This window comes from Micromys minutus (genome assembly GCF_963924665.1).
Source record: "Micromys minutus genome assembly, chromosome: 7".
NCBI classification, from domain to species: Eukaryota; Metazoa; Chordata; class Mammalia; order Rodentia; family Muridae; genus Micromys; species Micromys minutus.
The window spans coordinates 5,246,588-5,318,459 of record NC_137976.1 but is presented as its reverse complement, the minus strand read 5'-3'; the positions used below and the strand labels follow the sequence as shown (position 1 = coordinate 5,318,459).

At 46.2% G+C, this 71,872-nt stretch overlaps 1 protein-coding gene and 1 pseudogene across 3 annotated transcripts; both read left to right on the top strand.

The window, feature by feature from the left end:
- Positions 1–38,547: 38,547 nt before the first annotated feature.
- Positions 38,548–57,758, top strand: IFNAR1 (interferon alpha and beta receptor subunit 1). 2 transcript variants are annotated; one of them, XM_080918876.1, is made up of 11 exons: positions 38,548–38,683; positions 42,151–42,274; positions 44,946–45,130; positions 47,723–47,877; positions 47,965–48,097; positions 48,607–48,721; positions 51,256–51,455; positions 51,669–51,811; positions 52,621–52,768; positions 53,330–53,463; positions 55,072–57,758. In XM_080918876.1, exons 1-11 carry the CDS (start codon positions 38,611–38,613, stop codon positions 55,306–55,308), a joined length of 1,647 nt encoding a protein of 548 aa, XP_080775002.1. In that variant the 5' UTR covers positions 38,548–38,610; the 3' UTR covers positions 55,309–57,758. The 2 variants fall into 2 exon arrangements, with proteins under 2 accessions (XP_080775002.1, XP_080775001.1); XM_080918875.1 differs by having other exon boundaries at positions 44,943–45,130.
- Positions 57,759–71,185: 13,427 nt separating this feature from the next.
- On the top strand, positions 71,186–71,827 carry LOC308422425 (small ribosomal subunit protein eS7-like; annotated as a pseudogene). Its single transcript has 2 exons — positions 71,186–71,570; positions 71,654–71,827. The product of its transcript is annotated as a small ribosomal subunit protein eS7-like (transcript).
- The last annotated feature ends 45 nt before the right edge of the window (positions 71,828–71,872 follow it).

Below are 71,872 nucleotides of genomic sequence, written 5' to 3'. Positions count from 1 at the left end.
ATGTGCCATGGGCCAAGCTGCTCACCTCATGTCTGAGGGTGGAAGTGGATGGGGGTGAAAAAGGCAGAGACCCAATCCATTCTGAGAGCAACTCATTCTGATGCAATGAACCGTTGCTAAGTCCCACCCCTCCACAAAGAGCCGAGGTAGAAACGAGCCTTTGACTCGTGGGATGTTGAGAAACATACAGGGTCCAAATACAGCAGATCTGTGCCCTACTTCCTCAGGGAAATAGGAGAGGAGAGAGAGCTAGGAGGGAAATGCCAAAGACCAAACTCAGTGGATGCAAGAACTAAATCCTTCTACAGCTGAGTGTGGTCACCCATGCTTGGAAGTGTATCTGGGTATCTACTTGTGACATCTGAGAGAGAGAGAGAGAGGAAGAGATACAGAGAGAAACAAAGACAAAGACAAGACAGAGAGAGACATGGAATAGAGACAGAGAGATGAAAGAGATTTTTCATTAAAAGGCAGAGAAGAAACATCCAAAGAGAGACAAGTTAGAAGCCTCAGAGTACCAATGTCTAATAAAGTTCTCCATAGCTTTCTCAACCCAAATCTCCCCTCTACATTTAAAAGTATTCTCTGAATTTTGGTTAATACAGCCTAAACATGATGAGTCAAACTAGAAAATGTGCTGGGGGCGGGGGAGGCCTTCCTCTCCTGGCTCTTCTGGTTCTTCAGGGGTTCAGCACCATAGCCCAGGTATCACCCGTCGCTGGCTCAGCCGGTGGTGGCTTTTCCAGAGACCACTGTTACTCTTTGTCTAGGTTTTGGCTTCCCCATCAGCATTGTTATTCTGCCTGTCTGTTTCTATCTGACTAGTCCCTTTGAAGATGAAGCCAGAAGCAAAAACAGCAAAGCCAAGCAAGCAAGTTTCCTCTTGGCTCCCAGTTCTCAAAATACCTTCTCCTTAAAGCAAAAGACCCACTACCTTTGTTCTTCAGGCTGAAACTCAAGCTGTAGAAAAAGAAAACTTGAGCATGGGGGCTGGAGAGATGGCTCAGTGGCTAAGGGCACTGACTGCTCTTCCAGAGGTCCTGAGTTCAATTCCCAAGCAACCACACGGTGGCTCACAACCATCTGTAGTGGGATCCGACGCCCTCTTCTGGTGAGTCTGAGGACAGCTACAGTGTACTTAAATAAATAAATAAATAAATAAATAAATAAATAAATAGAAAAACTGGTTTATTTTTTAAAAAGAAAGAAAGAAAACTTACCCCATTAACAAATACTATTAATGCCTGCTAACAAAATGATACATACATGATTGCTAGTTCATCATGGGCTGTAATCTTTCCTGGTCACCCCCCTCCCACAATCCTTTCCCCATAGCCCCTCCTCTTCTCCTCTGAGCAGATGGATACCCCCCTCCCAGGTATCCTCCCACCTTGGCTCTTCAAGACTCTATGAGGCTAGGTGCTTCCTCTCCCACTGAGGCCAGACGAGACAAAGGGCTCTGGTCTTTATAGAATATTTTAGAGTCTCTGAAGCAATGGCTATATGTTCACTTTCCCCCTCTTGAATGGACCTTTTTTGAGTAATGCTTACAAATATTGTTGAGAGGAAATGGTTTACACTAGATATGGGGGTATGTATCTGTAACCTGAACACTGAAGAAGCTGAGACATTCAGGTTTGTGGGGACTTCGAAGCCAGCCTGGGCTGTAGAGGGAGACTCTATCTCAAATGGACAAACGAAAACAAAATAAGGAAGGGAGGGGGAAGAACTAGAGGAAACAAAGGAAGGTGTTTTCCTCTGATTCTTTATTATCTTTAGTTTGGGGGGCCGTGGTAGACTAACATAACAAGATGTCCTTAGATGTTCCCCTCTGGCTTGAGGTTACCTAAGGTCACGTGAGACAAGGTTGACAGGGAGCCAGAGAGAATGCCTGATGGATGCTGAGCCCCGCTTGTGGTAAGAGTGACAGCAGCTCTTCTGAAGAGCTCCGGGACCGAAACCTGTGTTCTCAGGATGGTTGCCTGCAGGGTGTGAGGAACAGCTCTGAGCCCTCCCAGGCTCCTCGGGGCCTGTGTCCATTTCCTAAGACTCTAAGTGCAACAGGCACATCCAGGTGTGAAAGGTAAGGGCTGGGCTGGGTGGGTTTACTCCGGTGTACCGTTATATAATAAAAAATGCAAAATGGTGCCATGACACACTAGCACCAGCTACTCTCTGTGCCCAGGCGATCTCTCCAGCACGTTAGCCCCAGCAGCAACTGCCCATCTAGTTCCCATGGTGAGTTGTTGTCACTTCAGCCCCATGCAATGAGCGCCCCTCTAGTGGTTAGCTGCCACAAATCCCTGTAACCCGGCAAAATCGAAACTGTAGAGGCTTGTAATTTATCAGTCAGATTTATATATTTATTATCAGACAGATTTATCTCTGTCGCTATTGGACGAGAAGAAGAAGCTGTACTCCATCTATGTCGCTATTGGACGAGAAGAAGAAGCTGTACTCCATCTATGTCGCTATTGGACGAGAAGAAGAAGCTGTACTCCATCTCTGTCGCTATTGGACGAGAAGAAGAAGCTGTACTCCATCTATGTCGCTATTGGTCAGAAGCGGTCCATTGTGGCTCAGCTGCTCCATGGGAGAATACTTTAGAGATAATGGCAAGCACACTTTGATCATCTATGACGATTTATCCAAACAGGCTGTTGCCTATCAATCGATGCCTCCGTTGCTCCACCGACCCCCTGGTAGTAAGGCTATCCTGGAGAGAGCAGCCAAGATGAACAATTACCTTGCTGGTGGCTCTTTAACTGACTTACCAGTCACTGAAACACAGGCTGGTGATGTGTTAACTTTACATTCCAACAAATGTTATTTCCATCACTGATGGACAGATCTTCTTGGAAAGAGAATTGTTCTATAAAAGCCCCGCCTTTAACGTGGGTTTGTCTGTGGCTCTGTCAGATCTGCTGCCCAGACCAGAGCCATGAAGTAGGTGGCAGGTACCATGAAGCTGGAGTTGGCTCAGTACCGGGAGGTCGCTGCTTTTGCCCAGTTTGGTTCTGATCTTGATGCCTGCCACTCAACAGCTCTTGAGTCGTGGTGTGCATCTGACCGAGGGGTTAAAGCAAGGACAGTGTTCTCCCATGACTACTGAAGAACAGGAACAGCTCTTGAGTCATGGTGTGCGTCTGACCGAGGGGTTAAAGCAAGGACAGTGTTCTTCCATGACTACTGAAGAACAGGTGGCTTTTATCTACTTGGGTGTGTGGAAACATTCATGCCACAAAAGATGGAAAAGGAAAAACATTTGGTATTCTGAAGGCAGACAGCATCATTGGCAGATTTGGTAATATTGACTCGGAACCCACAGCTCTTATCTTAAAGGGAATCAGAGATAATTTATCCTGGAGTCAGTTTTGAGTGACCGGGGCTCAGATTTTACATTACCCCAAATTTCACGTCCCAATGTGGAAGCAGTCTCATGAGGTTCTCTAGAATACAAAAGAGAAAGTCTTGAATCGAGGCCAGTTCAAAACATACTGGTGGATAGACCAGAGAGGCAGTCACATGGGGGATATGTTTCTGTATCCGATGCTACATAAGTCATCAGATTCCAAAGTCAGTTGGCCACATGGATGTCAGCAACAGCTCAGAGCTGAGCAAGGGATGGCTGCTGGGAAGCAACTGCCTAAAACTAGCCCAAAACAAGGGGATTCGCCTCAGGACCTGTCACATCCCAGTCTCTCTAGTGCAGCAATGCCATCCCTCTACCCGTCTGGACAGATGTGGCTTCTGTCCAAGAGTTCTCACTCATGGTAAGGATGGCACATCTGAGCAGAGGCCAGAGGAGGTAAAAGATAACAGCTTGAAAACCTAAAGAAGTACTGGTTGAATTTCCATTGTCCAAAGAATGTAATTTACAGCCAGGTTTGTGGAGAGGCTGAGGCAGAGACTCGGAGACACAAAGCCAAGCTTAGGCCTCCAGATGGCCTAGCACACTGGTAGCGTCTCATCAGAAATACTTTCATTGTCTAGGAGAAACTGTGATGGCGTGGGCGTTGCCCTGTTTCAGGGATGAGAAAGAAATGCCCAGAAGGTCAAACTGAAAGGCCACAGGCGAGCATTCCTAGTGCCAGCAGCTTCTTAATGCTTTGTTTAAACGGAATCTCAGAAGTCTCTATGCAGCCACCTTTCCTAGGGTTTTGATCTTAAGAGATGTGCTGAACTTCCTTGGCTCTGTTAGCATCTTGGGCTGAGTAGCTCCTTTTTCTGCCCATGTTTCCTTACTCTCCCCCTCCCCGCCTCGTTTCTTCCTCAAATCAAACTCATCTTCCAGCTGACCATCTTGAGGAAACGCCTTAATGTTTCAAGAGACTGTTGAACAACACCCAGCTCACATCATAGTGGCATTAAAACTGCAAACTATACACACAGCAGTCATGGGAGAACAGCAGCACACGTGTGAGTTCTAAAACATCAACTTAAAAGAGCAGGTCCTGGAGCAGACAAGCCTAGAAACCGGCTAATGGGGGACACCTGTGAGAAGGCAGAAGATTAATAACCTTTTATTATTTCTGGAACCCCCAGAAAGTCTCGGGGTAGGGAAGAGCATCATACCTCAAGCAGGTCCAAGGAGCAAAGTTGGAGTTAGGAGAACTGCGTGGCACTCTAGATAGGAACTCATCAGCCACGCCCCACCCCACCGTTGCGCACAGAATCCTTCAGAGTTCAACTTTGGTTTAAGCACAGTCTAGATGTACAGCTGTCCACAAGTCTATCTCCAAGTTTCCAAACAACATCTCCAAGATGTCAGTATCCTTAGCACTAGACTCTCCATGGGACAGCCAAGAGGCTGCCCAGCACCCCCTGGAGAACAGAGATTCAATTGTAGAGCATCTAAACAAGGAATGAGTTCCCCAAGTACGAGCACGCAGCACACAGAAATCTGATTCATTTAGCTACCGTCATAGCTGCTGACCCAAACCGTACTTCAGATCCTTCTGTGAGGAGTAAGTGAATGGAACCCAGTGCCCATAAAACAGAAAAAAGTTTTTGTTTTTGTTTTTGTTTTTTTTTTGTTTGTTTGTTTGTTTTTTTACTTTTTTAACCATTCAGTTTCTCAAAAGGTAAATGAAACTTCTGTGGCTCTTTGGGAAACATGAAAGCTATTCACCACTGGTAGGCATGTACCATATAAATACTGACAATTAAGCTGCCCCCTTAGTAAGCTGACCCTGGGGACCCATGACATGAATGGGTGTGTGTTGACTAGAAGGCATCTTCAAGACTTTCTCTTATTTCCAACCTGAAGAACCTGTGACTGGTGCTGTGCACTGGGCAGAGATTGTGAGACTCTACTAAGACCTGTCGAATGGGCCTGTGTCTGTCTCTGTGTGTGTGTGTGTCTGTGTCTGTGTGTGTATGTATGTCTGTGTGTGTGTGTGTCTGTGTCTGTGTGTCTGTGTATCTGTGTGTCTGTGTGTGTCTGTGTGTGTGTCTGTGTATGTGTGTGTCTGTGTGTGTGTCTGTGTATCTGTGTGTCTGTGTATCTGTGTGTCTGTGTGTGTGTCTGTGTATCTATGTGTCTGTGTGTGTCTGTGTGTGTCTGTGTGTGTGTCTGTGTTTCTCTCTGTGTGTGGTCCCCTAAATGGCTTTGAAATAAACTTTCCTCTTCCTTGTTGAGGTGGGGAAATCCAAGGGTCACAGAGATACCTGCACAGAGTCAGTCGCTTATCTTCCCCAGAAGAAAAGGGAGTACAACATTCCATACACAGAGGAACTCAGTTGGAGAGAACGAGGAAGTGGCAGGGTCTCTGCAATACACAAAAACCCACAGCAGCTCCATGACGGGCAGGCCACCTACGCTCACCCACGTGGTCTCCTGACTGGATCATTCAGCATCAGGACAAATTTCTCTCAAGGAAAAGGTAGGCTCAAGACATTGTCAACCCCAAATGTCCTCCATTACCATGTGAGGCAGTCACAAAGGAACCCCTATCGTCCTCACAGGCCTCACACTCGGGAGAGCTGCCCAGAGTCCGAAGTGGAACCGCCACAGAGTTGAAGCCCGCACTGTATACTTTGTCTACTGGGGTCAAAGGCCCTACAGCCAGGCACCATCTTAAAACAAGACCCATTGCTAGAATGTGTCCCTAGGGGCTGGTCCACAGTGGGTCTCTGTGCTGGAGACTCCACAGGTATTCTGCTATATTGTAGAGATGACGAGAGAAACACAGTGCTGGCTGCTCAGAGGTCAAGTCTGGCAGAAAGAAGAAAACCCCAGGCTCTGCCAGTATGTCCTCCTCACCTTCAGCAGATGTGCACACTGGAGAAACTGACACTAGATGTCCAACATGCCCATGTGTGTCTGTGGCCAAGCCCACAAGACAGAAGTCACTGCCTCCCACCAAATGGAACCATCACACACCTGACAGGACCACAATGCCCACCACACTGCAAAGGGGGCAATCTTCTTCCTCTTGGGAGAGCTCGCTGAACAGCCACCCTGGCTACACACCTTTACCTCATCCAACAGTCAGCCAGGTACTAGCTCGGCACCCTTAGGGAGCCTGCTTTGTAACCAGGCAGTTCCCAGCACTTAGACCAGACCAACAGGAAATCAGATAACAGCCCCACCCACCACGGAGCCTGCTGAGGGTACCCACAGCACCTGTGCTGAACCATCTGCCAAACACACAGCGGCCCAACCCCCAGCAAAGCCATGCCACACCACCACAATTATAAATATTGTCTGCCCAGGCCAGTGACACAACAGAGTCCACTCAGAGCCAAAGCCGAGGCCCGCCAAGTTCTGTGTGTACCAGAGAGTTGTCTGGTAGCCATGCCTTCCGTTTTGACAGCAAGCCAACGTGAAAAAAATAAATAACCAGAGACAGGTGTGGTGACACACACCCTTAGTCCCAGCATTTGGGAGGCAGAGGAGACTGGATCTCTGTGAGTTCAAGGCCAGCCTGGTCTACACAAAGAGTTGCAGGCAAGCCAGGGCTACATAGTGAGACCCTGCCACAAGGAAAAGAATTAAATGTAATTAAAAATAAATACGTAAGCAGGGAGCAAAATAAAACAAAGCATCATTGAATCTGGTGTTTAAAACATGCGGGCAGAAACCAACTGGGAAGACAGCCAGATGGGGTTCCCAGGACAGTCCTGGGCAGAACAGACTCCCACCTGAAGGGGCTCCCAGGGAGAAGCAGAAATAACTGCAGGAGATAGGTAGGGGTACATGCCTCTAATCCCAGCACTCAGGAGGCTGAGGCAGGAGGACCTCAGGAGCCCGGTCCACAGAATGAATTCTAGGACAGCCAGAGCTACACAAAGAAATCCTGTCTCAGAAAAACCAAAGATCAGGACAACAGTGTCATCACACAGGGGGCTTACAAGATGTCCGCCAGAAACCGACAGCCAGCAGCAGTGCCTGGTACAGTGCGTCTCAGGGCACGGTGTCTCCAGTTGTTGAAGAATGTCACTAAGACGCCCAAGCGTCATGGCTGAGTCACTTGCACCGGGTTGGTTATCTCAATGTTCTGAAATTCCCCTGCCCACCACCTGTCCACCACCCCTCTTACCTCACTGGGGACCAATCAGCTTAAAGAATGGCTGACAACACTCTGTCTAGTTAGCCGTGAATGCTGTACCACGTCACTGCTTGCCTTTGAACTTATGAACCTGGTTTTCCTATGCAAAGCCTGCCCTGAGACAGACTTGGCGCCACAGTTAGGTTCTCCATCTGTAATGGGATCTGATGCCCTCTTCTGGTGTGTCTGAAGACATCTACAGTGTACTTACATATAATAAATACTTATTTTTTTAAAAAAGAGAAAGAAAAAGAAAGCATGCTTAGCAATGCCTGAGGCCAGCTCGGACACTGAACAGGTCCTCCCAGAGCCAGAGCAAGGACTGAAAGAAAAGAGACAAGGTAGTTAAAGCTGCAGCATGACTTCGGCCGGACTTGAGGCCTAAGCCTCGTGGCGGAAGTGAAGCTTGGTTTAATTCGTCCCTTTATAAATCATTTTAATTACATGCAAAAAGGTAACAACAGTTCAGAGACAGTGATCAATTGAGATAACAACATAAGATCCTGTAAAAGTCTTACTGGAGGTCAGGTGAAAAGGTCAGAGACGAAAATGGATACTGCTGAGCCTACATGCTGAAATCTGCCCTGCCCTGAGCTTCAGAAGCAGATGTACTTCCTTATAGCCTCATTCTTGAGAGCCCTGCCTAGAGCTACAGATGACAATGTTTTAGATACTACCCCTTACAGGGCGTAGCACAGAAGCCAGATTCCTACCTTGGCCTGCCCCAAGATGTCCTGGGATAATATTAATATTAATATTACTCCACCATCAACTGTTCAGAGGTGCCAAAAATGCTGTCCACAGAGCAAGCCATGGGAAGCAGGCCAGTACATGACCCCCCCCACCCCCGCAGTCCCTGCACCAGCTTCTGTCATGCGCTGTTTCTTGCCCTGTGTGAGTTCCTGTCCCGACTTCTTTCAGTGATGAACAGCGATGTGGATGTGTACACTGAGTAGGCTCCTTCCTCCCTTTTCCCTTTTGGCCATGTTTCTTGGCAGGAACGGACTCCTTGGCTGAGAGAATGGGCGCCCTGCTCTTTCACCGCACTGTCTTAGCTGAGGTCTTTCCTGAAGCTGGCTGCTGGGGCTGTAACAGCAGAACTGGCTGGGTCAGCGAGCTCTCGGGACCTGTCTGGATCTGCTCCCCAGTGCTGGCGCTGCGGGCATGCACAGCTATGCTTGGCCTTCTGACTCAAACTCAGGTCCTCATGCGAGGGAGAGCCACTGGCCACTCAGGGCCCCTTGAGAACTAGCCTCTCTTCAGGACAGCTCCTTCAGTGTCTTGGATATCTCAGCAGGCCCCGCTTCTTCTTTTATTTTTTTAAGATTTATTTATTATATATGAGTACACTGTCGCTGTCTTCAGACACACCAGAAGAGGGCATCTGACCCTATTGCAGATGGTTGTGAGCCACCATGTGGTTGCTGGGATTTGAACTCAGGACCTCTGGAAGAGCAGTCAGTGCTCTAACCGCTGAGCCATCTCTCCAGCCCCTAGACTCTGCTTTTTTTTTTTTTTTTTTTTTTTTTTTTTTTTTTTTTTTGGTAACAAAAACAATCTCACATTTATTGTCATCTAATGACAATGTGCCAGTAAAATAAGATGAGTAAATGTAGCTCCCAGCAGAAGACACCTTTAACAGCACTGAGCAGCTTTCTCAACTTCTCCATATTTGACCATTGTTAGTTGGAAACACATTGGAGCAGAGTAATATTATCTCCTTTTAGCATGATCCGACCCAGTGGTTTTCTTGACTTTGTTTTAGAATGAATTTCTTCTGCATCATCTAATACGAGGTTCATGTACTCATTAAAGCCTCTGTCCGTATATTCACTCGCTCATGCAGCCACACCTGAATTCAAGACCTATTTTGCAAGTATCTGAAGGTGAGGTTGATGGTGGGCTGCACAGTCTCCTTCTGCACCTACTGCCCTGGCTGCAGTAGCCATGGTGGAAGTCACAAACACCACACCTAGGCCCTGCTTCTTAAAGGGCCCCCGTCAAACCACATCCAAGCCGTAAGAGCAGAACTCTAGTATCCTACAGGAACCCGAGCCTTGTAGCTCTTGACAAAACTACACTGTATTTGCCATATACTGCAATACGCCGGGTGGTTTTCTTTGTTCTAAGAAGAATGAGATGGTTGTTTCTTCTTGAAATAAGTTAATATTTCATCACTAGGTAAAGGAGTCGCTCTTGTGACAAATATTAGTTAAGTGACCTAATTAGGAAGAAAATTCTAAGTATCCTACCATCACTAATGAGAAGTATATTTATTTTATGTATATAAGTGGTTCGCCTTCATGTGTATATGTGCACCACGTGTGCCTGGTGCCCTTAGAGGTCAGAAGAGAGCCCTGGATTCCCTGGGACAGGAGTTACAGATGGCGTTGTTAGCTACCATTGTTGGTTCTGGGACCTGAACTCCTGCCCCAGCTAATGAAAAGGTCTGACACTCTCCAAGATGTAATGACATGCAGAACCTGTATGTGTCACATCAGAACATAAGAAAGGCACAATGACTTTAAGGGTTACAGTTGCACGGGTTAGGGAGATAGTTCCGTCTGTACAAGCATGAAGGTCACCGTTCAACCTCTAGGATTGGTGTTTTTAAAAAGCAGCCAGGTGACGCAGCACACGCTGGGCATTTCACCTGGAGAGCTGGAGACAGGCGGATTTCTCTGGTTTGTTGGATGCTCACAGCCCTAGGCCAATGAGAGACTGTCTCAGAAGATGAAGTAAACATTGCCTCTTGAGGAACAGCACTTGAGGTTGTTTTCTGGCCTCCAAACACACATGCAGGTGTGCAAGTGTCCTCACTCCCACATGTGCACCCGTGTGGGACATACATGTGCACACACATACATTACAATTGCTTAAGCTGGTGACAGATCAAAATTCTTGAAACCGATGTTTCTCAAGCTCAGTATGTATTAGAAATGCTCTGTCTGTCTCCATCTCAGACCTGCTGGCTTAAATACCCTGGATCTGTGTTTTCACGGGGACAAATGATACTGGGGCACACTGAATTTGGAGAACCTGAGCCTTCATGAATGCAGAAGTCACCGAACACAAACGAACATTCTGACTCTCTATAGCTACTGTGAGTCTATTTTTGCAGTATGAAAGTGCCCTGTTGTGGGGGAGATAAGCAGATATGAAACCTTTGGCAGAAGCTGTGTAAGGGCAGCCGGAGTGTGTGTGCCCTCCACCTGCCCTTACGGCTTTGTGGTCTGAGAGCCTTGGAGACAGACCTGTCACGGCCTAAGTCTTTCGGTGCTACCCAAACTCTGAGCCAGAGAGGAAGTGTGTGCCTCCTCACCAGATTCTTTTCTTGACCTTTTAAAAGGATAGAGTGGGGCTTTCTGTGAGGTGATGGGGACAAGGGTGTCACTTTAGGACCATACTTTCATTAATTTAATCTGCCCCTCCCCCTTCCAGAAGAGCTGCAGAGGTAAGGGTTGGACTCAGGATTTTCCCCAGGAGAAAGAAGAATAATAGTGTACAGAGGAAGTGGCACAGGAAGGAAGCCTGCTCCTGAACTTGGGATTCTGTGGAGACACTGAAGAAATAGTGCAGAGCGTGTGACTCGGTCACTCTGGCCCAGAGTGCTTCTCCCTGGCATCCGTTAGTCTCTGCTTACACAGCAGGACGGCCTATGGTGACACAGTTGCAAGAACTTGTGGCCTGCCCCTAACAAGAGTGATTATAAACTACAGCCAGAAACACACAGACAGACATCGTGGTATCGGAGGAGCCATTGCGAGCTGTCCAGTCATGTTGGTACATTCAAGGACAAATAACAGGGCGTCAGATTGCCCAGGGCGTCAGGCTGCCAAATGAAGACTCTGGCCCTGCTTGGCAAAAGGTTTGTTTTGGTTTCTTCCTGAAGCAGCAAAGACGTTCTGCAAATGTTATTAAAGCACCGTGTGCCTGAGGGCAGCTGGAGGGTGGACCGTTTCCAACGGAGGCCACCATTGTTTATTCTTTATGTAAAAACGTCTACAAACTGCAGGGGCCTTATCTGAAGATGTCGTTTTGTTGCTAATTGTTCTTTTACTTGGATGCCTTACCCAAGGGGGGTCCATCTAGAACTCTGACTTTCACCAGTTTTCCCAAGATGATTTCTGACAGGTGTTTTCACTGCCTGGGTAGATGACATCTTGCTATGTATATATGTATGTGCATACGTATCATCTATCCATCTATCTTCCTCTCCCTTCCTCTTACTATCCATTCTTTTGCTTTGCCTTTTCTAACAAATTCATTCATCCAGAACCAAAAGTATGACTACCGTATATATACAGAAAGTGAGGAAGTGATGTCGTTAACCGGGCTACACTCACCCCACATCTGTATACAGAACCTTAATCCTCAACGTGACCAGACTTGGACATAGAGCTAGTGCAAGTCGACTGAGCTTAAATGGGGTGTACGAGGAGTATCCTTGGAAGCAGAGACACCAGAGAGCACGTTCTCTCCACCCATGAGGGAGTTCAGCTGGAGGGAACTCAGCAAGAGGGTAAGCCACCCGAGAGCCAGGAAGAAAAGCCTCACAGGGAACTGGGTAATCTATTGCCTTGATCTTGGGCTAAAAATTATAAACAAATAAATTCCTGTGTTCCGTGGTGTTCTGTCATAGCATCGGCCTGGGGGGTACCAAAGCCATACCTACTTGGTCTAGCATCTCAAAGTCTCTCAAGTAGATCTTGCAAGATACAATCCAGTTAGGGAACTTTGAGGGCTAGGTTACTTGATTGACATCTCCGGGGTATTTTAATGTTTTTGGTAAACTCTATGAAGACATCTCATTTTGAAAAGCCTAAGGTGTCCCCTCACGTCCAGGTAGAGTAGCTCAGAAAAGATCACCACTGGTCCATGTACAGGTTCAAGCCGAAACTTCCTCCTGAGCTTGGGCAGAAGGATGCTTCCCTCTGTCTGCTCTGTGGTACAGGGGCAGCAGTTCCTCTCCCTGAGCCTGGAAATGACATAAGCAGCTTAGCAAGCCAGCATCTCTGGTGAGCCAGCATCTCTGGTGAGCCAGCATCTCTGGTGAGCCAGCATCTCTGGTGAGCCAGCATCTCTGGTGAGCCAGCATCTCTGGTGAGCCAGCATCTCTGGGAAGCCAGCATCTCTGGTGAGCCAGCATCTCTGGGAAGCCAGCATCTCTGGCGAGCCAGCATCTCTGGTGAGCCAGCATCTCTGGCTAGCTGTGCCTTGGGGAGCACGAGGGACCTGTATATTGGAATCCCCAGGGACTGCAAACCAGTGACCACCAACATGCACTGGGAACAGATATTAGGAGTTTTATTTGTTGAATGCCTCTTGGAAAACATTGGAAAAGTTCTATTAAAGGATCCATTCCAACTATCATTTGTTTTCGTGAGTTATGACATGTCGAAGATAATGGACTAGTGTGCATATTTAAATTATTAAAATACATATATTAGAAATACGTTTTCAAATAAACTGTCAAGGCTCCTTCCCTGTTGGATCTATGTAATAAAAATACAAAAGTAACTTCTCTCAGCTTTGAGTGGTGGGACGAGCAGAGAAAGATAAGGAGACCTAAAAACCAAAGGATTGTTTTTTTCAAATCTGTCAAAAGAATGGCAGTGCCCTCTGCCCTCTGCCCTCTACCCTAAGACACAGTGTTTGTACTCTTAGGCCAAAAAGAGATCTATATAATACTTATTCTCCTTAAAAGTTGAACTAATTCCATCTGGGCAGTGGTGGCACATACCCTATATCTCAGCATTTGGGAGGCAGAGGCAGGTGGATCTGTGGCTTCGAAGCCACCCTGGCTTACAGAGATTTCCAGGGCAGCCAAAGCTACACAGGCTTTGTGCATAAGGCTTATGTAACTTAACTAGACTCTAAAACAAATCTCAAATAAAAACTAAAGAGAACAAGGATGTGAGACGCCAGGGTCAATCTGAGAAGTGAGATTTCTGGAGTACGAACAGCAGGACAGACTTCTGCTTGTGGCCCTGACAGAACAAGTCAGACCTGGTTCATCCTCTTGCTTCGGCTGCTAATGTGTTTTAGAATGACAGGGTGGGGTAAGTGGATTTCAGACAGCAGACGAGTGGGACAGTGATTCCAGACATAAGGGAATAAAGTGTCAGAGCTGAGTCCAGAGAGTGTCTAGCCCTGGCTTCAGGAAGAACAACCCAAGGTTGGGATGGGGCTGAGGGAAAGCTGAGCGATCTGGAAGGTTGGGGGGCTGGACAAACAGGCACAGCATGAAGAGGAAAGAGCTACACTGTGACAGAGCTCTGGAGAGCTGTAAGGGGTCTTCAGAAACAATTCAGCCATCCCTAGGGTCCATATAGGCCTGGGCCCGGGCACAGGACTCAGAACTAACTGGAGTTACCCCACTAGCATGGCAGTCCGTGTTACGTTAAACTCTTCTCTAGGTCTACCCACCAAATGTGAATCTCGAAGTGACTGGGCCATTTTATATTTTTTTTCACACAGTAACAAGCCAAGTTTTAATGTGCTAAGATTCCATGTACAAAATTTGAGTCGTGGTCTAATGATTGTTAGAAATATGAACGCTTCACGAATTTGCTCGTCATCCTTGCGCAGGGGTCATGCTGATCTTCTCTGTATCGTTCCAATTTAAGTACATGTGCTGCCGAAACAAGCACAAGCCATTTTCATGTGACTTAACTACACCCTAAAACAACCTCGAGCCTGTTTATAGGGATACAGAAATCCCAGCAATCAACACATTTTACAGTGCTTGGAATTCAGGCAATAATTACCAGGCATTCCAAGAGTCAGAGAATGCAGCATATGGTACAGAGAAACGTCACTACACTGGGACACTGAGACAATTACTAAAGCCCGGGGAGGTGGCTTAGTGGGCAGAACACTTGCCATGCAAATGTAAAGACTGGAATTCAAATCCCCCAGTATGTATATAAATGCTGGCCAGGTATGGTGGGAGGGAGGGTAGTTAGCTTGCTAGCTAGACTAGCCAGCATTGGAGAGCTGCAGGTTGAATAAGAGAGCCTGCCTCCGCAGAGACTGACGGAAGAAGGTGCCTGCTTTCCACTTTGGATCTACACACATACACTAGAACCATAACATTCACTTACGCTCACACACTGAAACACGTGTACACACATGCATGAATGTGACACACACATAAGATAAATAACGTAGTTATTAAATATATTTCATGCCCTCAAAAAAACAGGGGCGAAAAGATGAAAGTCGGGCACTCAGGAGACAGAGGTAGGTGGATCTCGTGAATTTGAGGCTAGTCCCAGAACAACCAGGGATACACAGAGAAACCATGTCTCAGAAAAACAACAGCAACAAGGTATTAAAATGTGACAGAGAAACCGAAAAGACTAAATCCAATTCTAAACATGGGAAATACAGTGTCTACCACATGTAAGATGAAAAAAATGACCAGATGGGGATCTCTTCTGAGGCACTGCAGAAGAAAACTGCAGTGATCTTGAAGGTGCAGTATAACCGCCAAAACAGAAAACAGAGAAGGAAAGTTGAGGCAAAGTGAGGAGAACCCACAAGCTTCCAGACAGTGGAGCCCGTGAGGGGTTGGAACCCAGTAAGGAGAGGCTGCCAAAAGCACAGTAAAGGGAATGGCCAGTGGTTTCCTACGCTCGTGGAAATTGTATACCCACAGATCCGAGCTCAAACAAAGAGCACAAAATTAATACGAGATAATTTGCTATGCTACTATAGAAAGTGCCTGCTGGGTGCCAGCCAGAGACGTCCACGAAATAATCAGGACAGACAGACAGACTGAAGCAGCTGCCCAGGCTTCATTCACTTTCTGTGACTACAGGCGGAAGCAAAGGGACGCAGTCTCCTAGTGTTCCTTTCTCTCCCACGGGTTAGCTCAGCAGAAGTCGGGGTGCCACAGGGAAAACTACTGGAAGCGATCTCCGACTTCCATGAGCTGTCCTCTGCCAGCAGCACATGTGGTGGGGGGTGCACTAAATGTAAATTTAAAAAAAAGACAACTTTGAGATGACATTGTAAAGAGTTTAGTGGATTTAAACACTAGAAATTGGCTAGTAATCTTGCCCAGAACAGAACAAGCAAATGGCAGGGACAGAAAGACCGACTTAAGGGGCTACGGAATAAATGGGACATTGCAAAAGAAAGACAGTGAGTCTGGAGAGACCACTCAGTGGCACTCTTGCAGAGGATAGTCCAGAACCCACAGCAGCCACAAACATCTGTAACTCCTGTTTCTGGGGATCTGACACACTCTCTGGCCTCCTCGGGGACCAGGTGCAGATGGGGTACACAGACAGACATGCAGACAAAGTATTTACACACATACACCTTCTTTAAAAACAAAGAAAACCAAGGTCGTTTTGGGCAGCTGTGGCTCATTTGCTTGTGAAGGGTGGAAAGGATAGCCCTGGAAGGACTGGAGGAGATGCTGCCCTTTAAGTTGGGAGGCTGGAGAAGGCTGACTGGTTTGTGAGAACAAAATGGAGAGGAAATGATGGGGGATGGGAACCCTGAGCACTGGAAAACCATCCTTCAGAGGAAGAGTCTTCCCACCAGAACATGGAAAGATGGACACCCAGGAACCCCAAGGTCTGGTGATAGAAAGCTGAGACCTAACCTGTGAACCGCTTATGTTTTTTTAAGAGAGTAGAAACTGGATGGGGGAACACCTGTCAAAAATGAGAAAAGTGGGGCTGGAGAGATGGGTCAGAGGTTAAGAGCACTGACTGCTCTTCCAGAGGTCCTGAGTTCAAATCCCAGCAACCACATGGTGGCTCACAACCATCTGTAATGAGATATGATGCCCTCTTCTGGTGTGTCTGAACATAAATAAAATAAATAAATAAATCTTAAAAATGAAAAGAAGATAAGAGATGTGCTGGGCAGAGGTTTGAAGTAAATGCAGGCCCCAAACTGCAACCCACCCGAGGTTGGGAACTGATGGTTTTCTTTTCCCTAGGCATTCGATATCCTTCAGGTTTGTATAGCAGAATCCCGAATGTCAGACAACCTCAGAAAGTCAGAAACTACCTGCCACTGTCACAATCACACTCCTGCTAGAGCATGAAGCGGATTGTAGTTACCTGCTGCGGACAGTCGGAAGCAGCCCTATATCCTACACCTGGAATTAAAACGAAAACATTCTTAATTTTTTCTGTTTTACAATAAAACTAAAATTCCAAAATTGTCACTGCACATATCCCCTTTGTCAAAGTAACGGAATGTTGCTTCCCCACCACTACCCTTAGCTGTCACTCACGTGGACCGCCTGCTGGGATGAGAGAGAGCACCATGGGAAAATGAACTCGAGGTTTCACATAGATACACTCACGTGACTCTCATCCTGCTTCTAGCCAGGGCACACACAGCCTATAATGTATTTTGGAATAAGAGGTTCACTTGGGTGCAGTGAGACTTGATTGCATCGTTGTGTAAGAGATGTGTGAATATCTGTCGTATCCCCTAGCACCTACACTTCCTCTCAAGTGTCGGCAGGTTTCAAGCCATCCTGTGTCACGCTCAGTAACGTGTGACACACCCATGGGAAGGAAGTTCTCCAGACACAATTGTGTGGCCAGCTCTCTGTTCCTCTTCAGAGTCAGCTACAGCGTCTGCCCACTACTCGGCAAACTGCCTTTTATTCGCTTGTTATTTGTATCTGATCTAACGTTCAGTCATAGACAACATTTCTGCAGGCGAACTGAAAATTAAAGATGGTACTGTCAGCAGAACAGAGCTGACGATTCTGCTGTTTATATGCACACAGGAAATGCAAAAACAGTAAGAACCAGATCAGACTTTCAAGTCCTAAAAAAAAGTCAGCATAGAGACAACTGTTTTTATGGCCCTGCTGGGCTACCATGACATATTAGTTGACCACGGTAGGAAGCCATTGTATTAGACTGGCTTCTTCCTCAAAAAGAAACATCTACAATTTTTTTAAGACTTTGAGCCACTATTCATTCACATGGTTCTTTACAAAGTTTCACAACTGTTGGCAATACTTAGAAGTTGCTTTGTAAATTCTTAGATAAAAAAAAAAACATAGTTTTTCCTCACTGCACTATGATAAGCTGTGCAAATATGGTGAATTAAAATATATTCCCTAACAGTTATTAGACTAGTTATTAGACAGTATGAAGTAATATGGCTGAAGACTAAAAAGGGTCTCGCTTCACAGTACTCACCTTCCTGTTCTGTGGCCATGTGCTGTGAAGGACGGCTGTTCCCAGTGTGTCCGTTTCAAAAGTAAAACACAGGAGTCACAAAGCCATACACTCAATGACTCACTGATAAAATAAGGTTGCAGTGCCCAGAGTTTGGTTTCTAAATCATCCTAACAAAAAAAAAAGGAACCAGGTGCTCTGGAGAGGTGACTGATGTCCAGGGACAAGGTAAGACACAAGAAGCAGCCTGTGGCAGTCAGGAAGTGGGCAAGGAAACAGCCAACATGTTCACAAATTCTACAGATTAAATGTTTCAGACACTTTGAACTCAGTTTTCTCAAAATAAAAATGCAACATTTTTAACTAGTCCTTTTTTTTAAGATGTATTTATTTATTCTATATAAGTACACTGTAGCTGTCTTCAGACACACCAGAAGAGGGCATCAGATCCCATTACAGATGGTTGTGAGCCACCATGTGGTTGCTGGGAATTGAACTCAGGACCTCTGGAAGAGCAGTCAGTGCTCTTAACCGCTGAGCCATCTCTCCAGCTCCAGTCTTTTTTTTTTAATTGAAAAACTTTTACACAATATATTTTTGTTGTTCCCCCAACAGTTCATCCCAGATCCTCCCTACCTCTCTAACTCTATCCTTTTTCTCTCCTTACCAAACAAAACACACAAAAGAGAAATCAAAATACACATGCAAAAAACAAAACAATAAGATGTTTTTAAAATGCCCCATTAATAATTCAAGAGCTAAGAATGCAGCCTTGTGGCAATTCTTGGTATTTAAAAATCATTATGTTTAATCTTTACACACCAAGAAAACTTTGAATATTTCCATGTTACGGTTTGTTTTACATGTGCTTTGTGCTCATTGTAACTAGTAAGATTTCAATGAATACTATCAAACCTTTAAAAAAAAATCTAGTACTGACAAAAATATATTCATATAGTTTTACGCAAAAATGCTTTTAAAAATCTGTACATTTGTCTGTTTTTTAAAATAAAGTTTTTTGTTTTTTTTTTTTTTAATGGCCAAGCAAAAGGAGACAAAAGGCTACAAAAATGCCATTGTGTTCTAGGGTGAGTCCTACTCTGAAGTGTGGTTAATACACCCAGTGAGACTTCATTGATCAATTTTTCCCCTTTATCAACAGGTATCAACTGCAGGTAGCTTCTCAGGCATTATTGTCTGTTAGGTCTCAAACCGAGGACAAATGGCTGAGATGCCTGTAACTAGATCAAAGTGGATTCTGGCCACCAGGTCCTCCCAGCATCCCTCAGTCCCTACATGTCACGGGGCCTCGTGACTGGCATACCTGTCGCCTACCCTAAACTTCTCCAGCTCAGGGCCTGGGCTGAGCTTCCCTGCCCCCAGCTGCTCCTCCTTATGTGTAACTTGGGCTACACCACCCCTTTTCTGGCCTCTTCCTGGGTCCCTGCCCCTCTTTCCTCCTGGCTCTCCTCACATGGCTGCTTCAGCTTGCCCCTGTATCTACTCTGGATTCTTCCAGATGTCTCTGCCTCTGGCTACGCTCTCTCTTGTATCTATATAAGAACCCCAGCCTCTCAGGAGCAGTTGCATCTTACTTTTATTTATTTATTTATTTATTGTTCACTTCCTGCTCTCCGTGTTAGGACCCCATTGGCTGACGGTGAGCAGAGCTTGTGTGCTGCCCAGTCTCGGAGTCCATGTGTCTGTCGTCCTCTGTCTGGAGGACACTGCCTCTTTGCAGCCCTCTGGCATCTTTCTGCCTCCTTTTCGGTGGAGTCTTGAGCCCTGTGGGGAGGGTTTGGTGACCACATCCCATTAGGACTCTGAGCTTTAAGTCTCGCCCTCTGCACGTTGTTTATCTGTCACCGGTTCTAACTCGGAGGTTCCCAACCTTCCCGGTGCTGTGACCCTTTAATACAGCTCTCCATGTTGTGGTGACCCCCTAACCACACATTATTGTTGTTGTCGCTACTTTGTAATTGCAATTTTGCTACGCTTATAAATTGTAATGCTAATATCTCTTTTCAGTAATGGTCTTAGGCGATTTTTTGAAAAAGGATTTTGAGCCAAAGGTTGAGAACCTCTGTTCCAATGACGTTTGCAGGAACTCTTAGACAGTGAGAAGTAGAAATGTTAACAACTTTAAGTATGTGTCACTGGGAAGGTTCTTCAAAATGACTTAGTAGCCACTACCAAAAAGGTTCTTCCTTTTGGATCCACAGATCTTCGCAGGGTTATTACTGTAGCTATGACAAATGTTAAAACAAGACAAAGACACTCAAACCCAAGAGCACTGGATGACAAAATGAATCAACCCCCATGACTCATAAAATGCATCTAAAGTGCCAAGTCCTAACAGCCAGAGTTACTAAAATTATTGTTCACTTAAAATGCATGATTTTTATGGTAGTCAGATGATACCCCAAGACCATGATAATGAAATAAGTACAACTACTTTACAATTTAAAAACGTTGAGAGATGTTCTCTGGCAGCCCAGGCTGGCTCTCCACCCCCAATATAATGGGGGCCCTCTGCTAACTACCTGCTGAGGTTACAAGCATGAGTTACCATGCCCGATTCAGTTATTTCACTTTTGCGGCCTCAGGGTACTGAACCTAGGACCTCATGCGTGCTTGTCCAGCAACTGACGACGCCTTCATCTGTCCTCTTTAAATTTTACTTTGCATATTTCCATAGCATAGTCTATGTAGTCTAAGGTATGTAGGTAAATAACCTTCTCAAAGGCAGGTTCGAACTCTTAGGTGGAGGGAACCATAATCTGAGACTACCCCGGCCCCTAGGAGGCCGGCGCCTCTCCGCACACTGGAAACCACCTGCCTCTCTGATACTTTATTGCTCCCAACAACCGAGGGTCCCCAGCCCCCGTGGCTCCCCACACCAGGTTCCAAAGACGCGAATTAGCGACCCCTTGGGGGAACAGGCCGCACTTCAGAGAACAATCCAGCCCGCCCCTCCCCCCCCACCCTTCCAACCCCCCAAAATCAGAAGAAAAGAAAGGAAACCAAAGCGCTCAATGCAGGAACTCTGCGCAGGCGCTCTAGCAGCAGCATTCACCTCCGCTGTTGGGACAGTTAAAGGTAGGTTTCCGGAAGTGGGAGTGGGTTGTGACCGGTCACGAACCGGAAGTTAAGAGAATAGGACAGGGACAGCATCTGCCAAGGCTTCGGCCGAGGGACCGAGCTTTCGAGGGGCGGGGCGTGAGCAGGGGGAGGGGCAGAGAGGTGGGCGGGGCAAAGAGATGGGGCGTTCCCGAAGGGGAGGTGCTGGGCAGAATTTTATTCTAGGAGGGCTGCGATGGGCTAAGGCTTTTTTGGTGCATCACTTGAAGTGAGGGAGAACTTGAGATGTTGGGCTGTACAGCGCACGGCGTCCCTGGAGCTGCTGGCTGGGTCGCCTTGAGTGTGCTAGCCTCATGTGAACCGAGGGTCCTGGGCGAGGGCCGGGCAACGGGGAGGGAAAGCTGGGCCGGGGTGACCTGATTGTCCACGCACTCATCCGGACGCCCATCCGACCGCCCTGCTCAGACCTGGGGACTGGGGACGCTGACCCTGACCCACGCATCGAGGTGGCTGGTGGGTGGGAGACCAGACAGCAGCAAAAATGCGCTTCCCAGCCTAGCACCGTTTGTCCAGGGTTGACGGAGGAGTGAGTTGAGAGTTCCCCTCATGGGTCCCAAGTCGCAACAGGCTAACAAAACAGTTACAAGTAAATAACAAGGAAATCACTGGGCTAGGTACATCAGGAGACCGCCTACTGCTCTCAGAGTGAGAGACAAGAGAGATCTCTTCATAGTGACGTTTAAAAACAAACAACAACAAAAACAGCAGCTCAGCCAGGACTCCTGAGGTCAGTTCCCATTCTTCTTAGAAAGCCTTACACCCGGGAGGTAAGTGATGGCCCAAGTCTCACCCTCAGGATTGCACACAGTACCGGAATTCATGCTAGTGGCCTGACACAGCCCACGGCGATTGCTTTGGAACCTCTGTTCTTGAAAAGCTTTATGTTCAACTCATGTTTGGCTCCGTGTGAAAGGGTTTTATTCCTGTTTTCAGGTAAAATTAACATTTGAGCAGGGTGTACATTGAGAAATTAATTTTCAGGGGCTAGAGAGAGATTGCTCACTGGTTAAGAGCACTATTGCTTTTGCAGAGGACTGCTGTTGGTGTCTAGAGCTGAGGGTCTCAGCCTTCCTAATGATGACCCTTTAATACGGCCCTCATGCCGTGCTGACACCTAACCATAAAATTATTCCGCTGCTACTTCATAAGTATAATTTTTGCTACTGTTATGAACTGTAACAGGCAACTCCTATGAAAGGGATGGAGACCCACACAGGCTGAGAGCCATTTCACTACAGCCTCTCAATTCCAGCTCTAGGGAAATCTGATCTGGCTTGTTCAGATACGCATACTTACACATGCCCATAATAAAAAAATAATAAAAATTCAAAACGTGGTGGCACTCTCTGCAGTCCAATACTGAGGTAACTGAGGAAGGAAGCCCAGGAGCACCGTATCCTGTGCTGGGTAATGTGAGCTCGTCTCAAAACAAACTTGGAACTCCATTCAAGTTGCTGATGTGGATGGATAGGTGGGGCATCTGTTAGGCTCTTGATTATACCAGTCATTAAGTGTACAATGTAGGGGGCTGGAGAGATGGCTCAGTGGTTAAGAGCACTGACTGCTCTCCCAGAGGTCCCGAGTTCAATTCTCAGCAACCACATAGTGGCTCACAACCATCTGTAGTGGGATCTGATGCCCTCTTCTGGTGTGTCTGAAGACAGTGATGGTGTACTCATACATAAAATATATAAGTACTTTTTTTTAAGTGTATGAACTAATTTAACTTTCAGCCACTTAACAATTACACCATTAAAAGTGTAAACTAATTAAACTTTTAGATCTCTGCTCAGCCACGAACTCCTTTTACCCCAGTGGAAGCTAAAGCACTGAACGATGACGTAGCTTACACCATACAGCCAGTTTCTGCCATAGCAGAATGTCCTTCCTTGAGGTCAGTCCAGAGATGAGGTCTTTGTTGCTTAGCAACAGCTGCACAATTGGTTTTGGTTTGTGCCCTAGTGCTTGCGTGTGCATGTTTTCCCGTGCAGCTGTGTACACTGTGTATGCTTTGCACATGGAAATGGAGGTCAGAGGTCAGGCACCTTCCTCCATTGTTCTACACCTTATTTATTTAAGGCAGATTCCCTAACTGAATCTGGAGCTCACTTATTCAGCTAAACTGGTTGTTCAGTAAGTTATCCCCAGGTATCATCCTCCTGTCTCTATCTCTTCAGCCTTGGGCTTATCATAAGATACTCCTCACAGTATAGCAAGCCATTCTCCCAGACCGCTTGTTACCACCCAAACTCTTGGTAACTCTGGATTTCTTCCATCTCCTCCTAAGTCCCTCAACAGGGCTGGGAAAGTCATTTTAGCTTTTTGTTTGGGTTTTGGTTTTAACAGCTAGACTGCCCTTTTCCAAGGATGGTGCTGTAGGTTCTGGCCTTATCTCCATTGTCTCAATCTTAGCATCTTACTCAATTTTATTTATATTTTTTCTAATTCTCTTCTAAGACTTGTCTCCAGTTTTCATCTTTCCCTTTTTTTAATCTCTGTCATTTTAGTTTCTTCCTCATTCTTATTTGTAAACTTTTCTAATTTTTCTTCATAGGTTTGTTTCCAAATTTCATTTTTCTCCCTTTCTTGTATCTCTATCATCTTAGTATCTTCCTCATTTTAATTTAGAAAATTTTTAATTTTCTTTTAAGGTTTTTCTCCATTTTTCTCTTTTTCTCGTCTCTCTGAAGCCATTTTCTTTGAGAAGGTGTAAGGATCTTGGCTATCAGGATTAAAATAAGGGTTCCCAATGTGACAGTAATCATAATTAGTAATGTGTCAGTTTCAGTTACGTCTTTAACTCTCTCCCCTTCGTTTCTTTCCTTAAACCCTGGTGTTAAACAAAATCCGAAAGCTGCATCACTGTGCCTCTCACCTTTACATAGATTATTTCCTTAAAATGTTTAATTCTCTTTCGAAGGACTTTATTTTACCAATTTAAACTATTTATCTTTCAATGATTATTTATACCTGGTTTCTTTCCTCTTACCCTGTTTTTAAATTTAATATTTTACCAGTTCCGAAGTTTTAGACTACGGCTCTGGAGAAATCTGCAGGCTCCTCAGGGCAGCACGAGGCTATGGTGGCTACTCCATCCCTGTAGCTCGGTCTAACCGGCTGCTGACTGCTGGTCCCGCCCCTTTGGGTCATTCCCTGTGGACAGTTGTAGGTCTTTCCCGCACGGACCCAAACTGAGTGTGCCAGCTCTCTCTAGTGCACTTTTTGATTTTCTACAAGAACCATGCCATGCTTGGGAGAAGCCACAGCTACTGTGCCTGCAGAATCTAGGATAAGAGAGACCTAGAGGCAGCTCCAGCACCCACAGGCCTTCTCTTGGTCTCTCTTAGTGTTTTAGCTTCTCACCCAACAAGGAAAATGCTCTGGGAAGTGCTTCTTTCCTGCCTTTCACTTGGGATTTTTTTCCCTCAGGCTCTAAGCTTGGATTCTAAGAGCCCGACATTGAGCACCATTTTTAACCATGGGTTTTTCCATGTGCTCCCAAGATCCTGAAATAATGACTCTGAGACTGAATTATTTAAGAATAAATGCTGAGGCTAAAAGCTCTGGCTTGTTCCTGCTAGCTCTTAACTCAGATAACATCTTTATTTTAAGTCCTGCCAGGTGCCTAGTTCCCTCTCCTTAGGTTCACACAACCCTATCCATCAACACTCAGGGTGAGTCTCTTCCCATGCCTGACTCAATCCCAGAATTCTCTCTCCCTGCTGGAACTCCAAACTGCTCTTTCCTGCCTAGCCTAATATACTGGCTGGTTTTGTGTGTCAACTTGACACAAGCTGGAGTTAATCACAGAGAAAGGAGCCTCCCTTGAGGAAATGCTTCCATGAGAAACAGCTGTAAGGCATTTTCTCAACTAGTGATCAAGCGGGGAGGGCCCCGCCCATTGTGGGTGGAGCCATCCCTGGCCCAGCCTATTGTGGGTGGTGCCATCCCTGGGCTGGTAGACCTGGGTTCTATAAGAAAGCAGGCTGAGCAAGCCAGGGAAAGCAAGCCAGTAAGTAACATCCCTCCATGGCCTCTGCATCAGCTCCTGCCTCCTGACCTGCTTGAGTTCCAGTCCTGGCTTCCTTTGGTGGAAGGAACAGCAGTGTGGAAGTGTAAGCTGAATAAACCCTTTCCTCCCCAACTTGCTTCTTGGTCATGATGTTTGTGCAGGAATAGAACCCCTGACTACAACACCTAATAAGTCAATAGCTTTCTTATTGACAGGTGATGCTTCCATACCATACACAAGAGATTCTCTCTACAAAATGTGAATTTTTGTAACCACAGAACATATTCTGTAAATATGGGGAATGGAGGAGGGACTTGCATAGACACCTTAGAGGAGTAAGGGGACCCAGCCACCAAATTAAATTACACCTTACTTCATTCTTGGAAGACTGTCTGAAGCAGAGGTCTGCTCTCTACCTACTTGTCCTGGAGGTCTTAGGTCAGACTCAGAAGACCTCTGCCTCTGGAGCAGCCTTTGTCCCAAGCCCCCAGTGCCTGAGATGCAGGGGGCCTGAGCTCTCACTCCTTTTTGAGGAAGGAGCTGTCTAAACACGGTCCTTGCTTCAAGTGTCCTATCGTGATATGGCTTCTTTGGAAGTATCTGTCACACAATTACAACTACAAGAGACAAGGCTTTCTATATTAATAAAGGCTCAATACAACTAGGTACAACAAGTACAGCCTCATCTTAAAGTTGAAGACTGTGTAGTTTGGATTATATGTCATTCTATTTCACCCGTTAAAAGTTATAGTGACCATATACATATTTATGTAGAAAAAATAATATTTTGGCTAAAGCCAACCTTCAGTTCCAGGCATCCATTAGGGCCTTAGACTACAGCTCCCACACATCAGACTTCCACAGATACTGCTCCATCTACACGTCTTCAGCCCTGTCTTCTATATTAGTATTTCATAAAATATCTGTACATCACATCAATAACTGTTCTGTGCTTGTTGGCTTTGTAGGTGGAGAAAACCCGAAACCTCCTGAGAATGTAGACATCTGCAGACATCTGCATCACGATAAATAAATAAAGTAGAGCAGCAACAGGCTGCTCCTGTTTGGTGGGCAATAGGACTTTCTTCAGCAGAGTATCAACAGAAGTGACCAATTGGCTTGCTGAAATGACAGGAGTCGTTTTATAAGTCCATCATAATTTCTTTCTAAACGTGGGAAGCAGTTGGTTGTCTCTGTTGTAGGAAACCTAACGTCTTGTAGATTTATGTTAAGGCAATACATGATTGGACAGAGAGAGGAGGTGGGGAAAGGGAGAGGAAACGGAAAAGGAGGAGTCAAGGAGTAAAACGGAAGAGGAGGAGTCAGAGGAGAGGGAGGAGAGGATGGAACGGGAACAACAGGATGGTTCTCGGCAAGTGAGAGGGATTTCTTAGGAGGGGAACAGAGAGTGTAGTGGTAAATCTGCCAAAATAGACGCAGTTTGTTTTCCTAATTACTGAGCTGTGTTTTCATTGAATGGGTTTATTTGGGTTGAAGAGGAAAATGCAACAAATTGGTGATTGGGTTGAAAACCATATTGGACCGTCTACTTCACATACATTTGTAACTTCTTCCCAATAAGAGACTGAGCGGACTTGTGACATGACTCCACAAGCACTTGCCACCAGGCCTAACAGACAACAGAGATTCTCCAGAAACCTCGTGGAAAGAAAGAACCAACTCCAGCAAGTTTCTCCCTAACCTTGGCCCGTGCACCATGGCCTACTTGTGCACACATGGACTCAAAATAATTGTAGTAAGACAGATTTTAAAAAGGACAGCCATTCCCAGGCATTGCTGCCTAGATGGTCCATACTCATCAGATATATAGTGGCATCTGAACCCAAGTCTGTAGCTGGGAATGGCTGTCCTCTTTAAAAATCTGTCTTATTACAATAGATAAAGAAGCAACTCATCAGCCAAATCAGGATAGTTCTAAAAGTGAATGAAACTCCGTTTTAAATGAGCTGGACAAGTTTCAACTGGGACTTGCCCGGGTACCCTGGACCCCATGATGCAGAACTTAATTCAGAGGTTCTGAGTGATTGATTATACGCTGCAGGAGAGACAGCTCTGCAATTAGGAGCACTACCTGAACAGGGAACCTGAGTTGAGTTCCTAACACCAAGACTGGATGGCTCACAACCATCTGTAACTGTACCTCCAGCTCCAGAAGGACCAAGACCTCTGGCTTCTACTGAGGTCTGTTCCCATCCGTGCATACCCTCACACATATGTACAGATAAAAATAGAATGAACCTTTTTAGAAGGAAAATCTAAAGTGCTCAGGAAAGCAAGGTGGTGATCAACTGATGCGTGGTAGAGCAGGCAGGTATGTTGCTCACAATGTTTCTCTCCGACAGTCAGCACTAGGGATAAACAAATAAGCTATTAAAATCGCAATGCATCTAGAACATGCCCTGCCTACAGCATCAGCATCACTGGTTTCTAAAATCAACTATTTCCTGCACAGAATGGCTCACACCTATAAATCCCAGCACTCAGAAGGTTGAGACTGGAGAATAGCAACTTCTGTAGCAGCCTAGACTATATGGTATTTTCCAGTCTACTCTGGAAGACAGAGACAGACACCATCTCAAGATAAACAAAATTGCTATGTGATGTAATTGTGACAGTCACTCTTCATTTAACAGGTGTTGAAAGCTTTTTATATCACATACTCTTCCAAGTGTCCAAATGCCTCTGTGAGCAGGAATGCTGAGTTACCTAGCAAGACCACAGATAGCCGTTAAATAGTCATAGTTCAAATTATAAAAGGTACTTTTGGATTTGGGTTTTTGGTTTGGTTTTGGCTTAAGACAGGGCTTCCTCTGTGTAGCCCAGACTGTTCTGGAACTCACTCTGTGGTCCAGGTTGGTCTCGTACCCACGTAGCTCCACCTTCCTCTGCCTCCTGAGTGCTGGGACCAAAGACGTGCACCACCATGTCTGGCTTGCTAAAGTATTTTTAAAGAAAATGTAAAACTAGCTCCCACTGTAAGAAGCGCCCTGGAGTGCGATGTTCATTTCTTAACAGATGAAGTCCACATGCAGGACCATGAAGGAAAAGATGAGGAATGAGGACAGGCTGAGCCCTGTGCTATTGATCCATGCTCTCATTTGTGGTACTGAACTCAGGTCACTGTACCTGCGGGACCAGCACTGGTCACAGGCAACGAACGCCCTCTTGTCTGATCCATGCTTCATTTGCTATAAAGTCTTGCTATATAGCGAAAATGATCTCCATCTCCTTGGGTAGCACACAGCGGCCTCACAGGCTTGATCCTCAGCGGTTCTCCCAGTGCTGGGATTACCCAGCAGCCACCATTCCCAGAGATGCTCTCCCTTGTTAAAGACTAATAACACTTTTCCCATGGATCAATGTCACTGGAATGTATTGGTTTATGATTTTGTTTCTAGTGGTGGAACAGAACTTAGGAGACAGGAGGGGCTAACAGCTTTGGAAGGGCAGAGAACGCCCAAACTACAACACTGAGGTCTGTCTCAGGATAGGCAGTCTATTTATAGAGGTCGGAAGGGGACTGTCAGTCCAATTCCCAATTGGTCAATAAGGAAATTAAAGTCCAAAAATACAGGTTCATTTCCCAGAAGTCACACGGTGATTATGGACCAAGCCAGCTGAATCTGCCTCTGTCTTTTGTATCATTTATTTCTGTCCTTGAAATGCTAATTAACCATTCATAAAACTGAAGCAAAAACTCTATTAAAAATTAATTAGCTAAGCTGGACAATAATGGCACACACCTTTAATCCCAGCACTCAGGAAGCAGAGGATCTGGCAGGCTAATCTCTTGAATTTGAGGTAAGCCTGGTTTACAGAGTGAGTTCCAGCACAGCCCAGGTTATACAGAAGTTAATTTTTTATAGGATCATAAGTGGTTTTTATTTGTCTGTAATAGCTAGTGCCGTTATTAGCAGAATGGCTGGCATCCAGAGCACATCTCTGCAGATGAAGTGTCAATGAAATCAGCCTGAAGCACTCATCATTGCCAGGCTGGCCAGTAAGTAAGATCAGGGTGGGAGCTGGGCTTGTTTACAGTGTCAGCACAGTAACTGTCTTTCCAGAAGGGAAAAGCCCCATTTGAGGTTGTTTTAGGGTTTTACTGCTGTGAACAGACACCATGACCAAGGCATCTCTTATAAGGACAACATTTAATTGGGGATGGCTTACAGGGTCAGAGGTTCAGTCCATCATCATCAAGGCAGGAGCATGGCAGCATCCAGGCAGACATGGTGCAGGAGGAGCTGAGAGTTCTACATCTTCATCTGAAGGCTGCTAGCAGAATATTGACTTCCACTCAGCTTAAGAGGGTCTTAAGCTCATGCCCACAGTGACACACCCACTCCAACAGGGCCACACCTCAAAATAGTGCTACTCTCTGGGCCAACCATATTCAAACCACTACACTAGTGTTGGCCACCTTTGTGACCCAAATGTCCCCATTGTGGCCATTTTGAAGCTATCAGCTTATAGTCTTTGGATGCAGACGTGGGGTGAAAGCCTGCGTGTTGTGCAGTTAGGTAGTGGATTGTAGCATGGGATAGCTGAGGGAGCTTCAGGAACAGTGGGATGGAGCTGGAGAGGTGGCTGCGTAGATAAGAGCACTGGAGGCTTTTGCAAAGGACTCAGGTCCAAAGACCCACACAGTGGGTCACAGCTCCTAGTAATTCCTGTTCCAGGGGATCTGATGCCCTCTCCTGACCTCCACAGAGACCAGGCAAGTATGTGCAGGCAGAGCATTCATACAATAAAAATATATAAAAAATTTTAAAACAACAAATAAGCTATACTGAGGCAAGATGATTTTTGCACATTCATTACACTTGCACTTCTTTTAAAACTCATTGTGCCTGTTTTGCCTGCACATATGTATGTGCACCATATCCATGACTGGTGCCCACAGAAGCCAGAAGAGGGCATCAACTTCCTGCAACTAGAGTTATAGGCAATTGTGAAGGGCTATGTGGGTGCTGGGAACTGAACCCAGTTCCTCTGCAAGAGCAGCAAGTGCTCTTAACTACTGAGCCTTCTCTTCTGCCCTATTACTCATCTTTAATGTAGTTTTTATTTATTAATTTTTTTAATTTTATTTGGGGGTTTTGTTAGTTTATTTGTTTGGGGTTTTGTTTTTGATTTTTTTGAGACAGGGCTTCTCTGTATACCCCTAGCTGTCCTGGAACTTGCTCTGTTGACCAAGCTGGCCTTGAACTCAGAGATCCTCTTGCCTCTGCCTCCTAAATGCTAGGATTTAAAGTGTGTGCTGTGCTAGAGAGATGGCTCAGGAGTTAAGAGCACTGACTGCTCTTCCAGAGGTCCCGAGTTCAATTCTCAGCAACCACATGGTGGCTCACAACCATCTGTAATGGGATCTGATGCCCTCTTCTGGTGTGTCTGAAGACAGCTACAGTGTACTCACATACATAAAGCAAATAAATAAGTCTTTTTAAAAGGTTATTTTAAAGTGTATGCCACCACTGCCTGGCTCTTTGTGATTTTTTTATAAACAACCTTTTGATGATGGTTTGCTGAAAAACCATGCTGTGGTTTGGGGAGAGGCCTCACTAGATAAAGCACTTTGTACACAAGCGTGAGGTGTAGAAGGAGACTTCACCTGTCACGGAAAGCTGATTGGCCTGTCACTGCGGTGGGAAGTAGAAGGTGGGAGATGCCGTAGGAAGCAGAATGCTTCAACTTGACACAAGCTGGAGTTCTCACAGAGAAAGGAGCCTCAGTTGAGGAAATGCCTCCATGAGATCCAGCTGTAAGGCATTTTCTCAACTAGTGATCAAGCGGGGGAGGGCCCCGCCCATTGTGGGTGGAGCCATCCCTGGCCCCGCCCATTGTGGGTGGTGCCATCCCTGGGCTGGTAGACCTGGGTTCTAGAAGAAAGAAAACTGAGCAAGCCAGGGAAAGCAAGCCAGTAAGTAACATCCCTCCATGGCCTCTGCATCAGCTCCTGCTTCCTGACCTGCTTGAGTTCCAGTCCTGACTTCCTTTGGTGATGAACAGCGATATGGAAGTGTAAGCTGAATAAACCCTTTCCTCCCCAACTTGCTTCTTGGTCGTGATGTTTGTGCAGAAATAGAAACCCTGACTAAGACACACTATGTGAGATTAGAATCACCCAGCAATTGAGCCAATTAGGCAGGTTGAAAAATGAGCTAATGTGTGTGTCTTCCATCCACAGATCGAAGGGAACCTGGGCGGGGCTAATAGCTCAGTTCTCCTGGAAGTTAAGCAGGGTAACAAAAAACTACATGCAACATGTTTTAATATATTGTACTAGCTATTTTTGGTTGTCTACTTGACTACATCTGGAATTAACTGAAATGTAAGGGTCTGGGTAGACCTGGAAGGGTTTTCCTTGATTGAATTATTTGAAGTGGGAAGCCCTACTGTAAATCCCAATCTTTTGAAGTGGGAAGATCCACCTTATGTCAGGACCACACATTCTGGTTACAGCCTACATAAGGACGTGGGAGGAGGAAGCTTGCTCATTGCCTGGTTGCTTTTGCTGACAAGTCCTTTCCTTCATTGGTGTTAGAACTATTTTTTCAGGGTCTGATGTATACAGAAGACCAGCTGAGGCATTTGTGGACTAGCTGCCAGGAGACAGGCATTGTTGTACTAGCTGGAACACAGCCTCTAAACCACTCTACTAAATCACATACATACATACCTACACACACACACATATATATACATACAAATATATACATATATATACATACCTATGTATACACATATATACACACACCTATATATACAGATATATACATGCATACCTATATATACATATATACACACACCTATATAAATATACATATATAATACAAACCTATATATACATACATACCTATATACACACATATACACATACCTATATATACATATATACATACCTACATATCTATATACATGCATACCTATATACACACATATACATACATACCTATGTATACATATATACATACCTATATATACATATATACATGCATGCCTATATATACATATATACATACCTATATATACACATATATACATGCATACCTATATATACACATATATATACCTATATATACATACATATCCATGCATACCTGTATATACATATATATACACGCCTATATAAACTTATACTCATATAAACTCTATCAGTTCTCTTTATCTATCATCTGAGAACTGTGACTGATAAAGATGTCTATTACCACACTATGTCTGTGTAAATCTTTTTTTCAAATACCTCAGGTTCTTGTCATGACCCCAACTAGGGATTCACTGTGTGTCTATATCACATGATGATCCCATGACCAAGTGGCACTGACTAATTTAACAAGTTATTTTTGGGGAAAACACTTCAAATACTGAGGCTAGAAAAACCTGACACAGTGTCAGTTTGTGCCTAAGGCTCATAACTGATGGGGAAGAAAGCTTGGCATTGGGAATGAAGGAGCATTTGAACTGCGCCGGTTGTGTGCAGTATGAAGTGTGTCTGCAGTTTTGTGTCTCACACGGCAGAGTTATGTTACACTTACCTCTGGCCCCAGTTTGCATCTTATGTTTTTTACCCATATATATATAGTTATTATATGTGCTGCGTGTGCATGGAGTTCAGAGGACAGGTTGTGGGGATTGGTTCTGTCTTTCCACCATGTGCATCCAGAGGTTTAACTCAGGTCATTTGCCCTTGGTGAGGTGCTTTCCTCTGAGTCATCTTTCCAGCCCCCATCTTCCTCTCCCCCCACCCCATAGTTTCCTGACCTAGTTAGCTTGGCTCATCAAATTGACACAACCTAGAGTCATCTGAAAGAAAGCCTGGCTTGAGGAATTGAGTAGATCAGCCTTGCCTTCTGGCACATCTGTTGTAGACTGTCCTTATTGGTATCTGTTGGAGACTGTCCTTATTGGTGTAGGAGGGCAAAGTCCTCTGTAGAGGATGCCATTTCATGGACAGGTGGCCCTGGATGTATAATGACCTGAGAGCAAGCCAGCAAGCAGCATTCTTCCAGGATTCCTGCTTCAAGTTCCTGCACTGACTTCCCTTTAGGACTGTGACCTGGAGTGGAACCAGATAAACCCTTTCCTCCCTTAAGTTACTTTTGCTCGGAGTATTTTATTGCAGCAACAGAATGGAACCTGAGTGATCCCTGAGGCTGTTGCGGCTGAATCAGAACCCTTATAAACATGATTGCCAAGCAGTTATCTAAGCAAGGCTTTGCAGGTTGATGTCAAGGGGATCCATGGCTGGACAGTAGAGAGTGTGGTGTGGACTGGGTTTTGGTAAGGCAGAAGAGAAGGAGGAGCAGGAGATTCAAGATGAAGGAGGCAAAGGAGTATGGTTCAGATCAAGGTGAACTAGATTGGTTTTATCTTGCTAAACTGATAGGTGGGTGGTTTATGTGTTTATTAATTGGCAGTGAATTTATTGTTTGGATGTATTGTGGTTTGGGAATTTAACATATAAATCTGTTTGATAAGTTGTTGATTATTGAGTCATGTTTTTATCAGGCTGTGGAGGACAGACTGTGAAAGCAACGGCTGAGAGGCAGTTGCAGCTCTGTTGCCCACACGAGGTGAGGGCATGCAGGGCCCATGGAACGAGACATGTGGATACCAGGCTTGGTAGCTAATCTTCTAGAGGACTGTGTGGGACTAGTTGCCCGACTCCACACTGCAGCGGCTCCCATGGAGTGAGACCACGGGATTGTTAGGAACAGAACCTTTTTTATTTTACTGCAACAAGGGTTTTTCTGCACTAGTGACATCTGGGCAGGTAATTCCTGTGGTAAAGCTCTCCGTATTTCATAGGATAGCTGACATCATTTGGCCTTTGTTGTGGTTGCCCCTGGTACTGTTTGTATTCTGATGTTAATTCTGCTTCCTCAAGAGGGGCTGCCCCGAAGAGGAGTGGAGCACACACTCAGGGGACTTCATTCTCCCCATTCTAACTGGTCTAATTAAGGCTGGAGCCTGTGGTTGAGCAGTGGAAGGGAAAGGTGGGGCTGGAGGTTTTAGAGAGTGGAGGAAAGATAGGGGACAGTGGAGAAGGACAGAGGAAGAAGAGGTGTAAAGAATATGGAGCAGAACCATGTGGCCTGGGGAAGCTGCAAGTAGCCAGGGGTCTCGTAGCTGGAGAACAGTGGTAGAATGTAGTGGTAGATTCCAGCCTAGGCATGCAGCTTATAAATATAACAACTGAGTTGTGTGGCTTAGGCACAGACTTATTGGGGCTGGAAGTTTACTGCAACAGGCTTTATCCAGAGTCTATGGTACTCCCTTGTAGTAATAACCAAGTGTCTCCAGACACTGCCAAACATCCACAGGTAGCAGTGTTGTGAGGTAATTCCACCAGAGGAATACATGGACACTCTTAAAGTCAAATTTAAAGTCTGTATTACTGGCCATCAGCTACGTGGGAAGCTGGCCCACACCATACATCCTGGAGCCTATCTATGCCTTTTATGCACAAACAAACCCATCCTGGTTGGCACACCTTCATTTAGCCAGAACAGTCAAGTGAGAGGTAAGACTACAGAAACCAAAAAGCAAGGCTAGTTCATTTAGGGACTGTCTTAGTTTTCTGTTGCTGTGAAGAGACATCATGACCATGGCAACTCTTATAAAAGAAAGCATTTGGGGCTTGCTGACAGTTTCAGAGGTTTATTCTGTTATGGTGGAAGCATGGCAGCATGCGTAAGTACCATGAGAGTTCTACATCCAAATCCAGTCAACAAGGAGGGAAGGACCCAGAGACAGAGAGATGGGGTGTGGCTTTGTAGGACCCCCTTTCAGGGACCCCCAGTCGAGCCTCAGGACATGGGGTTACCCAATGAAACACGAGAGACCTTCTTGTTGCAAAAGCACGAGGTAGTTTAATGATGGCGCTCCGGGCCGATACGTATCTCACACAGGAGATAGATGTATCGACAAAGAGGCTCAAAAGCTGGAGGTTTTTTGTAACGAGGGAGTTGGGGGCTGGGAAGAAAAGCTTGCCCAACACTCACTGTAGCCAGGAATTCAAGAGCCCGAGCCCCACACAATGACCTCTTCATCCTATTCCCTCTTTGTGAGAGGATGGGCTCTTCTCAAGGACCTGGCATTTACACAAGAATTAATTACACTCCAGGGTTCCACTGTGGTGTTTATACAAGATAAGTTACAGCTTCGCTAATGACTGTGAATTCCAGAGCTCCGCAATCGATGGTGTCCAGGTGTCCGGAGGAGGCAGGTAAGCAGTTAAACCCTAAATTTCCTAGCTAACAACTGACAAGACATTTCTCCTAAAAGAGCGGATTCAGCATTGCAGAAACTGCCAGATAGTGGAAGGTCTTAATTATTAAAGTCTGAAATATACTAACCAGCAACAGGATTATCAGGCCTTGAATTTAATTCCCATTCAGCTTGGGCTTTGAAACCCCACCCCCAGTGACACACTTTCTCCAACAAGGCCACACCTCCTAATCCTTTCAAATAGTGCCATTCCCTGGTGATCAAGCATTCAAATATGGGCCATTCACACTCAAACCAACACGGGCTTCCCCATGTCTTGGAACTACAAACTAGGCCTTTGATGGGTTAAGTCTTGGCTCCTGTTTTTGGAACACAAGCTAGGTTCTAAGGTCAGAATGGTGGGTCTAGTGTTTATTGTACTAAGGTCTCAGGGCCTGTTACAGCAACTCTAGGGAGAATTCATTGTTAGGAGACAATGAACCTTGGGTATCATGATGGTTTTTGTAAGGCTGACTACCCTCTAGCCAGTCTGACAAAAGGAGAGGCAAAGGATTAAAATCAGAGACAAAAGAGTGCCACTACACAGAGCCAACAAATTACAGAGCCTTACTAGATAGACTACTAGATAGACCCTTACTCTATAAACTTACAAAGTTCTGGAAGAAAAATAAATGAATATCGAAATGCATGCCAGCTACTAAAATTACAGCCAGGAACTCTAAATAATTTAAACAGATGCATCACAAACCATGAGACAGAATGCCAAAAGCCTCCTTGAAACCTCTGACAGACCGACACCTTTAATCCAAGGCAGGCAGATCTCTGTGAGTTTGATTCCAGCCTTGTCTATCCAGGATGGCCAGGGCACATAGAGAAACCCTGTCTCCAAAATTAAAACAACAACAACAAAAATAATGTTTCCTGGGGTGGTGGTAATGGCACAAGCCTTTAATCCCAGGCAGGGAATTTCTGTGAGTACAAGGCCAGCCTGGTCTACAGATGAAGTTCCAGGTTAGCCTGGGCTACACAGAGAAACCCTGACTAAAAAAAAGAAAAAGAAAAAGAAAAAAAGAGAGAGAAGGAGAGAGGGAAAGAGAGGGAAGGAGGGTGAGAGAGAGGGGAAGGGAGAGAAACAGAGCCCTTAATTTAAAGCCTGAAACTTTTAGACAAAAACATAGAGAACACTGTTCATGACTCTGGGGAGGCAGGAACCTTCAGAATGGGAACTTATCCCAAGTACCAGCAGATGGGACTGTATGAAACTGCAGAGTTTCTGAACATCAAGCCAGACTATCTGCAGCACACAGCATGTGGGAAATGCCTGTCCAGTTATATCTCAGACTTCACAAAGAACCTCAGAAATTAAGGAAAGGAATCCACCAGAAACAAATGAACCAATAAATTGAACACAGTTTTCTTTTCCTTTTTTTTTTTTTCCTAAAGAATTTAAGTTAAGACACTGTCTTCAGATACTCCAGAAGAGGGCACCAGATCCCATCACAGATGGTTGTGAGCCACTATGTGGTGGCTGGGGATTGAACTCAGGTCCTCTGGAAGAGCAGCCAGTGCTCTTAACCACTGAGCCATCTCTCCAGCCCTGACCACAGTTTTCAAACACCAAAGTACACACCAATAACTGTCTTTAAAGTATCCAATGTCCTGAGCCATCAGCAAAATGCACATTAACACTGCTTTTCATACTACTTTGCCCATACTACTTGACAGAATGGCTGTCAAGAAATCTGACGGATGTTGGTGAAGATGAAAAAAAAAAAAAAAAAAAAAAAGGAACTCTTACTCACTGCTGCCTGGGGTATAGATTAACAGTCATTGTGGAATTCATTTTGGAGGTTCCTCAAAAATCAGGACTACCATATAACCCAGCTATTTCATACATGTGTATTCACCCAGAGAACTCCACACCCTATCACAGAAGTATCTGCACCCTACCCATGGTTACTCACTGCCTGAAGGAAATGGATCCAACCTAGTTGTCTATCCACAGAAAATCTGGTACATATAAAAAATGGGATAGTATTCAGCTCTAAAGAAAAATAAAATCACAAAATTTGCCAAAAAGAATGAGCTTAGAATGCAGTATATTAAGCATTTCTGGGAGAAGAAAATGTTCTTCATATATGGGTTCTAGCCTGTAAGGTTTTACATGTGTATTATCAAGCACATACATGTGCACATAACATGTTGTACAAGAACAAAAAGTAATCATTTACAACAGAGTACTTACTAAGGTGTCCATACATATAGAATACTTTACGTCCTGTGAATGACACATTTCCAGTGTAAAGTCCTGAAATGGGTACTGGCCACATATAATTCCATGAGAGGCTGTTTATCTTACTGTGAGACCCAAATTTTAATTTCTGTTTTCAGTGAATGTTCTTATAGGATGTAGTTCTAAGTATGACTAAATGTAGTATTCTTTCAATGGGAATTTTTAGCTATTCAGATTGTAGATGTAAAGATTGTAAGAAGTGTGTTTCGAAGTTTCATAATTTTCAAAGCCCCAAGACTACCTGGGAATACTGTTTGGTTCCTGAATTTCAAAGAATACCATGCCAGGAATTTGAAAAATCTGAAATCCTTTTGTATTTGAAGACTGTATTTTTTTCCACTGTGATAATTCTATATTGTATCGTTGTTGATGGATAAACATACTTTTTTTTAAAAAGTGAATTAAACAAATAAGTTTCTTTAGAAGTAGTAATGGGAAAGAGGTAAGGGGCTAGAGAGAGGGCTCAGTGGTTTAAGAGCAAGTACAGAGGACTTAAGTTCAAACATGGTAGCTCAGAAGACCCTTATCTCTGGTGCCAGGGTAACTGCGCTCTACTGGCCTCCATGGGTACCAGGCACGCATATATGTATGGTGAACATACATGCAAAACACTCATACACATAAGACCAAGCCGACCAACCTAAAAACACATTTTTTAGAAAAGAATTCAAAACCCAAAAAAAAAAAAAAAGCGAATCTACAACACCAAATCATCGCATGAATTAAGGAATCAAATATAAAAATCTTGTGCAATTGAGACAAGAGTGTCGCCGGCACCTTCCTGGTCGCGGGGTCCTTTGCCTCGAGGGACGCCCACACCAGGATTCAAGCCCGTGGGCTAGCAACCCCCCAGGGAAACGCCGCCGAACCCCCGGGACGAAAACAGGAAGCTGGAGGCGGGGGAGGGACTGCGCATGCGCACTGACTGCCCTAGAAGTCTTAATGTCATTCCTGGGCCTTCTTTCCGGAAAGGGGTGGAGCGTGGCGGGGACCTCGCGGGTGGGGCTCAGACACCCGGCCCGGACTAGACCGAGCCCGGTACTTTCCGAGCAGCCAGCTCGCAGAGAGGGCGGGGCGTTCGCGGAGGAGGCGGGGCGTCACGGAGAGGGCCTAGCTGCCCTGGGGTTACCTCCAGCTCCGCGGTGCTTCTGAGGAGGAGTATGTGAGCAACCAATCTGGCCTCCCGAGGCGATGCTCGCTGTCGTGTGTGCGGCGGCCTTGGTGCTGGCGGCCGGGACGTCTTGGGTGCTGCCTACAGCCGCAGGTGAGCTGAGGGGCCTGGGCGAGGGCCGGGCAGCGGGGAGGGAGAGCTGGGCACGAACGACCGCAGTGCCCGCGCGCTCACCCCGATGCCCGCCCGACGAGAGCCAGCGCGCACTCGGGCCTGAGGACTCTGACCCTGGCCCGAGCCTGGGGCGGCTGGTGGGTGGGAGACCAGACAGCCGCAGAAATGCGCTTCCCAGCCTAGTGCCTTTAGTCCCGGGCTGGCGGAGGAGTGAGTTGAGAGACCCCCTAACGGGTCCCAAGTCGCAGCAGGCTAACAAAACAATAACAAGTAAGCCAGGAAGCCACCGGACTAGTTTGGGGCACCAGGACAATGTCCACTAAGGGTAATAGACAAGAGAGATCTTTTCATAGTGATATGAGGAACCTAAAAAAGACGACCTGGCTTCACTCCTGTTGGAAAGTTCCGATTCCTCAAAGGAATCCTACATGTGGGGGGTAAGCAAGTGATGCCCCAAGTCTCACCCTGAAGATGGCCCATGTCTGGCCAGACATCCACACGATGTACCTGCAGGCAAAATAGTCACGCATATAAAATAAGTCTGAAAAAGAATATGACGAACAGTATACTGTAACTGCTACAAACGCTCTTGGGTCTTTTGGTAATCCTATAAGCTGCCCTTTCTGCACAGAATCTGTAAATTACAACAGCTGGGATAGGGAGCAAGCTAAGAGGGTCAAGATAATACGGTGGATTCCGTTTAGGGAATAAAATCAAAGGCTCTGTTCGGACAACTGGAAATGGGGCTCAGTGGTAGTGTGTACTTAGCACAGGCAACACTAAGAAACTGAAAACTGAGGGTGGGAAGACTTGCTGGATAGCTTCTGGTGGCTAAAAAGAAAGGAAAATCCAGACATCTCGGCTGTCTCCTCACAGTAGCTAACTGTAAGCCTCTGGAATGGAAGCTTGCTAGGTGACCGTAGTCTGATGCAGAAGTCTTCAAAACAAGAAGTAACAGTGGAGCCCCACAGAAAGTTAAAAGACAGTTGTTTTGTTTTGTTTTAATTATAGCGTAGAGCTGGAAAGATGGTCCAACAGAGAGGAGTACTTGCTGCTCTTGTAGAAGGACCTGGGTTGGTTCCCAGCACACACTTGGTGACTTGCAACCTTCCCTAACTCCTGCTCTGTTCCAGAGAATTTGAATACACTCTCCTGACTTCCTTGGCCATGAGGCACATGTGATGGACAGACAAATGTGAAGGGAGAACACTTTTACATACAGTAAATCTTAAAAAATCTTTTTTAAAAAGGTAGCATGTTAGGACTGGAGGTGACACAGAATGGTAGAACACATACAAAATAAAACCAAAATAAAAAGCAAAAACTTCAGCCTAGCAAGTGACTAGCCAACCACTGATGATCTTTTACAGGTACCCATGAGCCAACCATTTTGTGGGGGGGGGAAACCACAAGACAGACAAGACTGAGCTTTTAAAGATTGTGTAATATGATTTGAGATCTGTGTCTCACAAGAAAATAGAGTTTATTCCTGTTGGTGTATTTTGTTATTTTGAGACACAATTGGTCTTCCTGCCTCAGCTTCCCAAGTTCTTGGATCACAGGAATTGAGTACCATGTCCAGTAAAAAAAAAAAAAAAAAAAAAAAAAAAAAAAAAAGAACATGTTTTAGGGCTATAGAGATGGCTCAGAGGTTGAGTGTGCACTGTTCTTGAAGAAGACCTGAGTCCGGGCATCTAGTTTGGATGCCTCACAACCACCTCCAGTCCTAGGAAATTCCAACGTGATATTCTGGCCCAAGAGGGCACCTACAGTCATTGTACACATTACCCACACACACAGACACATAAAGAGTCTGCACTGGCTGGTTTTGTGTCAACTCGACACAAGCTGGAGTTATCACAGAGAAAGGAGCCTCTCTTGAGGAAATGCCTCCATGAGATCCAGCTGTAAGGCATTTTCTCAACTAGTGATCAAGGGGGGAGGGCCCAGCCCATTGTGGGTGGTGCCATCCCTGGGCTGGTAGACCTTTGTTCTATAAGAAAGCAAGCTGAGCAAACCAGGGGAAGCAAGCCGGGAAGCAAGCCAGTAAGTGACATCCCTCCATGGCCTCTGCATCAGCTCCTGCTTCCTGACCTGCTTGAGTTCCAGTTCTGACTTCCTTTGGTGATGAGCAGTGATATGGAAGTGTAAGCTGAATAAACCCTTTCCTCCCCAACTTGCTTCTTGGTCATGATGTTTTGTGCAGGAATAAAAATCCTAAAACACATACCTAAAAAAAAAAAAAAAAAAAAAAAAAAAAAAAAAAAGTGGTTTTAAAACATGCCTTTTATTTTTTGAGTTTGCAGGGTTTTTTGTTTTGTTTTGTTTTTGTTTTTGTTTTGTTTTTATTCTAGAAATATGACGAGAGTGGGCAGCATCTTGCTGAGGAATGTAGAGGAACCAACACTTGCACTGCCTTTGAAATGATTCTGGAATTCTCTAGAGCCTGCCAAAGGCATGCATCTTCAAGGAAAGGCTTAATGAGCAGGCATGGTTGTACCAGTATCAGATAAAAAGGACTTTAAATCAGAGTAGTGACTCTGCTTTGAAGGGAGGTTACATAAATTCTTTAACCATAGACCAGAACATTCCATAAGTACAGGGAGCAGTGAGGGACATTTCCATAAACACATGCTAAAAGAGTGAGGGAGCCATTCTTGGAAGACTGTCTGAAGCAGAGGTCTGCTCTCTACCTACTTGTCCTGGAGGTCTTAGGTCAGACTCAGAAGACCTCTACCTCTGGAGCAGCCTTTGTCCCAAGCCCCCAGTGCCTGAGATGCAGGGGGCCTGAGCTCTCACTCCTTTTTGAGGAAGGAGCTGTCTAAACACGGTGTCCTATCGTGATATGGCTTCTTTGGAAGTATCTGTCACACAATTACAGCTACAAGAGACAAAGCTTTCTATATGTCTTAGTTGTGGTTTTACTGCTGTGAACAGACACCATGACCAAGGCAAGTTTTATAAATGACAACATTTAATTAGGGCTGGCTTACAGGTTCAGAGGTTCAGTCCCTTATCAAGACAAGAGTATGGCAGCATCCAGGCAGGCATGGTACAGGAGGAGCTGAGAGTTCTACATCTTCATCCAAAGGAAGCCAGGAACAGGCTGAGCATCCTCAGACAGCTAGGAGGAGTGTCTCCAAGCCCACCCCCAGAGTGACACACTTTCTGCAACAAGGCCACACCTTCTTATAGTGCCTCTCCCTGAGCCAAGCATATGCAAACCATCACACTATATTAATAAAGGCTCAATACAAACTAGATAACAGCAATTACAGAGGTCTGTGTGCCTCGTGTTTAAATTGTATACCATTTGAATTATTGTGATGAAATCGCTGTCCTTCCTGGGATGGGGATCTTTGTCCACAATACCCAAATAACCAGTGAAATAGGGCAGATTATGTTCAGTATGTAAGTAATCACTTTGTTGCTTGTTGGGTTTACAGGTGGAGAAAATCTGAAACCCCCTGAGGATATAGAAGTCTACATTATAGATGACAACTATACCCTGGAGTGGAGCAGCCACAGAGAGTCGATGGGCAATGTGACCTTTTCAGCAGAGTATAAAACGTAGGTGACTGACGGGCTTGCTGGAGTGATAGGGTCAGTCCCGTGGTTTCACCATCATAACTTCCTTTTAACGTGGGAAGCATTTGGTTTCCATGGTGGGAAATGTTATGTCTACTTCAAATAACATTTATAACTTCATCTCACTGGAGACTGAGCTGAGATGAAGGACTGGTGGGTGACAGAGCAAGTAAAAATGCTTGTCCCAAGCCTGGCAGACTCACTGGGTCTCCGGAGCCCACATGGAAAGAAAGAAGCAACTCCTGCAAGGTTGTCCTCAGACCTCCGCTTGTGCTGTGGGGCGTGTGTCTGGAGGTTTGAGTACACCTTCCTTCCTTCCCTTTGTGGATGTCACATACTCTCTAAATGTATAACAGCACCCCAACTGTTTGGACTGTGTGGAGAGTCCCCAAGTCCGTGCTGGGCCTTGAAACAGTCCCCCAAGCCCTCAGTTAGCCCTGTCATCTCCATCACACACAGTGGCTTCTTTTTCTTTTCTAAATTTCAGGTTTATCTTATGGACTAGAAAGATGGCTCAGCAGTCAAGAGCACTTCTGGAGGTCCTTAGTTTAATTCCTAGTAACCACATGGTAGCTCACAGCCATCTGTAAAGGGATCCAATTCCCTTTTCTGGTGTGCAGATGTACATGCAGACAAAGCACTCATGGACATAAATAAATAAACCTAAAAGAAAAATTTCTAGGTTTATTTTATGTATATGTTTTGTCTATATGTATGAATATGTACCATCTGCATACCTGATGCCTGTGAAGGTCAGAAGAGAGCATCGGATTCCCTGGGACTATAATTAAGGAAGGTTGTAAACCATGTGTGTGCTGGGAACCTAACCCAGGTCTTCTGCAAGAGGAGTAAGTGCCACTAACCACTGAGCCATCCCTCCATCCCTGGTGTTGTCACTTCAGATACCATTCATTCACATCAGTACTGTAGACCCTACATTTCCACAGACTCAGGGTTTTTGTCAGGGCCTCTTTCTCAGTACCAACCTGCTACTTCCCTTCTGCCAGGAGGATAGGCAGAGAGCCTCGGAAGGCAGGCGCACAGGAGGGCCAGCCCTCCATCTCCTGCTGGGTGTTGGGACCCCATCTGCACCCCTCTGTCCCCTCTGTAGGATGGAGTCATTAGGGAAAGGAACTGTGAGCACTTTCCAAGTCAGGACCCCAGAGCTTCACCTGCCAGGCTGCCCACTTGTTACAGAACAGAGACAGTGATCTTACAGCTTCCTGAGCGTGTCTGCTGTGCACACAGACCCGTTAACCTCTAGTGAGTTTTCTGTATGTGCAAGTTTCAGTTTTGATACCACTTGGTTTTTGCTCTAGGTTGCATTATCTTTAACCATCAGCTGGCTTAGGTAGAGTGAGGCTATGAAGGAAACCCTTAAAGTTACCCTGTAATAATGAGACAGGCAGCATCTCAGCACCTGTAACATCAGCTCCAGCTGCTTCCCAGTCTCCTGACCCCACAGGTACCCATGGTAATTGATGTACACACGCCCACATACAGACACACTCACACATCACTGTAAAAGAAACCTTTGAAGAATTAAGAGTCCAGGAAACAGACAGTCCCTGGCTTTGGAAAGGGCAGAGGAAGTCAGCCACAGAGCACTGAGGTCTGTCTTAGGATAAATAGTCTGTTCGTAGGTGGTTCAAAAGGAAGGATCACATCAATTCCCAGTTTTCAAATAAGGAAATTAAAGTCTAGAAATACAGGTCCATTTCTCAGAAGCCACGCAGTTATCATGGATCAAGCCAACTGAATCTGTTTCTGCCTCATAGATCATTTATTCTTGTTTCCTTGAAATGCTAATGAACCACTCATAAGATTGAAGCAAAAACTATTAAAATCTAACTAAATAAATGGCTGGGGCAGAGGGAGGTGCATGCCTATAATTCCAGCACTCAGGAGGCAGTGGCAAATCGGTCTTTGAGTTCAAGACCAGCCTGGTGAACAGAGTGATTTCCAGGATAGCCGGGGCTACACAGGAAAACCTGTCTCAAAAAAGAAAAGTAAATGTCCAATGATTCCAAGTAGTAACTTGGCATATATATATATAAAATCAGAGGGTATATAGGGAAATGTTAACATGACATTATCTCAGAATTCTTTTCAGTATAATTTTCATTTCATTGTACCCAGATGTTTTTCTTCTGTAGTTATGAAGCTGCTACAGGCTGCCTCTGTATGTGGGCATCCTTTGGTGGAGGCCATAGGGTAGCACCTGCAGGTCTAAGGTGCGACTTTCCAGACCTCACCAGCTAGATTCCTGGTGCCCTTCAATAAGTGGCTCAGTGATGCAACTTGACATTGGCCTTGGGAAGCACATACCTTTGAAGACACTTGCTTTAGAGATGCCTCTAACACAGCAGCAGCCTCTGCAGTGCTCCCCAGGACAAACCTCCTAATGGCCTTGGCCCTGGACACTCACTGGGCACAGTCCATGCAGTAAATTGGCTGCTCATTGCTGCCAGCCATTTAGTTGCAGCCATTGTGAATTCAGTGGGATTTTGACCTTTCACTTGGGTTTGCTCGATTGACACACAGTGACACTCACCATAGGAAATAAATTCTTAAGCTAACAAGATGGTGAATAGAAAATACATTTAAAATTTTTGTATATACATTTGCTCATTCAGATTTTTTTTACTAGTAGCAAAAGAGAAGAGAGAGCAACCTGGTCACAAGTGCCTGAATGTCAACATATTCCAAGGACCAAATGTGAGTTCTCTTTACTGAACATAGATGTTTATATGGAAACACAGTTTCGTGTAAGAGCAGAAGAAGGGAACAACACTTCTCCGTGGAATAAATCTGATTCGTTCATTCCAGTCAGCAAAGGTAAGCTCTCCCAGTGTGGCCACCAAGAGCCTTTTAGCCAGTCCATAAAACCAGGGCTCTTTTTCCTAGTATTGCAGAGATGTTATTGGCATGCACATTTGGATTATCTCTTGTAGACACATGGACATGTATGACTTACTGCAGAGGTTGATTAGTCCATGTTAATAAGATTTTTTTTTAATGTAGAGCAATTTTACACCTGTAAGTTTCTGGATTTTTGCTTATTGGTTTTGATTTTCTTTCTCATTTTTTTAAAAAGTACTTGTGCCAGGCTGTGGTGGTATAAACCTTTAACCCGGGCCGTGGGGAAACAGTAAGATGGATCTCTGAGCTCCAGGACGGCAGGAGCTACATAGAAACACCCTGTCTCAAAAACAGACAGACATTATTTTAACAATGTGCCCTCTGTACTCATTTTAATGGTCAATATGCTAAAAGTCAAGAGATAGAACATGTAATCAGGAGCTCCTTGGCAGCCCCGTAATCTGTTTTAAGCTTTATCTGTATGTATGTATATGGGAGATGTCTGTGAGAGTGTGTGCTACATGTCTGCAGGGCTGGGAGAGGCCAGAAGCAGGTGTAAAGCTAGCTCTCTGGAAGTGAAGCCTCACGTAGGAACTAGGGAATGGATGCAGCTCCTCTGGAGGAGCAGCAGAGGTCTCAACTGCTGCGTGTCTCTCTAGCCCTTGTCATTTCTGTAAAGGGACTGAGACACTAAAAGGTCAAGAAACGCTGCCCTGTCCTAGCTTACAGTGCAGTGGCCTGCATCCACTTTGTCACTCCCATTAGCTTCTCATTGCTGTCAGCAGCCACACCTCCTAACAGGTCTGTGCCTAGGCTTCAGGCTTGGTCCTCTGAGCACACCTTGGACATGGCTCCTTTCCCTTGAAGCGCTTCCTTTCCTGGCTCCCCGAGTCCTGCTCTCTCCTTAGTCTCCTAATTGCTCCCAGTGTTTTCTTCCTTTTTTTTTCTTTCATTCTCTTTTCCAGGTGATTAAGGATGAGCTGAAAAGGGGTGGCCATGAAACTGTTTTTGACTCCCAGAATTACATCTTCTGTCCCTGTCCTCTGAACATGAGACTGGTATCACTGTCTTCATTCACTGTCTACCTAATGCTAAGCCATCCCATAATAAAAGTGGTCGAACGAGGCACTCAGTCTCTACCTCACGCCCTTCCTACAGCCCTGTCCTGTCTTTGGGAATGACATCAGCTAGTTATTTGCTCAGGCTTGGACCCTGGATTCATCTTTGGCCTTTTTCTACATTGTGTACCTGTAATGATCTGGATTAGAATGGGCTCGTATATTTGAATACTTGGTGGAACTATTTGGGAAGGATGGGGAGGTGTAGCCTTGTTAGAAGTGTGTCACTGGAATCAGCTCTGATGTTTCAAAAGCCATGCCACTCCCAGTCTGTGCTCTTGGTCCCTGTCTCTCAGTCATTCACTCTGCCTCCTGCTTATGGGTCAGATGTAAACACTCATAAACTGCTCTCCCACCATGTCCGCCTGCCCGCCTGCCTCCCTGCTCTCCCACCATGTCCGCCTGCCCGCCTGCCTCCCTGCTCTCCCACCATGTCCGCCTGCCCGCCTGCCTCCCTGCTCTCCCACCATGTCCGCCTGCCCGCCTGCCTCCCTGCTCTCCCACCATGTCCGCCCGCCTGCCTGCCTCCCTGCTCTCCCACCATGTCCGCCTGCCTCCCTGCTCTCCCACCATGTCTGCCTGCCTGCCTGCCTCCCTGCTCTCCCACCATGTCCGCCCGCCTGCCTCCCTGCTCTCCCACCATGTCCGCCCGCCTGCCTGCCTCCCTGCTCTCCCACCATGTCTGCCTGCCTGCCTGCCTCCCTGCTCTCCCACCATGTCCGCCTGCCTGCCTCCCTGCTCTCCCACCATGTCCGCCTGCCTGCCTGCCTCCCTGCTCTCCCACCATGTCCGCCTGCCTGCCTGCCTCCCTGCTCCCCTCTGTGATGGTCACAGACAGATTCTACCACCATGAGCCCCAATTTTTTTTTCTTTTTTTAAGTTGTTCTGGTCATGGGGCTTTGACACAGCAATTGAAAAGTAACTCAGACAATGACTTAACACATGCCCAACCATCACGTGAGGAGAGCAGAGATGGCACCTTTTACCTTTTCACCAAGGCACTTCTCTTTCCTGAGTCCTGCTGACCTCCCCACTTCCTTATCCCTTGGCCAGGCTGATCATCCTAAATCTGAATGGGATTTTGGTTCTTTGCCAACCTCGGCACCTCTCACACACCCTATACCCTTGGTTGTCCTATTTTAAGAGACTTCACATGCTATCCACAGGACCTGGGCTGCTTTTCCACCATTCGTGAGTTTGCCTCTGCTGGGAGGTTTCAGAACAGCTCTCCCGGTGACTTATCAGAAACAGCATTTGCTTCCATCCCCACCCGCTCCCTATTTTTCTTTAGTGCATAGATGCATGCCTCTGGAGGTTGCTCTTCTATGTCTTCCCAAGTGTAAAACATGTGGGACTTTCTCTGTGGTACTACACCAGGGAGACATTGATTATTATTAACATTTTGGAACGGTACTCCTGAAGTTATGTAATTGTTCTTTGATGTCAACAGCTCACATCAGCCCCCCAGGGGTCCGTTTAGAAGCTGAAGATAAGGCCATACTAGTGTACATCTCCCCTCCCGGACAAGATGGGAATATGTGGGCACTGGAGAAATCTTACTTCAGTTACATGATACGAATCTGGCAGAAGTCTTCAGGTGACAAGGTAAGTTTCTGTTTTTACCTGTTTGATGTGAGAGAAAAGGAGGTGACTGAATCCTAAAATTCGACTGTATTTTCATATTTTTTATAGAAAAGTATTAAATGTACGTATTATCCAGAAAAGATATTAGAACTCTTGCCAGAGACGACTTACTGTTTAGAAGTTGAAGCGGTGCTTGGGAAACGCAGTAACTGCAGTGCGGTGCAGTGTGTCAACACCACAGGTGAGGGAGATGACTGAGCGTGCGCAGCGCTTTCACTGGGGCTTTTCTCCTCTTCATTCCTGAGCCATTTTATATGATGAGGCTGGGGTGGGGATGTGGTGGACACTTGTCTAGCATGCAAAGGTTCCGTCCACAGTACCACACATGGGAGGGAGGGAGGGGTGTGGGAAGGAAGGTAAACAGCAGTTACAGAAACCAAAAGTCATTTTCTTGGCAATTTTTGTCTCAGTACTATGAAAATTAATTCTACTCGAAAGTTAATTTTTACCTGTAATAGCTAGTGTAGTTGTCAGCAGAAGGGCCGACATCTACCCGTGCACGTGAATGGTCACAAGGGAAACAGCCTGAATGAAGCATTGTTAGCCTGCCCAGTGGTTACAGTCAGGGTGGGAGCTGGGGCTGTTCATGGTTTCAGTTATAAATGTGGTACGTTGTGGCTCTTAAAGTCAAATTAGATCAATGTGGTTCGGTATCCCTGGCTGAAAATGTATGGATTCTTTGGCTTCTAGTGGCAAATAAAATGCCTGTGCCTGAAAGGCTAGAAGTGGATGGCCAAGGCGAGAACTATGTTCTGAAATGGGACTACACATCTCCAAACGTGAGCTTCAGAGCACAGTGGCTCCCGTGAGTTCCTGTCTTACATGTTCCTTTACCCTCTACTTCTGTGTGCAAATTTTTGCACAGACTGAGAGGTGGGCCTGGTGAATTGGGAATCGGGGACTTTCATTGTAGGTTCCCTGCTCCAGGGAGTGAGATGGGACAAACGGAGCAGAGAACACCTGGTGGCCACCACTGGCTTCTGTGCATTCCCACACATACACTGGGGTATACATCACATGTAGCTGGATATGCACGTGGGTGAGCATGTGCGCACGTGTGCATACACACACACACACACACACACACACACACACACACACACACACACTAGCTCAGGTGCAAAGAAATGTGTAACAGAGGAGGGTAGTTTTATACAAACATGCCTGTCTCCTGCGTGGTCCTGAGGTTGTGGACAGAGCCATGTCTTAAAGCTGTAGAGCTGAGGCAGCATCTCAGGCCATTAGATGAGACTGTTACTCCTGCCACAGTCATCACTTACTAGACTATGTCTCCCCGTGTAACTTCTTTAACCCTTTATTCTAATCTACGTTCTTCCATGTCCTGGTACCTGTTTCTTTCTCAGAGCTTGGCTGGAGAATTTCCCAGGGTTCCTCTCTTCCCAGAAGACCCACCTACCTTCTGCTTTGCTGTAGGCTCTTGAGCTCTTTATTAAACCAATTAGAAGGTGTTGGGGAAGATGTTAACAAAACACTGAGACAGATGATGCTTCATAAAAATAGCAGTACCAAAGTCTCAAATCTCTATACTCAGGTCTCTGGAGAAGTCGGCATTTGAATACTAGAAAGACAGCCTTTCCCCAGTGCACAGTAGGTCACCTCAACACATGACCTGTACACCTGTGTCAAGGGTGCATCTCAGAGGTCATGTCTGCTACAAAGATGTTAAATTCCATTCGTTCAGAATGGCAGATTGGACCCTTAGCTACATCTTCAAACAACCGCTCCCCCTTTGCCAGATGATGTACCCTGAAGGCAGCCACTGTCTCTTTAGGTCTTGTCCATACTCTCTGAAGGGGATCCTAGGAAGTGTGCCCCAGAGGAGGGAGGAGCCTGGGCATGTCCTAGAATATTGCCTGCCATGGTAGGAGGTTGACCTTCTAGAACAGGGTATTTGGACAAAGAGAGGCTATTTAAGAACAAAACTAAAAGAGAACCATTGGGAATTTTGTGCCGGGAGGCCAGGTGGCATGGAGTTGTTTGGGAAAACTAGATATGGCCAGTCTCCATGAGGGCCTGTGCCCAGGGAGTGTACACCTGCTCTGAGCTGTGGTCTCTGACCAGTTCCTTTTCCTCACTAGCCTAGGGAGGGGCTTACCCCTGGTGGGATGTTCTCTGTAACTGATGGCACAGATCTGTGTTATGGGGCTCTTACAGGGCTGTGTCAGCACAGCAACTGTCTTTCCAGAAGGGAAAGCCCCATAGTAGTGCTAGCCAACATTTGTGACAGAAATGTCCCTTTTGTGGCCACTTTGAAGCTAGCAGCTTAAAGTCTTTGGATGCAGACGTGGGGTGAAAGCCTGCGTGTTGTGCAGTTAGGTAGTGGATTGTAGCATGGGATAGCTGAGGGAGCTTCAGGAACAAGTGGGGTGGAGCTGGGATTTCTTGGCTATGGTTACTCTTGCTGTGATAAATCTCTGTGACCAAAACCAATTTGGGGAGAAAAGGATTTATTTCACTTACACTTGCATATTGTAATCCATCACTGAGGGAAGTTAGGACAAAAACTCAAATCAAGTAGGGCGGGAACCTAGAGACTGGAGCCGATGCAGAAACTGTGGAGGGTGCTGCTTACTGGCTTGCTCCTGAGGACTTGCTCAGCCTGCTTTGTTAAACAGCCCGAGACCACCAGCCCAGGTGTCTCCACACCCACAGTGGACTGGGCCCTCTCCAATAGATCAGTAATTAACAAATACCCTAAAGGCTTGTCTACTTAGAGCCTGGACGATCTGGAGGCATTTTCTCAAATGAGGCTTCCTACTCTCAGATAGCTGTAGCTTGTATCAAGTTCACATAGAACCAGCTAGGGCACAGGACAAAGTGAGTTTTGAATATTTTTAGTAAGTTTTTATTTCTGAATTTGTATATCAGCCTTGTAATAATAACCTGCTTAAAAAATATGTTCTGCTTTGAAGAGATGAGTCAGCAGCAGAAGCACTTACCAGAGTTAGGATCCCTAGAGCCCAGGTAAAACCTGCAGTGGCAGCACCCATGGTCACAGTACACAGAGTCACACAGGGAGTTACAGAGCGAGCTGACTAGCTGGATACTCAAATCAGCAAGAAGCAGGTTGGGTAAGATTGGGCACGTCAGTAAAGTGGACAGCAGTCAAGGAAGACCTGTCTTCTATTTCAGGGCAGCCATGGCTTCCCTTTGTTGGGGATCTGTGTCTCCTCCATTGCAGCAGGAGTTCCCTAAGTGTGGGAACTGCCCCGGGGCCACTGTGTTTGCTCCACTGTCTGTCTGATGTTTGATAAACCTCAGAACATATTGACTGAAAGGATGATTGGATTGATTTTGTTTTTGTTTTTGTTTTCAAAGTGGCTATTTAAAAAGTACTTCTGGAAGCCATTCAGACAAATGGAAATCAGTACCTACCTGTACAAATGTCTGGACTACACACTGTGTCTCTCCTCGAAATACTTTCTACACAGGGACTTTCTTTCTCCGTGTACAAGCATCAGATGGAAATAACACGTCCTTTTGGTCTGAAGAGAAATTTATTGATTCCCAAAAATACAGTAAGCCAACATTTCTTTGAGACAGTCTGACACTGTAGCCCAGGCTAGCTCCAAACTTATGGCAGTCCTCCTGCCTGAGCTCCTGAGAGCTGAGTGGTGGTGTGGTCTGTGCCTGGTTTATACCAACATTTGCCTAAAACTAACTTCCTCATGTAGTGGAATTCTGCGGGATTGTTTGATGTCTTAGTGCAGTTTGTTTGCACTCTTCCCCAGCTCTCCTTCCTGCTCCAGTCATTGCTGTCACCCCCCGGAGGGACACCCTGCTTGTCGATGTCAGCTGTCAGCAGAGTTTGGTCAGCAAATGTGATGGACTCGTTTACGAAATCATCTTTTGGGAAAACACTTCCAATGCTGAGGTAAAGCTACACAGTAACTTTGTGACTTAGCCTCGTTAAGGTGGTAAAGGGGAAAGAAAGTAGGAGACGGAGGGCGAGAACAGCAGTCACAGCGTTAAGGTTTGGGGAGGACTTTCAAACACGATGGTGGTCTGTCTGCAGTAGAGTGAGTGTCAGCCTTTACCATGGTCTCCATGACAGTACAGGTCACCTGCGTCTACGCCTGATTGTGCTGTGTATGAGTGTGCAGGAGTGTGTGTGTGTACAGGAGTGTGAGTGTACAGGAGTGTGTGTGTGTACAGGAGTGTGAGTGTACAGGAGTGTGTGAGTGTACAGGAGTGTGTGTGTGTACAGGAGTATGTGTGTGTGTGTGTGTGTACAGAAGTGTGAGTGTACAGGAGTGTGTGTGTGTGTGTGTGTGTGTGTGTGTACAGGAGTGAGTGTACAGGAGTGTGTGTGTGTACAGGAGTATGAGTGTACAGGAGAGTGTGAGTGTACAGGAGTGTGAGTGTATAGGAGAGAGAGAGAGAGAGTGTGTGTGTGTGTGTGTGTGTGTGTGTACAGGAGTGTGTGAGTGTACAAGAGTGGGGGGTATATGTGTGAGTGTGTATGTTGACAATTGCTTATGTATTGTGTGTGCATCACAGGGCACAATGGAGGCCAGATGACAAGCTGTGGGAGTGAGTCGCCTTCTGCCTTCTGACTCCCCGGGATTGCATTTAGGTTGCACGGCTTTGCAGCAAACCTCTTTACCCACCAGGCCATCTCGCCTTTGAAGTATATCTTGAGTCTATTTCTACTGAGTTTACCACTGTTTTTGTTGTTTGTAGAGGAGAATGGTGAAAGAACACCCGAAGTTCAACATTGTGAGCCTTCAGCCGCTGACTGTGTACTGTGTCCAGGCCAGAGTGCTCTGCAGGGCCATGTGGAATCAGACCAGCAAATTTAGTAATAAGCTGTGTAAGAAAACACATCCAGGTGAGAATCTTCTAGTTGTTTTTAATGCAGCTAGAGGAGATTAAAATACTGCATTGGGATTTGTGAAAAATTTCTTCTTTGCTTCATATAGTAGAAAGTGTCCTTTCTGAACCACAGGAAATGAAAAGTGAACAGAGCCAAGGCCTGCGGGGTCAGGGAACACACATCTGCTCGGTGTGGTTCACGTTGACCATTGCCTAGTTTTTCACCCAATGTTACGTAACTTACTGCTTTTACTTAATGCTCGTGGGCAAACAGACCACCCATTCGTCATGCCTTTAATGACCTTGTGGAGGGAAGGTTTTGATGTGCCTGCTGCAGTCTCGTTAGGATTTTAGTTCCCGGAAGCAATAGGAAGAAGCTTAGACGCTGACTGTTTGCCAGTTCCGCGAAGTGCGGGCCTCTGCGTTGTGATAGTTCTTGTCTCAATCTCCAGCTGTCACTGTCACCGTCCACCACAGTACCCCAAGTGCCCAAAAATGGTTCTCAGGACACTGCATTACCTCTTGTATGCCTGCTCTCATAAGAAGTGTGCTGATACCCATGTTGTTTGTGTTTTAGGAAATTCCTCCATGACCTGGCTTATAACTGGATTTTGTGCTGTGTTCTTCTCTGTCCTGGCCCTCTGTGCCGGGAGGAGCCTCCAGAAGTACCTGTTCTTCCCGCCTCTCAAGCCTCCCCCCAGTATTGATGAGGTACACGCCTCTTCCTGTCACCCACTAGCAAATGGGGAGCAAACGTTTGCATTCCACAAATGATATCTGCTTTCTTGACATCCAGAAAGTAACCAGACTTATGTGGTTGTTAAGTCTGGTGTGGCAGTGCGTGCCTGTTAAACTCAGGAAGCTAAGGCAGGAGACTTGCAGTGAGTTTGAGGCCAGTAAGAGCTGAGTAGTCAGATTTTATAAATTAAAAAAAAAAAAAAAAAGGTTTAGGCTGGCAGGGCTACAGCGAGGCCCTGTATCTAACTAGGGATGGTGGTGAATTCTGGGTCAGAAGACTGCTCAATGAGATCCTGCCTCAAGAAACACGTGAGAGAATGTGGAACAGTGACTCAGGGTAGAACAGCTCTGTGTCAGAACGGCCCACAGCAGCTGTAGACCAGCCCCCCCCCCCCCCGTGTGTAAACTGAGGAAGCAACAGAAGCAAAGGTGGACAGCAGGTCACACAGGTCACTCTGGCACTTAGGACATCCCCAGGAAGTAAGCAAGGAAACCCTGCCCAAGCAGTCCCCCTGTGGTGCAAGTGCCTTGCCTGGGACAGATATTGTCTCCGTGAGTACAACTTCTGGCTTCCTGCTCCCACACACAGGCCCTGGGGTTAGTCACCAGGGACCTCAGTGTCTTCTTGCTCTTCTATGTCCTTGTCACAGGACTAGAAGGCCAGCTTGCTCCAAGACAGTCTTGGAGGACACCTGAGATGTGTTTGCATCTGAGACAAGGGGCCACCTCATTCCCATAGTCTGCTCTCGGCAGCACATGTCCGTTTGCTAGTGAAAAGTATATTACAGTCTGAATAATGTCTTGTTCCTTCCTGTCCTGGCACTTGTCTTGCCATGTCGCATCTGTGTGGTTTTTCATACCACATCAGAAACCCTGTTACCCATCTGTCTTCACCTGGTGCCCTAGATGAAGTCACCATGAGTTCCTTCCGTGGTGCATGCATGTTTTGCTCAGGACTCCTGTGTCGTCAGCACCTGAAATGCTGACACTGGGTGGCGAAGGTCTAACCCTAGAACCTGGTAGCCAGGACATAACCTGTCCACCCAGGGCAGGGCAGGGCAGGCTGCTCTCGAGCAGCAGTGATGTCAAGAGGTCAGGCTTTGACAGAGGCTCAGGTGAGGAGAGGACAACCTTGCTGTTGTGTGACACTGGGCAAGCTCTCTAAAAGAAGCGAGCCCAGAGCTCCGCAAATGCTTACCGCCTGCTGCAGTGTTAAATTCCCCTTTGTGCCGTGGTAGCTCCAGACACAACACGGATATGGCCAGCCCCTTCCCACCTAGGCAGCTTCACCCCTCACTTGTGCTTTTGAGCGCCAGAGAACTGGACTGTCACCTCAAACTGTCTGTGAACCTGGTACCCCATCCCAGCCTTGACAGCACAGTGTCTGTGTAAGCGTTCTTCAGAGTTACCCAAAAAGGGCCTTCAGCCTGGTGGCCTCACTGTACCCTCTGAGCCTTCAGTACGGCCTGTGCAGCTCAGTGTTGTAATGCACACACCAAAGACTGGACACAAAGCAAAGAGGCCAGAGCTAGGAAGTCAGGTTTGAGTTTAAACCCGTCTTCCTTCCCTCTCTACCATTAGTTTCTCTCTGAGCCGCTGTCAAAAAACCTTCTCCTTCTGACTGCTGAGGAGCACATCGAGAGATGCTTCATCATTGAACACGGGGACGTGATTGCCGTAGAAGAAAATCCCGCACCTGAGGACGACCTGAGGAAATACAGTTCCCAGACCAGCCAGGACTCAGGAAACTATTCCATTGAAGAGGAGGAGAGTGTGGGGACTGAGAGCGGCCAGGACGCACTCTCTACAGCTCCCTGAGGGAGCCCATGGAGCATGCCTTGCCCTCCTGGGAAAAGAAAAGCATCCTCAGACCCCAGTCCTGAGGACACAGCCAGCTCTCCACTGCTGACACAGGATTGCCACCGTCTGCTAGCAGCCTGACCCCCAGGGTGCTGCTGGGTGCCACAGACGAGCTCACCGCTGCACAGGCGTCTGGTGCTTCTGTCTAGGCGTCCGTCCTCTAGGGGACATTGATCCTGCCACAGCCCCTTGGTATTTCAAAGGTGTTGTTGTCCACAGTGGTGCTTCCTAATCAGAACCCACCACAGCAGTGGCTTCCAACCAGAGGTCACTGAAACTGCGGAGAAAGGGGGCCCAGCCTAGAGGAGCCGCCATGCTGCTCTAATCTCAGCATGGCCTGGGTGTGCATGTTGCACTCTAGTGCTTAGGGAACTAGAAAATGCCAGAGACAAAACACAGATGTGAAGTCATTCGGCAAGAGAGAAGCTAGTGAATCTGAAAAAGAGGAGCATGTACAGTCGGTGTTTGTATGAGCGCCCTGTTGGTCTCTGTGGCTTCTCTGTGTCACTTTATAGCCAGACCGGCCCTCTGTCCTCCGGCCAGCAGTATTCAGGCCCCTTCTTGGCTCCATGCGTATGCTTTGTGGGCAGGACACCTACCAGTCCTAGTAGCTGCAGGACAGACTCCCGGTTGCAGAAGGGAGGAGATGGAAGTGACCGGTCGCAGTTGTGGCCTCTGCTGTCTGATGATTCTCCCCTCTGCCCATCCCGTGCTCACCATGGGAAAGCTCCTGCCAGGACAGCCTGCAAAGACGCAGGCCTCTTAGGATGTGGGGAAGGGAAGGCCCGGATGCTAGCATTTGGAGTTGTTTCATCCTCACAAGTGTGAACACAGGTCTTTGGGGTGAGGCCCAAAACAAATGTCGGTGGCAGTGGTAGGTGAGGAGGCCTTCACCTGAGCCTGGCCTTCTAGGCGAGCAAAGGCAGTTCCACCTGCGTGCTTCATGACAGCCTGCATGAAGCTTCCCACAGCACACCGCCTGCTTATGGTGTGACAGGCTTTTCCTGAACAGACACGTGTCCTTAGGGAATACTGTGCACGCAGCCTGAAGAGCTGGCTCGGTGGCTAAGAGCACCTTTTGCTCACATATAGGATCTGAGTTCAGTCCCCGGCACCCACATGGTACTTTACAACTGGCTGTCACATTAGCTCCAGAGGATACAGTGCTGGCTTCTGCTTGTCTCAGACACTGGGGTGCACAAGGTGCACACACATGTAAGCAAGACACTTGGTCACAGAGAAGAGGCAGAACCTTTAAAGAAACACCATGTACTTGAGGGCCCCAACCGCCTGATCCTTGTTTATTGGTAGTTCTTGGAGAAGTTGAGTGCCATCTGAGATCCGTGTAAAAGACTCACAATGGTGCAGTGCTTTCACATACACATATAAACAGTAAGGGGCCCGTGAATACACCTACACGGGAGCTGGCTGCACTCTGCTGGAATTGCCACAAGGTGCCCATTACAGTAAAGCCTACAGAATCATTTAAAGCCAAGCAGAAATATATAACCTATGAAAGTTTTCATTTAAAACTAGGTCAGGCTTGTTAATTTCCAAGCTGCCTAGGAATGGAGCCAACCTGAGCAACATAGCAAGAGCCCATCGTCTAAGTGTGTGCAGGTATAGATGTGACTGTGTGTGTGTGTGTGTGTGTGTGTGTACACTGTATATAATAAAGAGCCCTACAGGCTATGATGCATATAGATGTGACTGTGTGTGTGTGTGTGTGTGTACACTGTATATAATAAAGAGCCCTACAGGCTATGATGCGTATAGATGTGATTGTGTGTGTGTGTGTGTGTGTGTGTGTGTGTGTGTGTACACTGTATATAATAAAGAGCCCTACAGGCTATGATGCGTATAGATGTGATTGTGTGTGTGTGTGTGTGTGTATACACACTGTATATAATAAAGAGCCCTACAGGCTATGATGCTTCAGACAGCCTCCTACCTGTCTTGGGACCTGGGGAGATGTATTAGAGCAGCCTTGTGTCCCTGTGACTGCAGCACTCACACAGTGCCCAGCATCTACCACATGAAAGCTGACGTTGAAGCAGATAACTGTTCTAGTTGTCTGTGGGGTGAAATAACCATGTTTCTGTGTCTGTTCACCACACAGCATCTGGATCCTTTTGTATTTTTGCCTGGAGCCCCACTGTTGTAAACAACAAACATAACAAACACCAAAACCAAGACTAGATCTCAGATGCTGCTGCTTTAAGCTGAAACCCGTGGGCCAGAAGTGTTTGCTGACAGTAGGACTGTTGCACTCTGGCTGTCCGCATCCACCCTTCCAAGTATTTCTGCCTCTCATTTCTCCGGCTCTGAGACCCTTCTGCTCTTAACTCGGGAGACTCAGAAGGTGAACACAGTCTGTTTTTCAGTTTCCTTACAGAGAAATAATAAATTTGTATTTATTCCCAAGTAGTAAGTACCCTGTTGATTAATGATAGTGACAAATTTCAGTTGCATCCAAAGTTTTTTTTTTTTTTTTTTTAATGCCCCTGCCTCAGCTCCAAGTGCTCAGATCACTGGCTGTGGCCTGACTCTTCCAAGATGAAGAACAGCCTTCATCTTGAGTGGTATGAAGAAATAGTAGCTGTCCTGCATGTCAGATGTCTACATTATGATTCACAACAAGCAAGATTACAGCTGACTAGCAGTGAAGATAAATTACAGTTGACTAGCAGTGAAGATAAATTACAGTTGACTAGCAGTGAAGATAAATTACAGTTGACTAGCAGTGAAGATGAATTACAGTTGACTAGCAGTGAAGATGAATTACAGTTGACTAGCAGTGAAGATAAATTACAGTTGACTAGCAGTGAAGATAAATTACAGTTGACTAGCAGTGACGATAAATTACAGCTGACTAGCAGTGAAGATAAATTACAGTTGACTAGCAGTGAAGATAAATTACAGTTGACTAGCAGTGACGATAAATTACAGTTGACTAGCAGTGAAATAATAGGTTGGGGGTCAGCACAACAGGGGGAACGGTGTTAAAGGGTCACGACATCTGGGAAGTTGAGAACCACTGCTGTGAGTCTAGCTTTCTGAGCCAGGGAGTTCATTTAGATTTCTCACAGGAACCCCAAAAGCTGTACTTCAGGGCAGTTCTACTGGGAGTCTCCTCTTCCTCGGCCAACGTTCACTGCTTTTGCAACCCCAGTGAGGGGTTCTGGGGACCCTAAATTTTCTTAAGATTTGAGTTTTCTTGCCTTACTAAATTTTGGGAGCTTCCTTTCTCACTCCAGGAGGGAATATTTAACCTCATCACACTTAAAAACTCATGTCAGAGGGTGGTGGCACATGCCTTGAAGCCCAGCACTCAGGAGACAGAGGCAGGTGAATGTCTGAATTGGAGGCTAGCCTGATCTACAGGGAGTTCCAGAATGGCCAGGTCTACACAGAGAAACCTGATCTCAAAAAAGTATACCCACAAATCTCTTCATTTCTTCTTCCCTTCCTCTGTCCCTCCTCCTCTCCCTCTTCCCCACTCCTCTGTGTCCACTGTGCTTTATGCATGGATGTGCACATGTGAGCACCAGTGTGAGTGCAAAGGTCACACCTGTCCATACCCGTGCCCACACGTGGAGGTCTAAGTAGGATGTCAGGCATCTTCCTCTGTTCTTGTTGCTGTAAATATTCATACAAGCAGAATAAGGTGACTGGTTCCAGCGTGTCACCGCTCCACAATTCCCCCAAGTATTCTCTGACTGAGGAGGTCTGCAAGCCATTCCAACGTGGCACCTCGTCATGCTCCTCCCTGGTGTAAGTTCTGGCATTGGAGAGCCATGCAGAACTAACATTTATCTCGTAGGCTGCTGCCCTCTGGTTAGTATCTCCTGGCTGCCTCTGTGCTAGCCAGGAATGCCACTCATATTCTCTGTTGCCACCCCCTGGTCCCAGAAGTGGCTACCCTCTCACAATTCCCTTGGCCAATCGCTACCACACCAGACCCACACATCCCAATTCTATGGTGGGCTTGGTGCGTCCTCCCACTGTAAAGGAAAACGCCACACAATAAACTGATCCAATTGGTGTGGCATAATTTTTCTACCTAGACAAGACAAATCATCCTATACAAATCCATCCCTTACAAAATATTTATAACAACCTGTATCTCTGAAGAGATGCACAAAGGATCATCCACGTCTTTCTCCATGTTGCCTCTCTCCTCTCTTACTCTTTCTAAAACTGTTCCCGCCTACCCTTCCTTCTCTTCCAATGATTAGGCCTCGTGCCTGCCCTCTTTTTCCAACCACAGTTCCCCACCCTATCTCCTTGAGATAGGATAGTTGGTCTTTCTGCCTGAGCTGGTTGACCAGTAAGCTCTGGCGATCTTCCCGTCTGCCCAATGCTAAGACTGGGCATGAACAGCGAAGCCTAGCTGTGTTGTTAAGGATTGGGGGTTTGTACTCAGAACTTCATGACTGCACACCAAGCACTTGTCCAGTGGACAATGTCCCCAGACCACATTCATCTTTTCCTTACAACTCTTCCTAGGCTTATGGTGATCACAGAATTGCTGGTCTTGAGGGCATCAGTAATACACGTGGATTTCAGTGATGTAACAGTCTTTTTCTCCACCTGGAGGAGCGAAGGCAAGGATGAATTCAGTCTTCTAGTGATCTGCAAATTCCCTCACCCCCTCAGCCTATGTCAGCAGAAGACATTCTGCAAAGGGGCTAATGATGAAAATGAAGACAAGATGGCAGAGTAGATATTCTGGCTATGGTGGGGGCGTGTCTTGGGAAGGAAACTGAAAATACCTCTCATGGCTGTACATAGTTAAAATTACTTACAATGAACTAGCACCTCCCACAAGATATGCCCTTAGTTAATTAAGAAGACATTTTGTTGCTACTGTTCTGCCTCCCCAGTTTCAAAGCACTTTTTAGTATTCTGAGCTCTGACTGACATAGAGCGTGTGCGTCATCCACTGTGAAATCTTCCTGAGAACCACACCACATTCACATTGATGGAAGCTCTGTGCCCATCTGACATACAAGTTCCTGTCTGTAGCATCTGACAGAATTTCTCCGTCTAAGGTGGACCCTGGAAGTATAAAGATCCTTCCTTTGTTTTGCTGATATTGTTGGGTACTTAGAAGCTGACTAGTGGGTAGTCACCGGAGGTCCATGCATTGACAGGATTCACCACTAGAGGGAGACAAATCACCCTGTTTGGACTTCGCAATTTGGCTGCTATATAAAAAGGTGTGGGGAGGGAGTTATTCTTGTTGGCTGTGTTTGCTTTTTTAGTGAGATAAGGTCTCACTGCGTAGTCCCAGCTGGCCACGAATCGATTATGTAGACCATACTGTTCCACACAGAGATCTGAGTGCTGGAATTAAAGGCATGCAACACCAGGCCTTGTTGCTTAAGGAAAAGATTCTTTAATAGGTGTCATGATTAAAGGCAGTATATACCATTCAAAGTTGCCAGATGTCCTAAATAAAAATAGTGAACACCCATTCCGTTGAAACACATTTGGATTTCACAGAAGTTCAGCCTGGAGCTGGTGAGTTATGCTCACACTGAGCTCCTCATACAGCAGAACGCCCCCCCACATCCCCCCCACAACCCCCCCCACACACACACACCCCGCCGCAGACACTGTGATGTTTCTATAAAAGTACACTCTCTCTTCGGAAATGGGACTCTGCCACAGAAACACAGGTATAAATTCCCAGTTACATCTGTAGTTTTAAATCATCTTTTAATGTAAACTTGCCCTATATAATATTGGAGACATCTCTTAACCCCGGGTGAAAACTATCTAGACACAACCTTTGTCCTATATTTGGTTCTGATATCAGTGGGCTGCTGTGCTGCCTTTGGTCATGGTTTGTATTATCTGTCCTCCCACCATCGAGGCTGGGTGTATTTAGCATATATCAGTAATATAAAATAGTGGGTTTCATTGTGGCAGGTTTCCTTTGTTGTTGCTTGCTTAGACCAGGGCTTCTTTAGCTGAGAATGACCTTGAACTTCTGGTCCTCCTGCCTCTACTCTCAAGTGCTGGGATTACAAGCACATGCTGCCACACCCGGTTAAGGAGACACTGGGAGTCAAGGTGAGCACTTGGTACATGCTAAGGAAGCACTTGACCAACCATTAAGCTGCAGTCCCAGGCCCTTGTGATATTTTCACGCCTGTGTATAACATATCTTGATAATACCTAAGTTTTTGTAACTTCCTACTTTTATGTGTATCTGAAAGTGCCTGTGTGAGTCTAGGTACACCACATTGTAAGCATAAGCCTTTGGAGGCCATGGGTCCCTTCAAACTGGAATTTCAGATGGTTTTGAAGTCCCATGTGGGTGCTTGGAATTGAACCTGGATCCTTTGCAAGAGCAGTGATGCTTTTAGCCTCTAGTGAGTGTTATTTTACAAAGCTTCTTAGTTGATTCTGAAGTGAAGTTGGGGTTAAGAAACAGAACAAGTCCTGGAACTGGAAAACGTAAAAGACCATTTCCTGTCATCATGAGTGTCTGATAGTGTTCCTTAGACTTAAAAAATCTTGGGTCCCTTTAAAGGATAAAGCTTCTTTGGAATCTCCCAGTGTTAGCAAATGACTTATAATGTATTGTAAGGGTCCAAAATTCGCTGAAGGAAGACCCCAGACTCAGTGTGCAAAGACAAAGAGTGTTTATTCTGCAGAAACAGCATTGAGGGTTACCATTGTTTCCAATGGTAGCAACCACAGAGACATTGAGTCCCTTTTATAACAGGACTTCTTAATTGCTTCTGAGGTATCAGCAGACTTCTAAAACTTAGGGCACATTCCAAGGGGTTACAGAAATCATTAACGGAAGGTCGTAAAGAAGATATATACCACAGGACCCCAGGCACAGAAACAGTAGATAAGATATTGACTGAGTTTGTCTATATGAGACTTCAAGGATGGCTTAGTTATAGTCTTAAACTTCCCATGACCCTCCAAGCTAGTAATAAATGGTGAAAGTTAAGCCAGATAATCGCTCCTAATGTATTTGAACATAGGCATTCTCTGTCATAACCTCTTATTCAGTTTATGATTGAGTGTGTAAACTCGCAGTGAAATTTTTACCATGTGAACACACACTCTGAGAGTTGTACAGGTACTGAGAACAGAGGGCAGAGATAAATCCCTCCTCCCCTTTTCTCCACCTACAGCACCACACCTGTCTTAAAATACAGTTTTTGGTCACTAACAACAACAACAACAATCAAACTAGCTGGGTGGTGATGGCACACTCCTTTAATTCCAGCCCTTGGGAGGCAGAGGCAGGCAGATCTCTATGAGTTCAAAACCATCCTGGTCTACAGAGAGAGTTCCAGGACAGCCAGGGCTACACAGAGAAACCCTGTCTCACTCCACTTCCTATCCCCAAAACCAAACCATGGCAAATGTCTGGCTGGACAGTTGTCAACAGATCCAGCTGCGTGCACTAGACACAACTCTATTAAATCAACATAACTGTGTCCCATTGACTGGCAGTGTTCAAAACAGCGCTGCTCAGCCCCCAAGGACATCGCAAACACAGCACAGCAGTTCGTAACCTCTAAACATCGCTGTCAACATGAAAGCAAACGTATAGTCTCTAGAAGAGCACCCCTCAAATAAGGTAAAGCTGAGGCACCCTGGCTCAACCTCTCCTTGATGTGAGCTTCAGCCCCTTACGAGGGGAGGTGCAGCCTGAGAAGGAACTTCCTCAGGTCTGCGTGCAGTGGGAAGGAGACGGCTGGTCTGAGAAGACCCTGGAGAAGAGGCTGAAAGGAAGGGGCGTAGGAGCAGGTGCACGAGAGAGGCAAAGAGCCACATCTGATGCTCTGTCTTGCACAGTAGGGTTGTCATGTGGTTGAAAAATATCAGTGAGAATTTCAAATAGCTGGTATTCAGCACACTGTCAGATACCAACCCACGGCAAGTGTAAATGCCCTACCTGTGGGTTTTCCACTAGCCCTGCCTGGATTCTTGTGCTGTGTATACACAGTATTGTATACCGTGCTTTCTATACACTGTAGCCATGGATACTATCGTTTATTATCAGGCTGCTAGCACTCCGGCCCTGAGCCATACCCCCAGGGACACTCGGGAGCTGGGTCAAAGCCAGGGCCTTCTGCACGCCGGTTCTCGTACAGATAACCTGACTCTTGAACAGGTCTCATCACAAAATGGCTATTGTTTCTCTAATTTGGTTAAAGTTGAAAGTTAGAAAATCATCTGAGTCGTACACAAAATAAGTAAAATTTAAAAAAAAGAATCAAGGGCCGAAGAGATAGCTCAGTGGTTAAGCGCACTGACTGCTCTTCCAGAGGTCCTGAGCTCAATTCCCAGCAACCACATGGTGGCTCACAACCATCTGTGATGAGATCTGGTGCCCTCTTCTGGTGTGTCTGAAGACAGCTACAGTGTACTTATATAGAATAAATAAGTAAATCTTTTTTTAAAAAAATCAAAGAAAACAAGCTTAGATATTCCAAGGTTAGAGCCTACCTAGTGAATGAAAAGAAACAGGTCAGTGTGTGTGTGTGCATGTGCACATGTGTATATTTGTGTGTACATGTGCTTGAGTGTATGTGTGCGTGTATGATCATGTGTGTCTGTGTGTACACACCCAAGTCAAAGGACACCTCAGCTGTGTTATTCTTAGGCACCACTCATCTTGACTAATTGCCTTTTTCTTATGTGTGTGAACACTTTGCCTGCTCATATGTGTGTGCACCACATGTGCCTGGCACCCCAGGAAGTCAGAAAAGGGCATCAGATGCCCTGGGTCAGGAGTTAGATCGTTGCAAGCCACCATGTGGATCCTCTGCAAGAGCAACAAGCACTGTTACCCACTGAGCATCTCTCCAGCCTCTCTAATTGTTCTTGAAATAGGGCCCCTCATTACCCACCAAGTAGGTCAGGCTGGTTGACCAGTAAGCTCTAGGGCCCCTCATTACCCACCAAGTAGGTCAGGCTGGTTGACCAGTAAGCTCTAGGACCCCTCATTACCCACCAAGTAGGTCAGGCTGGTTGACCAGTAAGCTCCAGATCCCCCGTTTCCATCTCCACAGCATTGAGACCCAAATTCGCTCACAAGACTTCTTTTTGCGGGCTCAAGGGATTGAAGTCAGAGCTCAGGCTTGCAGGGCAGCTCTGTACTCAGTGAGCCCACGCCAGGTCCTGACACGCATGTTTTTAATAAGAGAACATAGACAGCCTCCCTTAGTCACTCCGTCTTTGGTTCTCATACATTACTTTCTTCTTTTTCTACACAATCTGTTCTCTTATCTGCTCAAGGTATAGGCAAAATTTTTTGTTGTTGTTACCAGCCACGCATCGTTTTTTAAAGTGAGCAGACAACAGTGCCTCAGACCTCTATCGGTGTTAACATGAAGCAGATATTGCACTTAGCCAGTGAAGGGATGGATGCGTACACTGACAGGCAAGATGAGGAAGTTGAATACAGGATGACTTTGTATGTTTGGTGTGTTGATGCTGGTAATGGTGGTGAAAGCTTCTAATCCCAGTACTTGGGAGACAGAAACAGGAGAATTGGGAGTTCAAGGTCTATGTTCACTATATCAGCAACCTGTCTTAGGCTGATAATATATTATTATCATTATTATCATTATTATTATTATATAATATATATATATATATATATATATATATATATATATATATATATATATAACAAATTACTTGATTGAGTTAATCTTTAAAAGGAAGGAGAGATAGCTCAGCAGTTAAGAGCACTGCCTGCTCTTCCAGAGGTCCTGAATTCAATTTCCAGCAACCACATGGTGGCTCACAACCATCTGATGCCCTCTTCTGGTGTGTCTGAGAATAGTGATACTTGTATACATAAAATAGATAAATGAATTTTTAAAAATCCCAGGACTGTGGCTATGGTGGATTTTCAGCCCTGTGATGAGGTTAACACTGTTGACCTCTAGACAGGAGGCCCCTGTAGATAGGAGCCTGCAGTCTTGTCCTTCATGCTAAGGACTAGACTTGTCTGGCAATGCCTGGGATGGATACAGCTGGCATCAAGCAGGTAGGCATATGGGGTGAGGCCCACCTCGAAGGAATGAAACTTCACCTGGACTGAATAAAAACAGTCTCCAGCCCTCCTGGATCATGTATTCTGGAAGGTTCGTCTCCTTCTCCCTGACCTCTGGGTATATAGGCACCTGCCATCAAAGTGAGATTGGCTTAAGACATTGTATTGCCAGGAGGTAGGCAGCACTTCAAAGACCTCTGGGAGCAAGGGGCAGATGGAACAAGGATTCAAACAGAATACCCTGATCTCTATCCTCTGGGATCCAAGAGTGGTCCCATAGACAGCTGTGAAAGAAAGAAGAAAGGAAAGGAGGAAGGAAGAAAGGAAGGAAGGGAGGGAGGGAGGGAGGGAGGAAAGGAAAGGAAGAAAGGAGTAAAGAAAAGGAGGAAAAAGGAAGGAAAGAAGGGAGGGAGGAAGGAAAGAAGGAAGGAGGGAAGGAAGGAAGGAAGGAAGGAAGGAAGGAAGGAAGGAAGGAAGGAAATGAACACATGATCTAGAGACCCCATCACCCTGGACCCTGCAGGAAAGTCAATATATCTGCAGCCCTGTCTTTACTGTGTCAGTGGGAAACCTTGGGGACCCAGTAGGCCAAGGAAGTGAGCAGAGCCCCCAGCAGATTGGTGGAAGGGTGGTGCCAAGATTGGGGCGGGGAGTATGTTCGGTCCAGGAACAAAAACTGTGGTTCAGAACCTGGAAGAGTTCATCATAACAAATTCTGTATATGTTACTGTTGGGATTCTGTAAACCCCACCCCTCAGTTCCCTGGCAACAGCCAGGTATGCTCCGCCCCAGTGACCTGACACTATAAAAGGGGCTGCTTGCCCCCTCCTCTCTCTCTTGCACTCTTGCTCTCCCTCCCCTTCCCCCTCTTCTTCTCCTTCCCTTCTCCTACACCCCCACGTGCTCAAGGCCAGCCTCTACTCCTCTATTCCTCTCTCCTCTCTCTGCCTCTACTACCCTCTTAACTCCCCATGACCTGAATAAAGTCTATTCTATACTATACCGTTGTGTGGCTGGTCCCTCAGGGGGAAGGGATTCCCAACATGAATCCCCCAGAGGCATTCCTCTCAGCTCCAGGCCATACCCCCCCCCCACTCTCTTCATCTTTTCCTAACATTGGTGCTGAAACCCAGGACATTATCTTTTAACAACAGTTACCCCAGTCAAGAAGAGCGTGCTTCTCGATAAAACCACAGTGGAAACCATGAGTTTGGGTGCAGTTTTTGTTATTGTTGTTATGATTTTTTTTAATGAAATGAAACTTTTGCCTTGCCTTCTCTAAAGTTCAAGTGTCTGTACCCAAGTCTTCCACTGCATCTGCCTGTTAAGGCTGTGGGCGGTACCTGCTTCCTTCATCCTGTAACTCTTTTCTGTTTGATTTGTTTTGCTGTGCTGGGGATAGAGACCCGAGGTCCGTGCATGCCAGGCAAGCTTTCTACCACAGAGCAGCAGCCTGGACATTCACATCCCTAGTGATAACCATCAGGAATAAATATATTACCAAAGCCAACAGTCATTCTCAGGAACAGAAGATGAAAAGGAGCACCTCCCAGGCCTGCTCATGGGCCAAGTACCCTACCCGGAGCACGTCCGTCATCAGTGATTAATCCAGGCGAGGAGAGCTGGCCTGGACCGTTACAGTATGGGTACGCTGCTCATGTTATTCCTCCCGTCATGTGTAATCTGTTATGAACGTATGTTCGGCTGTCTGATTCTTTGGTGGCCTGCTGGCCTGTGGACCCACTTCCTCAAACGTATAGGGGATTTTTCTATGTTAAAATGTCTGCTCCTGACTAAGCAGACAGTAACTGGTTATACTTCCCCATCAATGCGGGGAAGTCCATCCTCCCCCACCCCCATGTATAGAGTTTAAAGAACAAACGTGGAGAACGACCCAAAGGATTCATATGCCGCCTTTAACCGGTCTGGAACGTATAGACAGACAGCTCAGAGTTTTTGCCAAGCACTTCTTTATGCTAAGCAGCAGACAGATGTACAGGATCGTAATTTAGGCCCAGACGTCTTGACGGAATAAGGATCTAGCTAGTTCAGCTCAAGCCTGTCAAACAGCTTCACCTCTCTACACCCGGAACCCAACAAGTGCTCACAGATGCCACAGGCTAACAAATGGAAAGCCCTGAGCCAGGAGTAAGTGGCCCTTTGGAAGTTGTTAGCCAACGAGGTTGCACAGTTATGCCTGGTAACAGATTGTCGGTGGTAAAATACACAGTTCAGAGTTGCAGTATTATCTAGAAGATTCTACAAGCACAGACTTCGGATTTCTTTTCTTTTATAAACCAAGTTTCAAAAACTAATTTTTTTTCATTACAAACTAAAGAACATTAGCCAGACACAATAGTACACACAGCCCCATCGTCATGGCGATCTAGACCCAAGGTGGGACGAGCCACATCTCACACAACAACAGAGAGAAGCGGATGCCGACCTCATCGAACTGCCTGGTTGCTCCGTCACTTTCCATCCCAACAGATCAGTTCCTTTCTCTGAGAAGCATGTGCTACCATGACTTCCCCTTTCTCTCACGCTCCACATTCTGTCAGGAAATCCTGCCAGAGCCAGCTCAGACATGTCTCAGCTCTAACCACTGTCACCACCCACATGGCCACTGCAGCGATTCAAGCCACCCTAGTAAAGTGGGACTCTAAACCCCAGCACAGAAACTTCTAGCACAGTGTTTAGTAGGGAGCTCCTCGGTCACATCCAAATAATCATCCCATGACACTTAACTAAAGGTTGATGGGCTCAGCCGAAATGATTTCATTTAAGCCATTGTTATCGAGAGGGAAAAAATGCAGGATGTAAAACTATTTGTCATGGAAGCTGGAGAGATGGCTCAACAGTTAAAATCACTTAATGCTCTTCGGAGGACAAGAGTGTGGTTCCCAGTACCAATATCAGGCAGTTCTCAACTTCCTATACCTCTAGATCCAGAGAATCCGGTGACTCACACACACTCACTCACACACACACACACTCACTCACATACACACACTCACTCACACACACACTCACACACACACACACTTACACACACTCACACACACTCACACACACACTCACTCACACACACTCACACACACACACACTCACACACACACACTTACACACACACTCACTCACATACACACTCACACACACTCACACACACTCACACACACTCACACACATACTTACACACACACTCACTCACATACACACACTCACACACACTCACACACACTTACACACACTCACACACACACTCATACACACATACTCACTCACACACACACTCACACACACACACACTCACACACACACTCACACACACACACACTCACACACACACACACTCACACACACACCTTAGAAGAAGGTATATAAAAACCCACTACCATGGAAGCTTCTTAAAATAAACATATAAATGCATATAAAAAGAGTTAAATTGAGTTATCTTATGATAGAACAACAGTGCCCATGCCGGAAGATACCACACACTAACAAGTGAAAAGCCCTGAGCCGGGAGTAAGCTGCCCTTGTGGAGTTGTTAGCCAGCGAGGTTGAACAGACCTCCAAACACTACAGAAAAGTGTCAGTGTTATTTGTTATTCTCCAGAATGTGACAAGACCCTGTTGCTTAAGACACCACCTGCTTGATTTGTAGAACACGGAGAAATCTAGATGGTGCAGGCCTGAAGTTTTTCCCATCCCTAAAGTCTTAGGGTTTGTATGACCAAAAAGCAAGTTCAGGAGAAAAGGGTTTATTTGACATACACAATCATTGAAGGAACTCACACAGGTTAGGAGCAGGGAGACAGGAGCTGACGCAGGGGCCATGGAGGGATGTCACTTACTGGCTTGCTTCCCATGGCTTGCTCAGCCTGCTTTCTTATAGAACCCAGGTCTACCAGCACAGGGATGGCACCACCCACAATGGGCTGGGTCCTCCCCACTTGATCACTAGTTAAGAAAATGCCTTACAGCTGTTTCTCATGGAGGCATTTCCTCAACTGAGGCTCTTTCCTCTCTGATGACTGTAGTTTATGTCAAGTTGACACAAGCCCTGCCAGACACTTACTATCTAGCTTTCAAAGTGCTGGAAGCTACTAGGCAGGAGGAAAACAATAGTCATGAGCCTTACATGACCATGTGACCTCTGCAAGCGATAAAAGTAACAACCTACCTGGAAATGTATGCCCACTAGTGCAATAGTCACACAGCATCATGGGAGTTAGCAGCTACTTTCTGATTGGACTTAAGGCCCATTCCTCAAGATGAAACCCATACTCGGATTGATCACAGGCCATAGAAGAAATCCTGCTCCTATTACGCTGCTAAATGTACATGGAATTAAAGGAACTCCTAGTGAGTTAGCATTACCCCATACATCCTTCGGGCCTCATCAGAGAGGCCTCTACGTGCAGAATATGGCGATTGTTGTGTTTTGTAAGGCAGTATAAGGCAGCGGGAGAGAGCATCTCAGAGGACACGCCCCTGAACAATCACGCCATGTGACAGACCTAGTATAAAGAAAGTCTATTGGGAAGGGGAGGGGAATGGGGACTTGGAAAGGAGTGGAGACAGAGAAAGGGGGGACAGGACGGGACAGAAAGAGAGAAAAGAGAGAGGACAAGAGGAAGAGGCTGGCCAGGAACAAGTGGGGACAGAGAAAGAGAGTAAATAAAGGGGACAAGAGAGAGAAGGGTGGGGAGAGCTGGGATGCAAGTCAGGTACCTGGCCGGGTGATGAGGTAAGCTGTTGCTAGGTCGCTGTTGCTAGGTTCCTGGAAGGAGCCTAATGGAATTGTCTGTAAGCCAATAGATTAACACTGAGACCCACAACTGGCCAAAGTGAAGAGACTTGACTATAGAGTGCTCGGCCCCGAATGGGACATCTGTATCACAGTCCTTGTCTTAGTCAGGGTTTCTATTCCTGCACAAACATCATGACCAAGAAGCAAGTTGGGGAGGAAAGGGTTTATTCAGCTTACACGTCCACATTGCTGTTCATCACCAAAGGAAGTCAGGACTGGAACTCAAGCAGGTCAGGAAGCAGGAGCTGATGCAGAGGCCATGGAGGGATGTCACTTACTGGCTTGCTTCCCCTGGCTTGCTCAGCCTGCTTTCTTATAGAACCCAGGTCTACCAGCCCAGGGATGGCTCCACCCACAATGGGCTGGGCCCTCCCCCCTTGGTCACTAGTTGAGAAAATGCCTTACAGCTGGATCTCATGGAGGCATTTCCTCAACTGAGGCTTTTTTCTCTGTGATAACTCCAGCTTGTGTCAAGCTGATACAAAACTAGCCGGTACAGTCCTCTTCTCCAAAGACTCAGGGATCATTGCATGAAAGGGACATGGAAAGTAGAGGCCAGGGACCCAAGGATGACTACAAGGAAGCCGCGTCCACTGGATGCAGCAGAGAGTGTGTTTATGAACTCGCAGCAGTTACATCAGCATGCATAAGAACTGCAGAACCTCAAGCCAGACACAGTCCGGGCATAGAGAGGGGCTTTGATTCCCAGCACCAACATCGGGCTTACAGCCATTTCTAACTCCAGTTCTCAAGGCTCCAGTGCCCTCTTCTGGCCTATGTGGGCACTACACTTTTGGTTCATATACGCATGTGCAAAACTCTCATTCGTATTTTAATTTTTAAAAAATATAGAATTAGGGGCGGCAGAATTGGGATGCAACGGATTTTCCACCCTGTGCCCGTAGATTAGATGGCCACGGTCTGGCGGCTGGCGCCCCAGGTGACTTGTAGCACCTTCCTCCCCTCTGGACGAAGCCATGTTCAACTCAAGCGCCAAGATTGTGCAGCCCAAAGGCGAGAAGCCGGACGAGTTCGAGTCTGGCACCTCTCAGGCGCTGCTCGAGCTGGAGATGAGCTCAGATCTCAAGGCGCAGCTGCGGGAACTCAACATCACCGCGGCCAAGGAAATCGAGGTTGGCGGTGGTCGGAAGGCTATCATCATTTTGTTGTTGTTGTTGTTCCAGTTCTTCAGCTGAAATCTTTCCAGAAAATCCAAGTCCGGCTAGTTCGTGAATTGGAGAAAAAGTTCAGTGGGAAGCATGTGATCTTCATTGCTCAGAGGAGGATTCTGCCCAAGCCGACCCAGAAGCCTCACCCTGACGGCACTGCACGACGCCATCCTTGAGGACCTGGTCTTCCCAAGTGAATTGTGGGTAAGAGGATTCGTGTGAAACGGGATGGCAGTGAATTGTGGGTAAGAGAATGCGTGTGAAACAGGATGGCAGTGAATTGTGGGTAAGAGGGTGCGTGTGAAACGGGATGGCAGCCGGTTCAGAAAAGTTCTTTTAGACAAAGCACAGCAGAACAACGTGGAGCCCAAGGTCGAAACTTTTTCTGGTTTGTACAAGAAGCTCACAGCCAAGGATGTTAATTTCGAATTCCCAGAGTTTCAATTGTAAAGAAAATGACTGAATAAAGTGTCATTTATGGTAGTGATAATAATA

Coding starts and splice junctions, on each gene's coding strand:
- IFNAR1 (XM_080918875.1), top strand. CDS start 38,611: ATGCTCGCTGTCGTGTGTGCGGCGGCCTTGGTGCTGGCGGCCGGGACG. Junction 38,684..42,150: donor GGTGCTGCCTACAGCCGCAG/GTGAGCTGAGGG, acceptor TTGGGTTTACAG/GTGGAGAAAATCTGAAACCC. Junction 52,769..53,329: donor GTGTAAGAAAACACATCCAG/GTGAGAATCTTC, acceptor TTTGTGTTTTAG/GAAATTCCTCCATGACCTGG.